Source organism: Agelaius phoeniceus, chromosome 4 (assembly GCF_051311805.1).
Source record: "Agelaius phoeniceus isolate bAgePho1 chromosome 4, bAgePho1.hap1, whole genome shotgun sequence".
In the NCBI taxonomy this organism is placed as follows: domain Eukaryota; kingdom Metazoa; phylum Chordata; class Aves; order Passeriformes; family Icteridae; genus Agelaius; species Agelaius phoeniceus.
The window spans coordinates 37,067,167-37,139,255 of record NC_135268.1 but is presented as its reverse complement, the minus strand read 5'-3'; the positions used below and the strand labels follow the sequence as shown (position 1 = coordinate 37,139,255).

The window sequence follows — 72,089 nt, the reverse complement described above, 5'->3', positions numbered from 1 at the left end:
TAAATTAAAAAGTTGCTGTGTTTTTCAGTAAGTGTGATGGCTTCAGTTGCATCAATTACTCTTGTAACAGCAACTATGTCATGATTCCTTTTAAAAACAACTCCAATTTTTTCCCCCTAGAGAAAGAAACTTATGATTTTCTACATATTTGTGTTTCATTACTGACTGATATTTTTAGCTGTATTCTAAAAAATCAAGGCAAGGTTTATACAGAATAGTAATACCTTATTACATTAACAGACACCCCTAAAAGGAAAGCACAGTTGTGAGCAAACAAACCTTTTTCAACGGTAAAGAATCCAACGAGAAGGGCATGCTTTACCGGGGATTACGTCCTCTAGGTTTTAACATAGCATGATCTAAAAATTGTAGGTAATTATTAATAATTTGTATTTATGAATTCTATAGTAAACAATAGGGTTGAGTTGACTGTGAACTTTCAGGCCTCTGTAACATTAAAAGGATGTTTTCATTGCTGAGCTACTTTATTTAATGAAATTTGAATGCTATCATTATCTTCTAGCTCCTCACCCTGCTAAACAAGTCACTCAAAGTTCTGGTTATTTAAGACTGCAGGTCAAAGAAAATCTCATGCAAACCTCAGAGAGGGAAAAGTATTAAAGACTAGATCTATTACCACAAACATAAGTCAAAAGTGTCACTGCTTGAAACATTTCCAAGTCAATTATATAATGAGAATCTGTACCTAAGCAAATACAATTTCACATCTCAAATCTCCGTTCAGATATTACAAGCATGTAAAAAACAATCTACAGTGTAGTGCAGCTCATTCTTAACATTGGCAGAAAATAACTAAAGTGACTGAAATCAGTGGTAAACTTCAGAAAACTCTAATTCTATAGACAGTCGAGTCTGATTCAATACTGTTAAATCAGCAAACATGATTTTTTCTCTTTTTTTCCCTTTTTTTTTTTTTTTGGCTGAGTAAGGACTACAGGACTCAGTTCTTTGCCACCTAAAGTGGCATTTTGAAAAATGATGTTAGTTTGGTTTGCAACCTCAACTGACACAGGAAAACACTAAGATGAATTACAAACATTTCTGCATGAGCTCTGGACAGGGTGATGCAATATGCTGAAACAACCCAAGCAACAAGAAGCAGCCCAGGAGCAAGGAAACAGCAAAAGCAGCCCCTGTAGCCCATGAGTGATTAACTGCCTGCACTGATAAAATGGGGAAACCCTTTCAGTGCCAGGTAGTTGTTTACTTTGGAAACAAAATCCAAAACTTAACACTCTCCAATGGAGTCTGCCTAATCTTCATTACTGCAAGTCCATGAGAATAGATTTGACTCTAAGGCACAAGGACAGATAAATGGGGATGCTGCAGCATGATCATTCAAAGAAAAAATATATTTGAAGTATTTCAACATGAATTTCAGTACAACTAAGCAATCAATTCACAGCAGCAAATACATAGGCTTCTCAAACTATCTTGCGTAGAAAAGTGATATGAAAAAGAAGTTTCCTTTTATTTTTTCATGTAGTAGATTTAGCTATCAGCCACAGAATTTGGGATAAATATAAAGAACCTCCTGCCAGATCAAACAGATAAGGAAAATGGCCTTGAAAGAACCAAAAGGTACCAATAGAGGATGAAAAAATGAATCAAGGCAAAAAATAGCAATGAACCTGAATTGGTACTTAGGGTTGAAAGAAAAACAGCAGCTGTGTATATCCAGAAAACACACAGCAACATAGAGAGAATTTTGGCAGGAAGCTAAAAAGCAATGTCATTGTTTAGCCAGTATCCACTCCCTAGTAATGCTAAGTGAACATTTTTTCTCCAAGTTTTTCAAACAGGACAGCAAATCTTAGAACTAAGCCACAGTACTAAAAATGTTCCAAAGATTTTATTTTGGTTTAGGTTCAGTGGAACTTATATAGTCTGTTTATGAGCATTTGAACTAACCTTCAGTTAACACAGGACTTCTTTGCCTTACTTGTTTCACACAAATTAAACAAATAATTTGGAGTTCAATTTCCTATTGAGTGTTAAAGCAGAATCCTAACAAATGAAGGAAAACAAAGTGAGGCATTATTAATTATGTAAAATGTGAGTGCATGAGTGCTTTTGGATTTTCACTTCAACTATAAAAACAAACTGCTATATTATTATTTAGCAACTATCCTTTTGCCAAATAGGAATTTATGCATCTCCTCATGTGTCAAAACAGGACTGCATTGGTCCTTCAGAGGTCTCACTAAATGGTATGACAATTCCAAATCATGGACAAGGATTCAGTTAGGCCATGAGATCTTAATTTTTCAGTATGTCAATTCTGGGTCTCACTTAACCTTCCTATAATTATTACACAAAACCAAAGAAAGACACTGTGAGAAAAATTGGGGCTTTTCCTGTCATCACAGGCAAGATGATAATCAAGAAAGCAAGCAAGCAGACTAAAAAGACTGCCTTCACATGTGTTTCAGGACTACAGACATTAAATGCAATTTTTTATTGACACATTTCAAGCTGTCAGTGGCAAGTAAAATTGGGCTTCCTCTCTGCATCAGATATCAGCTGGATTCAAGCAGATCAGTAGACAGGTACCTCATGCCATGCTAAGTTTCAATTGAATGAACTGATAAATGAGTGCAGACTGAAGCAGCTCCACTAATTGGCAAACTAAAAGCTCAGACTGAACCCTGGTAGGTTTTACACCAGTGTGAGTACCACACATCATAATTGCTACCACTAACTCCAAATCCATATGAATAGGGAGCTGTGCTCCAGAGCACACCAAAGATCCTGCTTCTTTCATCATTCAGATGATAGATCTTGCCAGAAAATCTCTGTGGTTTCCTTGCTCAGAAAGTATTCCCACATCCACATAGTTCAGACACATTCTCTAATAAGGTATTGATCCTTAAGCAACAAGCAAAAAAACTAACAGACCTGAGTTTGCATCCCTGCCATATTCCCTCCTATTTTCCTTTATTGCTAAGCCACCAGGCACAATTGCCACATCAATACTACTCTCCCTTATGAGATCCTTGTTTTCATTGCCTTCATACATCTGTATTAGTTGTTAATCATTAAAGATCATTCCTCCCCCGTCTCTTACTAAAACACTATCACATAAAGGGTTTCCCAAACCTACTAGTGCTGCTTCTTTCCTGCCCATTTCACTTTCCTAAAAGTGAACACTAAAAGTGAACAAAAGCACTGTAAAGCCACTTCATTAACTGAAAAAACAATCCTTTCACAATTGCTCATGAAGCTGCCTTGCCCCATCGTCTCTGAGGTACTTTCAGGATACAGCTTTACAAGGCAAGCGTGACTTGGATATTGTGTGTACCTTAGTTGGGAGAACTGGCTGCTGGAGAGGATCTGCTTGTTGCAACTGGAAAATTGCAATTGCAAAAGAGGGTCCTGCAGAGATGAGGCAGTGCTGTTCTGAGCCAACTTCCTTTTCTGCCTTCACATTCATGCTCAGTGCACCTATGTCTAGAAAAGGGTTGAGTCCTGGACAGCTCACTAAAGAGCTCTATAACCACCACAGATCCCCAAGTCCTGACCCCATCACTTCCTGAAGGGCTCCAAAGGGCTGAACACACCCATGAATTACATGGCACAGCTGGTGTGAAAAATTTGTACACCTCAGATCTGGACCATCCATAGCAGCAGGAAGGACATGAGATCTAAGGACTAGTGACCTTTTTCTTTCTCTCTTTTCCATCTTGATTTCTCTCCTTTCATTCTATCCTAGCAGGTACAGTGATTGTATTCTACCCCTCACTCAGTACCTGAAGTTTGTTGCAGAAGTTAGGAGATTGTTAAAGATAGTTATAATAGTTGAGAGCTTGTTAGCCAAAACTTTTACGACTAAGAAGCTGCTGTAATAAAGGCAACTACACAATAAAGCATAAGACTTCCCTGACACATGGAGTAGTGTCTCCATTCAGCTGAACAGGAATTTACAACAATCATGCTTACTTCCAGGCTGTGACAGCTGGTCAAGCTGTTTCAGATTTGCTGATCCAGGATTGTATCAGGAAACTTGGCAGCCTAGGGTTTTTTCCTCCTTTACTCAATCTACCTTGTCCTTGATTAACAACTTAGATGTGTCTGTCGTATCTGGCTAATGGTTTGCTGTGTTTCACTCCTCCTGAAAGCCCAAGGCAGAAGACAGGAACTACAGTGCTAAATGGAGGGAACTGAGGCTTAAAAACAGAAAAGGCATCAGTTGCCAGTGACACAGTACAGGCACATTATTTATCTTCATCTTCTATAAACTCTCGCAGCCCATCTCCTGAAAGCATAGCATGGGTCCAAGGCAGCAAACTGGATTCAGATCCAAGTTTCTCAGTATTATTTGTCTGTCCAGAAAACTTCAGTCTTTAGATAGTTCTTAAAGAAAGGAGCATTTCTGAAGTCCTCTCCTTCTACAAAGTGCACTCACATTGCTTTATTTTGATCAATCTGTCTCATAGTCTGAATGCAACTTGAAAGGTACAGCTCAGAACATCTATCACCAATACAGCTCCACAGCTCCAATTCTAAGAGTATCATCAAAAATGTTTTTTTCATTGGGTGTAGTTTTAAAAATCTAGCAAAATAAGTTTTAAAAATCTTGACTGGATTGCCTGCTCTCATTAACAAGTTTGTCCAGTGCATGATCTGGAAGCATACAAGCCATCCAAAAAAGGAGGATCCAGCACAGGATGAGTCCACTGTGGTTTCACACTCCAGAGATGCAAGGCTAGCTGAGGTCTGCCTCCTTGGGAGCACATCTCCAAAGCATCACTTTCATAATGGATTACAATGCAATTTCACCTGCCTGAAGAGAAATATTCAGAACAAGGTCAATGACCAGAACTGAAGAATGTCAGAAGCACATGGGTGAAATCCTCCCTGGTAAAGGAGATAAGGCAAATAGCTACATGAAGAACCTTCAATATAAATTTCAGGAAAACACACGTAAGGTTCAAGACTTCCCAGAAGATGTTTATCTCTGAAGAAACATGGGAGGCAACCTTGGAGCAGCTTCATTTAGCTGCCTGCTAGAAGAAACAAACAAAAGGAACACTTCAGGGTTAATCCCAACTCACAAATAGCTTCTACATGTAATATTTTTAGTGCTCTAAATCTATCCTAATGTATAGCTAATGAGAAGAGTTTTACAAAGCACTATAGAGTAGCATGCAGGACTCCAATACTCCAGTCCTGAGGAAGGATTGATTCTGAACAGGTCCTCATTTACAGGATCTGGCACCGCAGGAAAGGTCATCACCATTCTGTGGCAACCCTGCACTGGATAGCAGAATGGGAAAAGGTTTTAAAGAAGATGAATAAATTGCAACATCAATATTTAAAACAAAGTCCACCTTCACTTTCTCTGGACATTTTATCTCTTAATTATTAAGGTATGTCCAGCTGAATGTGAACTATTTACTGCATCAAAGATACAGAACTACAAATGCAAATTCACCAAAGTCCTGAAAATTAGGATAAATAATTTAAGAAGTCTCTGCTAGAGCTTCCTTTCTTGAAGGGACTGATGAGGTGAAAATCCATTCCTCAGAGGTATTAAGTACCTGTGGTATCAAACCATGCTTTCCATGAGGAAAGCATGGATTGTAATTACAGATATTACTGTCTGTAGAATCAGCTTCAATTTCCGCCACTATTGAAAACAGCTCAATTTTTCTGGTAAAGGACTACAGTTCTAAATCTTTTCAAGGTTGGTTGGTGGGGTTTTTTCTCCCTGTTAAAAAGAAAAGAAAAAAAAAAAACAAAAAAAAAAACACAAAAAACCAAAAAACTATCTCTGTAATGGAACTTTTGAGGACCAGAATGACTTTTGCCATTTCTCAAAGTTGCATGGTAACAAAAGGTCATAGGCTGGCACCACTTCCCTTGTATTTAACAAAATAATGTGGTTCAGAACAGAAAAGCTCAGCTTAAAGGTCACAACAAAATCTATTTTTCTTCACTGTATTATTCTACAGAATATTTCCTCAGAGTCATATTCCATGCTAAAGTAGAGTGAACAGGTTACAAAACGAATGCTAACACACTGTAGATGTTGTTTTCTAGACACTATGACACCACCACCTTTGTCTCTTCTCAATTGGAGGTAGGCAAGGACACTAAACTTCACTAGTCAAAAAAAAACTTTGATGGAAGAGTGCCAGAACACTTAAGGAAGCTAAATATCATGGCAAACCAAAACAACATCTGTCAAAATCATATATCATGACTTTAAAAGCTTTAGGGCACCAACTTATATATTCCCGGTTGGACTATTTCTTATAAAAAGCAATCAATAGTTATAAAAAGCATAATCTGTTTCCAGGCCTAAACAAAACTTCCAGATACAAGTCCAAATGCCACACCAAGCAAAACCAATTTTTCTTTTTTTTTGCTTTTTGCTTATTTCTCAACTGAAGGAGCATTGGAGTATTCCATTCAGTCTAGAAACAGGGTATTTTAAAGGCTTTCTACTGAGGATTAGCACAAACCTTTATTGTCTGAAGAAGCCTTAGTGAGCAATGATACTTGTTATGGATACCAAAGAGGGGGGCGTGGGATAAATTTTACTTACACCTTTTTCTCTCCTTTTGGAAAGGTTGCATTCCACAGAATTCTGTAACAACACAGCTTCATAAATAAAAGGTGTAGTACCCAGATTTTAATAAGGAAATGGATGGAAAACCTCTTTGAGTCCTTCCAGTTTACAGACAGCCTGTGAAATTCACCTTTCTGCTCTGTTTACTTCCTAGTTTCAGATATACTAAAAGACACTAAATAAAGCCAAAACCCCAACATATCATATGAAAGGTCTTCTATCCTCTTCATTTTTCTAATATCCTCCTCCTCCCCTCAACCTTTAAAATAAATCTTTGACATGGATTGTGATTATGACTTTCTTTGAAATGTGGGCATGGGAAATGTCAGACCACAACTGCCATTATACCACATACTCTATGAAAAAAGAGCACATATATAATATGCATAGAGGATATGTATCACCAGAAAGTGACAAAAAGAGCAAACAAAAGAGACACAATAAGAATATTCTGATGAAGCAGTGCAACTATGTGCGTGGGCCTTCCACATCTGATAAAAATGAAGCTCCTTTTGTTAAGACATAATGACCTATAAAAGCAGTGCTCTACCTACTAAATAAATATCTAAAATATTTCAGAGTAATATTAATCAGCACAATAACTGAAAGTTTATATAGCAAAAGTCCTGCTAGTCGACACTATAACTTTCCCAAAGAAGAATCAAAGGCATGGTCTGAACTTTCACCTTTCTTATTCAAATTAAAATAACAAACACAGATCTTGTTATGAGCATGTAACATTATAAATTCACACCAAATAATGAGAGCACTGATGCATAGCACTACTACATGCAGAAACATACAGAATAAAGAACTTAAGTTTGATCTTTATTTTTTATTCACATATAAAGGAACCAGAATCTAACCCAGAGTAATCTAGGAATAAATATAAATAGTATTAAATAAATCAAGCTCAGCTCCATACAAGACATTTTAGATTGCATGGGTTTTTGTATTGGAATTCCTTCTTTAAATATGAGAAATAAATATTATTAAGTCTTTACTTCCTTGAGTACTTTTTAGCCAAAAACAAATCATCTACTAGTAATCTAATTTAAATTATACATACCTACAAATGTGGATATATATGTCCCTTCTAGATAAATGAGTAGCCAGCTTACTCAAATGTAAAACAAATTTTTGCTCACTTGAAGATTTTAACAAATCAAGAACAATTCCCAATCTTCTTTTCCCATCTGCAGAGGGTTGGACCATGTTTAGTCATGAAATCAGGGTTCCATATAACAGTCAGTAATACAACATGATGGAGATGAGAATTATGAGAACTCAAACAGGACCTTCCTGCTAAACACAGTGAGTTTTCTTCATGTAGGCTTCTGCTCAGCTATAACATATACACAGTTTGGGTCTCTTTAAGGAAAATGAATTGAAAAGCAAATATTTTTCTTCCTCCTCACACTTACACAGGATCAGCAAAAACTGATTGGCCTCTTTCTACACGCACACTTCGTACTCAGCTCTATTTAGCATCATGCCATCTGGGCCTAATTTTGTTTTCCTTCTGACATCAGCAAGCTTCATAATGCAAAGCAAATTTCCTTTGATGCTAAGGCTAGATCAAGAAGAATGAGCAGGCCAGCATGTTTTTCCACATTTAGACAGCCAGATAAACTCCTACTCATCTTCATCACACACTGCTGAAAAGTCAAATTTCTCCTACAGAGGCTCAGTGTCTTAAAAGAAAAAAACAGATGCAATATTTAGGCATTGCTGTACAGTAAACAGTCAATAATTTTCAAATTCAGCAGCTGTCAGCTCCTTTGATATTTACACAGAGTAAGCTATTCCCCTTACAGGCAAAGACAAAGCTAGATACCATCCATACACCACTACATAAGACTTCTTCTATCCCCTCTCATCAGCATTTTTGTGAGCATCTCAGAAGAGAAAGGTACCAGCAACAAACATTCATGTTGTCAAGCTCTCAGCTCCTGGTAAAACTCTGCCAGTTTCCAATATCCCCTTGATTATTGCTTGAGGTTTGTGTTCACATACAGAGCAGACTTCTGAAGACAATACCTAAATCTTCCTTTACCTTCACTGTATCTTTTTTTTTTTTTTGAGTTGCTTATAACTTTGCACATATTTTAACTCCTTGGGTCAAAATCTGCAATCTTGTCTGAATGGATAAAAGTTGTTTTTTTTTTTCCATTCACTGCTGAAGCTCAGATGCTTTCCCATGTCAAAAATTAGATACATACATGATCTGCTGTCAAGACTCATAAAATACAGTAGCAGTCCACTAAGACAAACACACAGCTTTTGTCTCCATCATTTGTGCCCTTTGAAGATAAAGGTTTGCTAGAGATTTAGTGTCAGAACTTTGATAGATACCACTTGTACCAATCTATTTCGGCATACAGACGATCAGGAATTTCTTTATTATTGTATCTGTGAGCTGCATCGAAGCCAAGAACCAGAAGAGAGAACGTTAACAGTTCAAAGGAACTGACAGAAGCAGGACTCACAAAAGCACCTCGATGCACAGTTACTGCTGTGGAATAAATGCGTGAGTTAAGTCATGGCTATCTGAAAAACAAAGGAACACATTCCACCCTTTACCTGCATGTCTGAAAGGTCAGAGCTTCACACAAAGGGCAAACACAGAATCCTGTAACACTGAAAATCCCCTATCATCTCTTCCCTTTTGTTATTGAAAGGAATCTCTCTTCAACAATCCCACTCAACAGATGACAAGACAATTGTTCTCCAAGGTCAGCCCCAAGCCCTTCAGTTTAAACTACAGAAGACAGAGCAGAAAATTGCATCATGCAGAGTCACAAGTGTGGAGCTCTAAAAAAGCTCTAAAAAAGAAAGGAATTGAGTTCCCAAAGGCACCATGCCTATTTGATATGGTCTAGATACCAAAACTGGTATATTTCTGTACACCATTCTGTAGTTACAAAGTGGTTTACACTAGAAGGCAGTTTCTCATTAAATTTCTCACTACATGGTACGTGTAAGGCTTGAATATCAAAAACTTGATCTATTTCTTTCAAAGAGTTCTTTCCAACACTAAACAATTGTACTCCTGACAGTTCCAACAATTCCTAGGGCATTATTAATAAAGTAGCAGCACTCTGCATTCTGCATCACTATGGCTTTCTTTGAGTATTTTATCTCTCATTCGTGGCATGCTATGTTTGCTAATACACACCATTTATGACATTTCTGAAAAGAAATAACTTTCCTTCCTGAAAATAAGAGCTGCAGAAATACATGCATTTTATTACAACAGTCATTTATCTTATCCTCATTCATTCTCACTCATTCTTCTCTTAATTCTCACTTATTCTTACTTCACAAAATAACAATTCTGTGCACCCTTCTTTTCAGTAGAGACTTTTACCTGTTCAGGCCAGAAACAAGTTCTAAAACTCACTCTGCCCCTGACATTTTACTGCTTGCTCTTGTTAAAATCTGGGGATTAGTGACAAACATACCAGAACACATACAGAAAAGTAAAAATTACTACTAAGACAAGTTTTAGTGCACCCCAGAGTGTTAGAAAGAAAAACAGTAAATATTTAAATGATAGGAAATTATCTGATAAGATAGATTTTAAATGACAGGACTATTAACAATAAATATTTTAAACATTAAGCTTTCAAGTGAAAGGAAGAGGCAAAGAAGAAGATGCATCTTAACTGATTTATTTCATGACTGAGAGAGGAGCTGTGAATATGGCCTGGAGTTCCATTCACTGCAATGGCAAGGTTAAAAGCACAGAGAGCTGCAGGATACACAAGAAGCAAATTGGCAATGTACTAGAGTCATTCTTTACTAGTTCTGAAATGCTACTCAAGCAGGAATGACTGCTTTTAAGATTTATATCTGCAAATAGATTTGTATTTGTACAGTACTTGTACAAAACAAAACTGGGAATCATTCAAGGATGGTTGCAGCAGCACAATGTCATGTAAAATTATCAGAATCACAAAGCTTTGAACACCTGGAAGACATTAAAATTACTACTGAAATGGTTGTCATCTTTGGCATAAAGAAAAAAATATTAGAAAAAACCTCCAAAAACCTAGGTTGCTTATTTCTTTACATTTTTAGATATATATTCATAAAGACCAGGTCCACTATGGAAACCAAGATTAAAAATATTTTAATATTAAGCTTCAAAGGAGGAAAATTACCCATTTAAAATAAAGAGAAGAAACAGAGTTAAAGGCACCACACCAAAAGCCTGAGTTTGTTCTAACTATACATCACCCCAATTCATTACCGTAATAAAATCAACACATGGTAATCTAGTATTTTTCATTCATAAGCTTCAAAATCAACAGGAAAGTTCTCAGCTGATAGCAATAGCATTCTCTCATTAAACTAGATATGGAACACTTGGATTTTGAGGGTATTTAATGATTTTTTTACATTAGAAGTGCTAGTTCTTCCTTGCTATAAGGAACAATGTGCCACCTTGGAGCCATATGCCAGGGATCACTACTAGCAAAATCCCATATGCATCTTGCTGAGATGCAGGAGATTAAACTCAAGTGAAATAGAAACACCCACAAATAATCCAATCAAACAAAGAAATAATGTAAGAAGACCTGAGGATGTATTACTGGTGGTTTATAAAGCCTTCCTGGTGATCACAGAAGGTGAAACCACACTGCAGAAAAACAATAACCATTACTTCTATTAGCTGTGATTCTGCTTGAAAGGTTGTGCGCAGCTCTGATAATATTCCCCACCAGGCTGCAAAGAGTAGCATGAATCATAAGACTGAGAAGCTGATTTATGAGGAAAGATTAGGAGTTAAACACATGGAATTTTGCTATCTAATAGTGAAGAGTGAGCATAAGCATCCATGAATATTTGATAGATGGAACTTCTAAGGAGAAGGAAATCTATCTAGTGTGACACACAAGAAATAGAAGTGAAATGATGAAGACCAGAAGAGAAATTTTTGAAAGAACTTCCTTATGGGGATCTTCCCTCCATGAAATAATTATACTGTGAAATTGCTTCAAACTATCACAGATAAAAGTTTCAAAAGCGGGCTGCAATGAGCATTTTCACTTTGTCAGGGATACAGACTGGGTAATACAGCCATTTCTCCTAGACCCCTGGATAACTCTGCTTAAGTTTGAAGGGACAAGCAAAAACAGATGGGTCAAAGGCAACTGAGCCATGACCTATTCTACTGCCTTTTTACCTTTCCTTTCATACGCATTAACTACCCCAGCTGCTGTTCATGCCATCTCCTTTTACATCACATACACAGCTGCTGCTTCTCCCCCGACCTTTACACAATGGACACAGACTTTGCCACTGATATGTGGAACAACAGCACATGTACGCGTCCTTCTGCAGAGCAAATCAATGCATATGTGCCAAAGCACTTCATAGCAATGACAGAGGCTTGCAAATCAGGAATGAAGGAAAATAAAAAGAAATCTACACACAGTGAGTGTGAGCCATAAGCACTGACTGCAAGTGACTGCAAGCCCACCAACAGGACTAGCAATACCACATTAATGCACCTTTTCTAGGCTTTTGATGCCTCCATGTGCATTTCCACATGAGCTGGACTCCAAATGCAGTGCAGGACTTGCATCACTCTTGATGCTTGTATCCCTAATGATGGACATGGTTAGTAGCACTGGGTATGTCACAAGCCAAGCACAGGTAAGTAGCAGATTCTGCATGTGGTGTTCATAGATCCTTCTAACAACAGAGCCTTTTTAGCCCAATTGCAGCCATAGCAACCCCCATAATTCTTAGGCAAGTGCACATTGAAATGGTTCATGGGAAAAGGCAGCTCTTGAGGAAGGTACAAGTTCACTGTCAAAGATTATTTGTTCAAACAACATCCTGGCCTTGTCACTCCTGATACATTCAATGTCAGGGTAATTATATAGAGTAAAGCTTCCATCCTGGTTGTACAGAGACTCCTAAGAGAAACGTCTTTCAATTTGTTTCCTGCATCACTCAAAGTGACTGCTAATAATGAACAGAAAAATAAGGGATAACCTATAATCAATAGTGAAGTATGCCTACTTTTTCTAAAATAAAATACTCCAACTCCCTTATTAAAGAGGTAACACTTCTAAAATTACCTACACAAAGTGACCCCTTTAAAAGCCTGTCTTTCCTAATCTATGTAAAAAATATTTTGGTGGGGTTTTTCCCACCCAACAAACATTACTCAAAGTAAATGGTCAGACACCTAAATAAAAAAAGCCATTTAAAAGACAAAATAATTAGGGGTATGACACTGCTGTTCAACTCAACTCTGTATGGTGACTATTTCCTCAAAAACAACATTTTAAAGCCAATGTATGTTTTGGCAAGTAGCCAGCTTCATATATGCTGAGACATAGATATCCAATATATAAAGATATCAAATATACATATGTAGATATCCAATACAGAAGTATTGGAATTCACTCACATTTCAGGTATTGAGATGTAAGCCTCTGAAATCAAGACCATTGCCTGGTGTTTTCAGGGTTTTCTAGTTTAATCTAACCACTCCTCATGCACATACCAAGCAGATATTATGGTGTTTCCAGCTCTGCAAACTTAGAAAATAGACACCATAATCCCATTAGGATAGAATTTTTACTGTGTGATTACTGTCTGTTACCTTAGCATACATTTCAGTAATATGCACCATGAAGATTGAATATAGATATTTAGAAACAAATTGTAACGAAAAATTAAAACAAAAAAATAAAAAAATTTAAAAGAAAAAAATTTTAACAATCATAACAATTCAAAATCTTGGCTTACTAAAGGGAAAAGATACTTAAATCTGAAAAATGTGTCTACTTCAAAATTGCTACGTTCTGCTGTGACACCAGAAAGTGACTCTACAACAACAGACTGAAAATACTGGAAACCCTATTGCCTCTCACCCCTCACTGTCTAATGGGTGGCCAGCTAGGGTGTTGTACAAACTGAATTAGTGAAACTCTGTTGTCATCTTATTGCAAAGGCTCCCATACCTTCTGGGTGATTTCTCATGGGCATCCCCTCACAGCACTGACTCCTCCTTCACAGCACAGCCAACAAACTCCAGCTCTCTCCTCACCCAGCTAACCCACCCTTTCATGGCACTCTTCTTCTTATTGGACACAGCTGTGGCCTATTAAGGGCAGGCCTGTTCCTAATCTTTGGTGGTTGGTACAGCTGCAGCTCCTCAGGTGTGAGACTGCCTTCTGCACTATTTTCTTACATTCTATCCCTCCACAAAACTCAGTAAAGACACTCGTGATTAATATTAGACATATAAAAAATATTTTTACTTACTGCAAAATATATTTATGAGACTTATTGTCACAGCAGTTCAGTGAAGCAAATAATTCAGTAAAAATCAAGAAAAATTTATATGAATATGAGTCAATGTCTACAGAGACACTGTACATATCCTTTCCTAAGTTTTGTATATATTTGGCCCAAAAATGAGTCTCTACTCACAGCTGATAGACGTTACAAGAACTATTACATCAGATGCTTTAAGTCTCAGATCCAAAACTTCTTAGGAAATCCATGGGGTTTTTTTCCATATGAGCTGCATTATAAGAACAAGAATACTAAATGAATTATTATTGGTAAAGACACTTTCCTCAAAGTCTCCTAAACTAAACAATTGTGAAGCACAGTCCATCAGAAAAGGTGTGTTTCTTTGTCTCCTGATGGACCTACTCTTCATAGTTGTTTTACAAAGAACACAGAAAGCCAAAACAGAGGCACTGTCTTCCCAAATATTAACATCATACCGGAATGGGAAGAACAAAGCTCTTTCATCATTTCAGAAAGAAAAATGAGGAGAGGAAACAGATGGCACTGGAAGAGAATTGTTTGGTTTTCAGTGGTTTAACAGGCTTGAATTGTTCTCCTTCTAGCAGGATTTCTTCAAGCATTTCCCCCACAGGTATATAAAAATTATGATCAGGATCTCAGTATCTGATTTGCCCCAGGGAAGAAAGTGAAGAGCAAAGCAGGTCTCTGTCTTTTTTTCTGCTTGGCTGAGGTTATTCATACATTGTGCCAATCTGCTCATGCAGGAGAAACAGAAGAATAGCAGTAGCAAGCATGCCCTTGGGTAAACCTAATGGTTGGAGAGCAGCAGGTCAGGAGTTTTATTGAAACATAACAGACAAGTTTTATGATCTTCCTTGAATGTCAGGTATCTGAAAACTAAGTAATATTTGCATATAATTCTACATAAAGCATAAAGACTCATGCTGTTTCACAACAGCCTAAAAGCACTTTCTCAAGGTTGTATAGGGAAACTGATGACCTTTCCCACTCCTTTCTAAACAGATTTTCCTTCCAAGGCCAAAGTTCCCAATACATGGTAGACAAGCTATAAATCAATAATGGACACACACAGCTTCACCATATATGTTACAGTACTTTACACGTCATGGTCAAATGTTCAACATTTGTGTTAAGAACATTACTCAAAACTGCCTAGGGACTCACTAGTGTCACAGTGGCATCACCAAAATCACAGTCATAACAGGATTAGCATTTTTAATGTCATCTAATTAACTAATTTCTATTTTTAAAAGCGCAGCTCTTCTACCCAATTTCATTGCAAGAAAGATTCTTCAGCAGAGTGGGACCTACTTGCATGAATAAGTAATGACATTGAACATTAACAAAAGTACATTCCCCAAAAGTTTTCACTGATGACTTTTTTAGTTAAAATTTCTTCCCAACCAGATGAGTAAATTATAGACCAGTGCCATATAATAGAATTTTTCCCCCTCATTCACTTAATGTAAGGAAAATACTAAGCCCAAAGTGAAGAACCAAATACATCTCCCTGGTATGTCAGTCAAGAGCAATTCTTGTTTTAAGAACTTTGCTTAATTTGTTCAACTATTTCTTTCCACTGCAATCACAGCTCTCATTTCTTCCAACTGGAAGTAAACTTCAGTTTTCTCTAACAATTAACAACTGAAACTCCTTAATGTCAAGAAATGAAACAACAAGCCATTTTTGCTGCAAGACTTTGTCAACAGGTCACATGATGGATTTCTGGTTTAAAGCACACAACACTGCCTTTCCCTCAGAGTAGTCACTCTGAGGGATAACAAATGTCAGCTGCTTGGTAAACCTGATCTAAACCAAAAAACCTTCACATGGTCACCTAAATCAGGTACATCCTTCTTGGATTACCACCATTTCTAAGAACTGCAATACAAGCATACCTCTGAGTATAGGCTCAGGTCCCCTGTCCTCATACAATAATATAGATTTTGTCACAAATTTTACATCCATTTACATGATTTTGAACCATTACACCTTCAGGGGCAACTGCAAGTCAAAATCATCAACTCTGTCTGCTGGAAAAAAACAGGAAGAAAAAAGGCACAAGGCCTCTTAAGGCATTAAAAAAAAAAAAAGAATTGCATTTAAATGCAGCAAATTTCTTCCACTTCCCCACCTTCCCTCTTCCAAACTGTGATCACTTTGGAAAGCCTGACCTATATAAGCATCTATGTAGACAAATACCTAAGTAACAAGAAACAAGTCTGCAGCCATCTGCTCCTTGAATTCCAATGCAGGTTTAGGGCACTAGGTTACAAACACTGTGAAAGAGAGATTTTCTTCACAGCTCCTGCAAAGTAGACATTGTACAGATAAGCAGGCTTCAGAGAATGGCACAGAGGGTGCCTGAAGCTAGTGTCCTCATACTTGCCATTTAATGAAAAGTGCTTTAACAGTTTCTTCTTTAGTAGAATTTGTCTTTATTATAATGGTTTAAAAATTATAGACACTCCCTAGGGAATTTTACTGGCCAGAAATGCAAGACCTCTCTGCAATGCTATTATTATTCAGATATAAGATGACAGGGTAGGAGGATATCTTTAAACTGGAGGGACATGGATTTGACACATGGACCACTCAGTGGATAAGAAATTGACTGGATGGTTGCACAAAGAGATTTGCAGTCAATGACTTGATTTCCAAGTAGTGACCAGTGGCAGCTGATGTCCTCAAGGGTCAGTACTGAGACCAGTGCCATTTTAACATGGCTGTCACCAACATGCACAGGGGATTGAGCACACCCTCAGCAAGTTTGCCAACAACACCAGCAGCACACAGCTCGTTGACATGCCGGAGGGAAGTGATGGCATCTGGAGAGGCCTGGGCACACTCAGAGGTGAGCCCATCAAGTTTAACAAGTACAAGGTCCTGCACCTGGGTTGGGGCAATCCCAAGAACAAATACAGGCTGGGTGGAGAAAGGATTGACCCCTGGGAGAAGGACTTTGGGGTATTGGGTAACAAGAAGCTTGACATGAAACAGCAATATGTGTCTGCAGCCCAGAAAGCCAGCTGTGTCCTGAGCCACATCAAAAGCAGCACAGCCAGCAGCTCAACAGAGGTGATTCTCTCTGTCTCATGGGTCCCCACCTGGAGTGCTGCATCCAGCTCTGGAGCCCACAAAATAAGAGGGACATGGATTTAGAGCAAGTCCAGAGAGGGGCCACAAAAATTATTAGAGGGTGGGAGCATCTCTCCTATGAAGCCAGGCTAAGGGAGCTGGGGTTGTTTGGCCAGGAGAAGCCTCCAGGGAAATATTTTAGCAGCCCTCCTGTACCTCCAGAGAGCTGGAGGGAAGCTTTTTACAAAGTCATACAGTGATGGGACAAGGGGAAATGGCTTCAAACAGAGAGGGTAGGTTTAGATTAAATAACAGGAAGAAATTCTTTACTGTAAAGTTGATGAGGCACTGCAACAGGTTGCCCAGAGAAGCTGGGGAGGTCCTATTCCTGGACATATCAGACAGGACTTTAAACAGCCTGGTCTAGGCATCTAGAAAGTGTCCCTACCCATGGCACACCCCAAACTAGAAGGTGTTGAAGGTTCCTTCCAACCCAAACTATTCTATAATATTTATCTAGCAAAATGAAGGGGCACAAGTGTTCTACTCTAGCAGAGTGCAAGGTTTCTACTTATAGCCAATATGCTTCTATTTGAAATTATGATTTTGTTTAAAAGAGTATGGCTAAAAGTGTGTGCAGGATCAGGTGACTACTGATCCTGCAAGTCCTTGACTATAAACTACAAACGTCCAATTAATTTCAGGTGTAGTGCAAAGCACACTGTTTTTAATGATTTATTTCTCTTACAACCAAAACAAGGGATAACTTGTAGATCCCTGCATATCATCAAAAGTATTTAAGGGGAACCCATGCGTAAGATTATTATTTAGGTCACATCAAATACATTTTTTACATGAGATTCCTATTATTGGTGAATTAAAAAAAACATCAGATGAAACCTGTAGGATTTACAAAATCTATGCATGAAGTCCTTTCCTGTCCAAGTAGGTATGATCATAATATGAAGCATATAAACAGAACTGAATATATTACACAGGCAAATAAAATTATACCAGTGCAAAAGTTATTATACACTTTTTTCCCCATTCCAAAGACAAGGTTGCTCTGCTCTATATTTTGTAAACTATTTGCTCTGAGAAATGTCAGGATATGCCTTAGTTCTGATGCTAATTTTCAGGAGGTGCTGTCCCACAACTTAAAGCCACATTTTAAAATCCAAATACTTCCAAAGAGAAAGGACACATTCAAGAATCAAACACTTGTAATTCAAGTAGGAGAAAAGAGTTTAGAGTATGCTGACATTTTAATTCCAGGGACAGAAGAGATGGACTCAATGATTAGCTACAAAGTATGATCTCCATACAAGTGCTATTATGGTTAAGAAAATGGTACAGAACAGCCATATTTTCAAGAAGAGATTGAAACTACCTCGGGGTCAGACAGTCTGTGTTATTTTCCATCTTTGGCTAAAAAACTTCAGTTAAACAAATGATCAAACCAGCTGCCTGCTTGAAGAGAAGTGGAATTGTATTCAACACTTGAATTTTGAGTTCGCAGTTTGCTCCTATTGTGTTCTATTTAGGTATGCATTTTGTCACTTAATACTGAAAAAATTTTATTCCCTGATCATAAACACCAGGGTATTTTACTTCTATGTTGAATTAGCTACCTTGCTTTCATCCAAAGCACAGTCTCATCCACAATGATAGAGTTCCTACATACAGAATCAAAACATTTCAGACATACAAGGATCTTGCAACCCATTGCTCACTTCCTTTTGACTACAATCAACAATTAGCACCCTGGAGTGTTTCTCTGCACCCAGACTCTGCCTTACACACAGCTCCTGCCCCCAGGCTTTCACAGGAAGGAAATGTGAGCACACAGATGAGAGGCAAAGCACTAATCAGGCACCTCCCCAAAGTGAGAGAGTCAGGGAAACCAGGGCTGAACAGCACATTAGCCAACAAACCCGCCTCTCCAAGTTGGACTTTGCCTATGGTCTGTACAGAACCAGATTCTAAGCCTTGGAGGAAGCTCTGTCTTGCACAGCCCCAAGTTGAATTGATAACTCACTTTCTTTTGTGGGTTTTTATTTCAACACAAGTACACAAAAGAGGGGAACGCAACAAAACTCTCAGCTTCAAACCATCTGTCCAAGACAGACTGCATTTGGGCTTCTCTGGACCATACAAAATATACCCTAGATCCCAGGCCCTCTGCTTCAGCCCATCCCCACAGCTTCCTTTGAGATGAGAAACTACTCATGAGAGCAAACACAAATAGCACACCATAATCCTTCCCAAGCAGAAATAATACCTGCAACAGAGGGGTTCAGGCCTTTCCTTCACAGTACAAAAATTTATCTGTGTTCTCTTAGCTCTATACATGCACTACAGACTAGGACCTTACATTAGACAAGGGCAATAAAAGGTCCCTATGGCTTTAGAAAAATGTGTATGGGAATATAAAATGCTTTGCAGATCTGTCAGATACACTGATTTTTTTCATATAAAAACCTTTATAAGAACACGCTAGCATTTAGAAAGTGGCATGCTTCCTTAACCTTTAAACTCTATATACATATATATGTGTGTGTGTGTAAAAGATGTTAATATATATAATATACACATTGACAAGGATCTGGCATCAAAACAAAACCCTTCAACTTGATGTTCATGAAACACTTAGGTCAATTTCACACAATGATTTGTTTCCATTCTGACTTACTCAAGCTGTGGAGAAAAATTTCCGACCTTATCAGAACCTTAAAACCCAATTATTCACCAGTTATACTATGTTAGTGTTAGTCCCCCGGTAGTATAGATATTCTTTGTGTCAAAGTCAGGAATTTTAGAACAAGCTACATGAGCCTGTGACATTTAAGGTTTCAAAACACTCTTGTGGAAAATTTACAAATCCTCACATGCTTCTGCATACAGAGTGCCCTTCCATGGGAGTCAATTCAAAACAAAATTTGCATTTAAACATATACTCATTATCAGAAGGAACTAGCAATTTAGAATTAACCAAGTCTAGATTTAGACTTCAGACTCAATTTGACCAAAGTGAACCTCTTTTGAAGGACTTAAAAAGCAACTAGAAATGTTACAATATTGTCCTCTGAAACCACAAATGGGATAAGTGTTATCATTACTCTCCTCTCAAAAAAACAACGCACCTGAGTCCTGGTTCTAAGCAGGCCAGATATCATTTTTGTGAAACTATTATGTTTGTGATTCTCATAATGGTTTATTGACTTGTCCCTGACTTCTCTTTCATTCCATTACCTGTGGAAAAATATTTTCTTATAATGGGTACATCGAATTTTTGAATAATAAGACTTGTGAAGACACAAGGGAAGAAGTCATATGGAGCTACTGGAGTAATTGAAGAGTCTCTTAGTAGAGGCAGGTTTTTCCCCTGATCTACTACTTGCTGAATTTACTACCTTCTGTGCTGATAAAAATGAACAAAGCCCCTCTGCATAGTGTTGAAATATTGAGACTCCTGTAAGTAGCTGAGCAGCTGCTACCCTCATTAAATTAAAGACAGTAGCAAAATGCAATCGATCTTAATTTGTACAGTGATGAGCTCTGAATAGATTGCTAATTGTCCTAGTAGACATTGATTTTATGTTTCTTCTGTGATTCTTCATTTCTTCCCTCATCTTGTGACAGACATGAAGCACAGCAAACCACCACCCTAGAATATGGTGCCACATAGAATATAAATTCAGACTGGTTTATTTTATATGCTATAGAAAGCACTCATGAAGAAGGAGAAACATTTCCACTGTTTTCAGGACAATTCTACACTTATAATTCAAAAGTGCCAATTCCTTTTGACTGCAGCCACCTGTACTATGCCCCATGCATGAACAGAGATGTATTTTTTGGTATTGCACATTACAAATTAGTGTACTTCTCACAGACAAGTGACCAATTCAGATATCTAACACAATGAGACTATGAGCATCTTAGCTTCAAATAAGGTGATAAAATAGCTGCTCCAACATAAGATGCATATGTATCCAAGGATATAACAGATATTATTCAGAACATTTTCTGAGTTAAATGTGTCATCTTAAGCCAGTTCCTATCAATTTTATTTGCATAGGGATTTTACAACTATGATGCTTGCCTCAAAAAATGGTCAATATGTACATCAATGAGCAGAAAACTGAAAAGGAAAGGGGAAAGAAATAGTGTCCATTTAGTGGTGTTTTTAGCAATAAACTTCCATCCATGTGCAACGTGAAAATGGTAGAGTCACTGGGATTCAAAGAGCAGCAAGAGCACTCAACTGTTCAAAGTCCTTATGTAAAACTTACATCAATGCCATAAACCCTTTGCCACAGTGACTTGCAGCCATCCCCAAGGAACACTACAACAATCACACTGAGCACATCTGTGCACAGAACAGATAATGGGAGAGGGATGAATGCTTTTGCCCTTAGAAGCAGAAAAAAGTCTTCAGGCTTTAGAGGCACAGGTGCACCAGATCAAATATTAATTGAATTTAGGTACTTTGGTCTTTTCAAGGGCCTACACATAGAAATGCTTTCAACTGTGGTGCTCAATTTTTAAGCATCTTGAAACTACAATAAATTACATGAGCCCTGAGAGGGTTTTCTGTTTGTCTCTTAATAACACAGGTGGCAATTACAAATATATTGAGAGGATTAGCAAATCTCCTCACACAGACCAGACCTTTGAAAAAGCAAAATAGATGCCTTTACCCTAAACCCACTTGGGAGTGCAATTCAGACATCTTGCTTTCACATTGTTAAAAAAAAGGGGACCTCCCCCATTTCAGATACACAATCTTTAATTGTGAATAATGCTTTGAAACAAATCCATGGAATTCTCTTCATGTGTAGTACAGATGGCAGGTGGTCTAGCTACTCAACTGCTACAAAAGTACAGCTTAGGGGATCTTTCTTACCCACCACTTGCTACAAAATGCAAAATTCTTCTGTTGAAGCAGTTTCAGTTTAGAAGGAAATAATAGCTTTTACAAGACTAAACCTAGAAATACATACCCCAGACCTACTGATAAAGGCAAAAAGCAGGATTCCAGTTCCTGCTTCAGTGCATGCTTGTGTTTCACTTGGAAGGATCTGTATAACCCTCCATTCACAAACAGTAACAGACACCCAGTCTGTGTACAACAAATTAGACTATTTAGAGAGGAGCAGATTCAAATTGAAAAAAAACTCCAAGGCACCCCAAATCCCAAACCATCTGTAACTTCAGAATTAGGAACTTTCACTGACAGAGGGAATGAGATTCTGTCCCCCCCATATTCCAGAAAGTAGCCTAACCACTGCTTGCCAGGCAGCTTGACCGAGAGAAGCATGTGTTCTGAACTACAGCAAAAACACCCTGCCACAGCCTGGAGCTAAGCAACCCCACAAGGCAAGCATCCTAATGAGTACCAAGGACAGAACTACAGCTGCTAGTCATTTAGTCAGAATTTGTACACCAGCACCCCATACTCATAAGCAGAACCCTCCCCACACATTATACAGGATACCTGCGTGTCCAGTTTGAGATAGTGAATTCCAGAAGGAAGCAAGAAGTTTAAAATTATGTTACTAAAACTTTACTATGATAAGGGTTGTGACAAATCAATCTTCTCATCGGGTTGAACGAAGTTTGGTGGTTTTTTTTCAATATTTTAGAAATGCCCAAATATTACCAAGTAGCCAAGAACAAGCTTTATGGTATTTTTTTCCTCAAAGGACTCAGTAAAAGCAGAAAACATACCACTTTCTTTAGCAATAATCAAATGTCTGAAGCTTGGAATGTTTGGACTACATATCCTACAGTACCTATAACAAGTGAAGTTATGCATGTGGTGGGGGGGAAAAAAAAGTCAGCATTGATAGAAATGGCAATGTTGAATAGGATCAGTATGGATGTACTTGTAAATAAGTTCTATCACCCAAGAATCACAAATAAGGTGCACCTTACCATCTCTGGCTGCAAATCAGGAAGATCTGGTTTTAAACTAACCATCAAGATACAAGAAAATATATGACTTCATCTGATAACAGCTAAAACCAGATTTTTCTAGTCAAGTCATTGCATTAATCTTCTGTAAAACATGAAGAGCTTTTCTCTCACTGTGAACAAGCCATTGTTTTGACAACCTTTTTTAGACATGCTGAGAAGCATTTTTTTAAATAGCAAGGACATTTTAATTGTGGATGACATGAATCAACTGTGTGAAAGAACAGCTGCATCTTCAGATGACACAAAGAAAAGCGTGATCTGGATGCAAAGGAGGGTAAAACGGTCTTTTATTATACACTTACTGTTTTTCTGCAAGTTCTACTTCAGAAATTTTACAAAAAGTTTTACCAAAAGAAAATAAGGTGCTAGGGACAAAGCTATTTTATGTGCATCTATAGCCTCTGTTAACCTGGTTCAAAGACTAAATTAAAAAATTTCAAAAATTAGTTGTTTTCTGTTCACCAAAGCACACTGCTTCCCTGAAGCTGGGGATGAGAGCTCAGTGTTAAATTATTCTGATCTCATGAGTCTAAAAACTGAACCTTCTCATTTTATGTTTTATAATTGGAAAAAAAACACTGAAGTACAAACAACTATGAAACTCAGCCTTTGCAGCTTTGGCATATTTTAATTATTTTTATATGATTATTAGTTGTCTTACACAAAAGCTCTCACATGCAGGTGGAGGCCTCAAGAACTTAAACAGAAATTGGCAAAGCATACCTTGAACACAAGGACTGACATCCAGCCTCTGGCATGCTGCCATCAACAGTAATTACTGTTTGGTACTTCAGGTACCACAACAAATGTAAAACAAGAATGCACTGTATTGCACTCCAACCAATATTTGGTGCTGTGTATGCTGTTGTTCTAGCCACTGCAGACACCATTCCCTCCTAGACAAAGTGACATAAGGCCACCATTTCCCATCTTTCACAAGTTATAAGACACAGGAAAGGATTAAAATATCTTTAAAAGTTATTCTTTAATGTACTACAGTTTATCAAAGAGTGAGAGCACTTCATACTGAAAACTCAGCATTTCCAGTTCAATCTAGGCTGGGAGTTGACCACAGTAAAGCCAACAGTGGTCTGGTGAAAGAAAGCAATATAAACCAATTCAGAGGTATGAAAAAAAAGTTACTGTAAGCATTTTTAAATTTAAACTACCAAATAAATTTCACAGAAGCTTCAACAGAAGGAAAACCCTACAGAAAATTGCAAGACTTCACCAGAGCAGAAGTGGTTTTTGGTGACTTTTCCCAGGCAAAGACATTGTTACCAAGTTAGCATATAAGGTAGATAAATGGCAAAATAGGCCAATGGCATATTTTTGAGGAGAAAAGTATAAAACATCTCCAGAGTGAAAGGAGAAGAATTTGCAAAATCATTTATGAAGATGATGGCATTTATCCTCTTATTTTGGAAATTTTCAAAATACTCTTATACCTCACTCAAATATCAAACTCTTTCATGTAATACTGGATTCTCCACACAGGAACAGACATTAAGTAAGCCAGTATTTTAACAGTTTTATTTATCATAACCTTACTACCAGTTCTGCAGGCACTCATAAAACCATGATTATAACCTAAACAGAGAAATCAATTGACAATCAGGCATAGGAGACCTTCTCTATGGAAAGCAGAGACTAACATGGCTCATAGAATATGTACAACCATAGCCGGCTCATCTTCTAGGGATACTGAAAATTAGAGAAATAAAATAAGCAATTGACAGAGCAATAGCAGAAAATCACTTTCTGTACTGTTGTGAAAGTCTTGTTTAAAATGTTCAAATCAGTTTCTAAATTAATTCTGCCTGGCAAAAGTAATCCAGAATCAGTCTACAAGTAATTCTCAAACTGAGAAAAAAATACTATTCCCACAATCTGTAGGCATACTATTTAACAACCAAAAACCCTCATGAGCTATCAAGATCAAAATTTTAAAGCAGCTTCTTCCACTAACAACTGATATTTTTACTTGGAATTTAGTTCCCAGTGCAAATATCAGCACCCTTTTCCTGCTATGCACTCATATTGAAAATAGAGATAGGCAAGAGACTTGAATTTACACTTTCTGCAATTTCTTTTCATGGGATGAAATACTGTGGATACAAATTACAGGGAGAAAATTACTAGATTAGACCTCAGATCTCTGAATATTTAGCACCATAACATTCTCTGCTTTGAAACTATTATTTGTAGGCTGGGGAAAGAAGCTTCTGCCTTAAACTGTGAGAAAATTCCCCTAAGGAAGGGCAATTGTGTCTAAAAACTGCTTCCACCAAGGCTAGTCCTATCAGTTCCTTAAAGCAGGGGTGAAAATCCTATTAGTTGGCTTATGCTTTTCAGAGCTTCAAAAAGTATCCTTTGAAGCTGAAAAAAACTTCTGAAGTGACCAGTTATGCAAAAAACTCTTTAAATGACAGGTTATTATGGAATGCTGCATTCTTCCAGATATTCTGTAAATAGGGAAATCATCAAAGACACACAGGGATCTGAAAAACATGCCAGTGAAATTAAGGCTTTTCCCACTTCTGCTTCAATACGACAGCTTTTGCTAAGTAAGCAGGAGCATTCAGCTGGACAGCTTCCCTCTGAACCATCCTGCACTTCACAGCACATTTTCAGGTTTTAAAATCTCTCATTAAGCCCCCACCAACTTTAATACTCCATGGATTTCAAGACCTTTCTTCAAGATTCACTTAATTTCCAGTCCTAGAATTATAATGTATGCTCACTGCTCCTGCTAGAGACAAAGAATAATTAGGACAACTGGTCAGGCTTTCAGTTTGTCACAGTGATATTCAGCCATATCTGTAAATTTCATGGTGAAGCATACTGAAATACTATGTAACCAAGTCTCTCCCTTTATCTACTAAGAGGAAACCCAAAATATACCAAAATCTGTAGCCATCTAATACTAAATGAAATAAACAGCCACCAAAACAAGACAGGGGATTTGGGAGGGTAGAATGGGGGATGTTGTAATTATAAGTTTCACATGAATCTAAGCTCATAATTTTGATGCACCTTTACCCAAATCAAAGACTCCATTTGACACAATACCAATAGATTAAGAGGAAGATTACCAAAATTATGTCTCAATTAGGTGATTCACAAAACTCTCAGAAAATTCCAGCAACACCTAAAAAAGTAGGAAGTCAGGGTTTAGGAGGTATTATTGCAAACAGATCGATGTATGCTAACATTTATATTTTGAAGCTGCTATTAATTTTCATTTCGAGTGAGAAAAATATTGGAAGTCATTTGACAATGGAACTCCTTTAATAAACAAATGTAGAAGTATCTCACACATTATATTCTTCACACCTCCAGCACTCCCATTTTTTCTCCACAATCCAGATGTCTAAATGAAAATGTTTACAGTTCCTCACCTATAATTCTGCTTCCACCCTTACAGGCTCGCAGCCTGGTATATGCAGTATTCATCATACCTGTCCACCCCCAACAAAGTAAAGCTCAGCTACCAAACTCTCTCAAGAGCATTTCACCACCTCTAGATGCTGCAGGGCCATAACATTCACATCACAGAAGTCAGAACTGCCAAGGGGATGAACAACTGGGGAAGGCTTGATCCATGCTGTAGGAAATCCTCGAAGCATACGAAACACACCACAGCTCTGGAAGCCTCAGGAGCTGCATCACTGTCCATCAAAATAACTGAGATTAAAAATCCTGATATTTTACCAAGCTTGGCAAGTCTAAGGTCCAACAGCAGATATCCAACACAGCACCTCAACAGTCTTCCAAAAAAAGGCAGAAATGAGACACATGCTTTGTGCTTGGAATCATTGGGGGTTTGCAGCATGAAGCAGAGAAAACTTCAAAGCTCCTTCAGTCTGGCAGTTTAGTTTTCTAGTAACTTGAAAAACAATCATAAATTCCTGAGACCTGTGGATAATACACTATACCATGGAACACAATAGATGGCAAGAACAGATGGGCTAAATGTCAAGAAGACTCAGTAAGGTGATTAGTTTTCTAGATAATACCTTTATATATGTGTATCATCCCTAGCTCTCTGTCTGTGGTAGGTGCAGAGCAGTTGACTATCTGTTGAAGTTAACATGCTTGTCTTATGCCTAACACAAATCCAGTTTTTTAAAATATTACTACCAGTTTCAGCCTAGAGTACCTCCATAGGAACTGTCTGGCTTTCCTGAAAGCAAAGTTACTTTCATTTAGATCCTAATTCCAGCTACTTCAGGGAAGCATAGAACATGCATCAATCTTTCCAAACACCTACTTGTCTCACCTGTGTTATAATCACACCCAAGAATTCCCAGGCACTAGAGCAACAAAGAATTGGCCTAAATGACACAGCATATGCCACAGTATATGTCACAGTTGAGATGGCCATGATATCCAGAGTATCATCAGACAATTTCAGAAAGCTTCAACCCATACAGAGTAACACCATACCTCATCAGAAGGCTTCTGGCGCATGCCCAGACAGAGTAGCACCGTTTCACTCCAGAAGGCTGCAAGTGTCTGCCCTTCTTGTTCTTCAGCCCAACCTTTTATACCCTCATGTTCATGCACTGCACCTGTGTGCCCTCTGCTCCCTTTGGTGGTTGGTCAGTGCCCCTGGGCACTCCATGGCTCATTGCTGTCAATGCTGCTCACCTGCTGCTCACAGCTGCAGCCCATTGGGGATGAGGCTCGGCCACAGCCCCACTCCCAATGACCACAAACTGTGTGACTACACCTAAATTCGTATGAAAAATTAGAATTTTGATTCCAAATTTGTAGAATCCCAAGGACACTTGCACAAACAGCTCCTCATTCACAGGCAACATTGGCCTACAAGATCTATCTATAAGCATTGGCAACAGACTATCCCCTCTGTCTTTCTCCCCAGGTCCACGATAAAGACATAGCATTAGCCAGAATTACTCTAAAATATGGCCTGGTTGTATAAACAGTTACCTCAATGCCTCAGTGGAATTACGGAAATTCAGGCATTTTCTATAGATGAAGATTACCTGTTTTATTATGTCATCTATTGAATTTGCTTTATAAATGTTCTTGTTTTCTAGATTTAATTCCATCATTCCACAGTTCATCTTACTTGTACCAATTTCTGCCTCAGTTTTAGTAATTAATCGGACTAATTTATATAACTTAATTCCTGAGAAGTTAACTTCTGCAATTTAATTGCTGACAGCTTTAGAAAAAAGCACTTTCTAAACCCACTTTAAAAACAGTGATTTATAGCACGAATGCAATATAAACAAAAGACAAAATAAAAGCAACTGCAGAGCTAAGAGCTTTTGGTGAATGCTAAAAGGCCTTTAAAATGCTGTTCATAATCTATATGATACAGTCAATTTTATCATTCTTTCTGTGAATGCAACTGCCTCCACTGAATGTGCTGACAGAGAGGTACAAGTCTGCAGATTGTTGGTGCTTGCAGAACTGTTTATCATTTTTATAGTTAGTAGTGTATGAAAAAATGCAGAAAACAAGTGTGATTTACAAACTGAGATCATAAGAATGAACTTGGCTGAGTCTCTGAGGATTTTGAATTATGGCCCAGATAAACCACAAGGAAAAGGGATGAGGAACTTGTCTGGGACACAAACACTGAAGTACAAAATACATTAAACAGTGATAGCACAATCAAGACTCACATGACACAGGAATAAAGCTATTTTACAAAGTGAAAGTGAGGAGTTCAACATCAGAAGAAACTGGATGTACTATTTAAAAACAATATAAAAATATCTCTCCTAGAACTTTTATTATTTGATGATAAATTAATATAACCTTATTCAATCATAATCTGTCATCTTTAAAGGATGACTTTCCAAGATTACCAGGTCTGTAGAACTGTAGATTTTGATTTCATCTGTCTTGTTATTCCAACGATAGTACATCATTCTGATTGTCCTATGAAAGTTACACAGCATTAGACACAGCAGCAGCAAAACACTTTGTCACTGCCTAAGGAAGAGTTTAGTTAAAAAAAATAAAAACAAAAAACCCATGACATTTTGCACAAAGCCTCATGTAGACAATAAAATATACCCTGGTTATGACCCAAATATCTTGGTTAAGCATCTTGTCTGAAAAGAGAGGGGAAATCTAGTTTGCTTTAACTAAGAAGCTGTTCCATGTAATATGAAAGAAGATTACACAAAAGAAACAAAAATGAGACAATTTCGCGGAGTCAATGGCAGAGCTGTAGGTACAAGCACAACAGAGAAACAAGGGTCTGATGTATAAAGAGGAAAAAGAAGTAAAAAATTGAGATGATGCCCAAAGATCCTGCAGCTCTTCAGCATTCAGGCAGATATGAATATACTTCATGAAGAAGGATCACCTTGACCACCTGCATGGAAAGAAGCCCAAGAATCTGCACAACAATGCATATTTTTCACTCTTGGAATTGCAGGGCTCAGCATTTGTTTAAATAAGGATTACAGAGTAGAAAAGGGTGCCATAATTAAAACAGACTTTACTTCAACCTGAATTAACAAATGAGCATTATCAGAACAAGACCACATTTAGAAATTTAATTAGGAAAGAGGAGCCATATTTAGAAATTGTCAAGAAGAGAAACTCAGGTTTTAAACATGTTCTGAGAATATTCTCACTTGAGAGAAAAGGAAGGAAAAAAAAAAAGAGTGATGATGTGGAAAAAGTTTCCCTGGAGTACCCCATTAATGAACAGCACTCACCCTCTCAGTTCTCCCCATTCTTGCCTAGTCAGGGATTTTTCTTTCAAGTACACCGAAGAACATTTAACATTTTCTAGAGATTAACTTCTTGTCAATATTACAGGGACTCTTTACATTAAAGGACAGACTGCAGTTTCTGGAGCTTCTGATCTATCTAAGGTTTGAATTTCAAAAGCATTGGCCCACAATGAGGGAAGTATGATATCCCCAACACAGTAACACAGCATGTCAAAACAAACATACCAGAACTATGGAAAAGCCTCTAAGGAAGTTAGGCAGGAGATGGATTTGGCCCATTTAATAAGTCTCTACAAATAAAAAATATGCTTTTTCAGCAAGTTTTCCAAAATTTTTAAAGAGTTCTCGTTACATGCAAAAATTATGAAGCATACCAAGCTAAATCTGCATATAATGAGACACATAACACAGGAGAAGATTTTCATTCTTCAAAGCCTAAGGCTACATCAGGCAATCTCCCCAGACTCCCTGTCAATTCAGAGTGACAGAAGCACCCTCAGGCTGCTTTAGGAATTCTGTATCATCTCTGGAGCCACGTAATGACTGAAGGCAAATAAGTACTGTAAGACTGATTGATATGAGGGTCTTGCTTATCCACACCTCCTCTGTTAACACATGTAGACATCTGTTCTCAGAAGTGATAATTTTCCTTTTACTACAGATTTGATTTGAACATGAAGAAACATAGCTCTTAAGTACAAAACTTAATGGAACAGAAGCATAATTCTATTGCCCCTGCGGAATGTAAAATTTGGCTAGCGGTAGGATACAGCAAAATAGTCTGAATTATGTTTTATGTTTATAAAGCAAGGCTCAGAAATTAAAATTCAATAGATAAATTCCCAACTTACTGTCATGACAAAAGGCCAAATTTTAATCAAGATTTGACAACAAAAATGTATCTTCATCAGTTTGAAGGCAACTAGATACAAACCTAGCAAAATATTTCATGTTGAATAGACAAACTTCAAAATACAGAAAGAAGCAGCACATCTCTAGTACCAGTTGTCACCACACCTGAGAAGCATATTTTTTCCAGGCAATGAAAAGAATGAAGCACAAACTCCACTTTTTCATTATCTCATTTTGCCTTTAGGATCATTCCTTTTTCCATGCCACACTTGCACCAGATTCACATGTGACCTTGCTAGGAACAGAGGAACATGCAAGGCCAGGGGAGAAAAACACTTTTTGCCTTCACTAAATGAAAATGGATAACAAAGGTTGAGCCCCAGGGATAACATATGTCACAAATAATAGTGAGTACCTGCTTCCTGGGAGATTTACACAATAGGGTCCACACATCTGCAACTGTTTGCCAGTAATATAAATTCAAATTGACAAGACTGAGGTATTATGGAACAGCATTTATCTCAAGATTGTCAGGAGAAGTCATTTCATTTCTTATGATTCATTTCATTTAGTTAGTGTATTAACTGGATACATTATTGATCTTTGCTCCATCCAATTTCAGCTTCTATACCATGGACAAAGTGATCCAAAAAATATCAGTCCTCTTTTTTTTTCTTTTTTTTTTCTTTTTTTTGAAGCACAGGAATGTCTAAGGCAAACATCTCACTGTATTAGACATCTTATCAAAGGAACACATTCTGGAACAAGCAACTGCTTTTGAGGAATACATTAGTGTGAAAGTCAATTTTTCTATAGTTCTTCTTAGAACATCTAGAAAACTGTTGTTCTAGATACTGTGCTGTCCCCTTTGCTTGATTGGATAAAAAGGCAATGATGACAGTGTTTGTACAATCAAAAAAAAACCAAGAAAGGAGAATAAAAAAGGCTGTCAATCGGAGTAAGACTGCTACATGTCTGGGTGCCACCACCCTTCAGACAGAGAGGGCTGCTTCAAACATATACAAGCCACAGCTGTCACTCTGCAGAACTGCACATCTTCCACTCTAAGACAGTATCATTTGACAGCTGCTACAAATATTATGAATATCATGGATGTCCTGTTATTCTCATCTGACACTCTCTGAAGCATAAGGAGCTAGCTATTATGAAAAAAAAGAGAAAAGGGTATGTGTGTGTGTAATAACAAAACAGCAGCAGAAAGCACATTAGGATGTCTTCCTAATGCTGAGATGGTCAGCAAGCATACAGGTGAGACTAGGATGCTGTTTAATTTCATTTGGAAAGGCAGCAGGATTTGTAACTTTGAGAATCAATCTTTACTCTTCCCTAAGCCCTCTCGCATTTTAGGAATGCATTGAGTTTTAAAACCCTGGAAAAAGATAGTATAAACATGTTTTACTATGCAGTTGCCTTAGAGTGGGAGAGGAACAAATGGCAGTATTCTAATTTTGCAGCAGCTCTGACTAGGTCCAGCAACATCAGGGTCCCACTGAAAAAGGCTCAACATAAAGGAAGAATAGAAATGTTACTTTCCCAAAAGCTTACAGTAAAGACAGACAGAAGCCAGGGAATCACTCAAGTAATCTGCAAATGAAATACTAACTTCACATCTCTTCCACTAAAAGTCTGCAGAGCCAGAGCCAACACACTCCTTGCAGTTTTAGCTTCCCACAGGTAAACCAGATACTTCTGATCTCTGCAATAATTGTGTCAGTGGATGTTCACATCCTAGAATCAAACTGTTCTGTACTGCTGAGATCGTCCTGATCTCATTGACCACTGCACACCAGCAATGACTTGCTGCACACAGGGTGTTCTGCGAACTTAAAGGTGCTGCCAAAGTCAGCATTTTTCCTGAGGAAGGCAGCCCCCGGAAGAAACAATTTGCTTCTAATGTTTAAAATGGCTGATCTCACACTTCTCCATTTTCCGGTCTTATGCGATTTTCTCATGGGCAGCCATTCCAACTCGTCAGGATAAAATTCCCACCGTCACATCGTAAGGCTATTTTGACAGCGCCGCTCACCAGTTCTGTCGCCCCCAACCCGCAAGAAGCATTGCCGGCAGAAATTTAACCCGTTCAATGAAACGCGGGCAGCCAAGCTGCTCAGGCAGGACTCTCAAGCACAGGTACAAATCACAGCCAAATGAAAGATGCCGATAGGGTTTGAGCTGGAATTCCCGCTCCGCGCCGGGCGCGCTGCCCGCACTCGCGGTGCGCAGGCGCCCCCGTGCGGCCGCCCAGCGCCGGTGCGGGCCCGGCCCCGCCACGGATCCGCCGGGATCGCCGGCTTGGAACACCTCGGGAGCGGCACTGCAGACAGCACCGGCTCTGGCACACGCTCACATGTAACCGTGTGAAACGATCGCTTCAAACAGGGCACTCGAGCATTACAGAACACATGCAATGAAACTAACAAATGTATAGTATCCCAGGCTAGAGTCAGCGCCTTGGAGAGATTTACACTTGGTCAATACAGTTGCAAAAACAGCAACTCAGATTTTGTTTGCTGTCTCAATCCTTCGTCCTCCTCTTAACAGAAATACTCCGAAGTCCTTAGGGGAGAAGAAAACAGCAAAGTAACAATTTTTACCGAACTCCCTGCTCTTCTTAAATCAAGTTGCTTTCGGCTTTTTTGTTCTGCTTGTTATTTGGGCTTTTTAACACCTAAGTGGACATAGCACATCGCACAAGTTTAGAAAGAGGTAGTACAGATTCAGATGACATTAACAACAACCATATGTAGACCTTGCCGATGCTTTGTGAATTATGCAAGACTTGCATCAATCATTATTGTTCCAAATGAGCATGTAATAAAGACAGCAAAGACAGGACTTCTTACACAGTAATGAAACAGAGCACTCAACTTGTGGTTGCTAAGGAATATAAACAGTGATGCAGAAAACTGTCAGATTAATCCAGCTGGGATAGGAATCCAAACAATTGTATACTAATTTATTTTTTTAATTTGTTTCAATAGGATGACACCATAATTGGCTAAGAGACCAGACAAAGCCCACAAAAATCCATAGAAAATGGAAAAACTTCCCTTGACTTCTCTGGGTTTTCGTATGTGTCACAAACTGCAACACTGACAGCTAGGAAATGAAAAAACAGAACTACACAGAAAGCAGTTCAAATTCAATCAGTCTTTCACAGCCAGAACCCCACAGAAATTCAATATCTCTCCATTTGCTATTTCACATTTATATATCTATCTTTTACTTTTTGTCTGTACATGACACAATTAGAAGGCAATTACCTAAATTATAAATTCTTCAGATCATTAAAGCTGTTAATAAAATTTGTTTTTCAGTGTAAGAGCATTCACACACCAACCAAGAAAACAGTTCTTCCTGACTGCATCCCAAACTTGACAGGAACTCCATTTCTATTTCAACCTACTCCATCTAATTATGAAGACTTTCAGCAGATCCAAATCTGCTGCATAACGTCCAGATCCAAATATGCTGCATATCCAAATACTGCATAAAGTCACTCAAATTAAAGAAGTGGGGAAAAGAAAAGGGTAACTTGTTAAGGCACCTCATCTTTTTTGTAGAGACATTTTGCTCTCATACCTCAGCTTTGCCTTCAGCAAGTTTTGGAAGGCTCCAATTAAAACATGCTTTGAGCATTGGGCACCATAAGGCCTGGTGATTTCCTAAATTAAAGCCTAGAAATGCATTGGAGCCTAGAAACGCTCCAATGCTCATCCCATCCTGTTGCCTTGATTTTTTAAGGTTTTCTGAACTTTTTGATGTTTACATTCTTGTAACGAACTTTCTTACACACTTTATGTAAATAACTTATTATTTTGTATTCTTTTATGGAGGAGAAGAAATTTGATGGACTGTTAGTTTATTCAGTGTTATTGGAGAGGTGGCACTTTCACCCTCCAATGCACTGTCACTTTTAGAAATCTATAAATGTTGGAGTCAGAAAAATAAAGGTCCCTTTTCTACCTTGGAAAGAATAACATGTCCATGTCATGTTGTTTCATGTCCTATAGTGACACCATCCAGTATTTTTACTCTCCTGCCTCCAAGCTAACTACAGAGACCTATATGTTGCAAAGCACATTGATTTTGCATGTTCTTGCATGGGTTTCTTTCAGACTACTTTACACCTAGACCCCTTTCTAGCATTGTGCCCTCAGGAGCAAGGGCCACGGCAAGCCCAGAGTGCTGGAGTCCAAAGCCATGACTAGAAAATGACACTGTGTTTCTGCACCTTTCTAAGCAGCAGCAGCAGCTATACCACCAGTTACATGTGTTACACAAGCAACAGCATGTGACACCCAGCAAGGAGAGACATGTCACACCACCCTCCTGCTTTTTCTTCCACTGATCCTACTCATCTGTGGGGAAAAAAATTACATACAAATGTCACACTTCAAACTTTTCTTCCTTTTATGAGCAAAACCTTTAGTGGAAACAACATAAAGTTGATTAAAGTGTGACCATTACCATTATGAGGGAGGTGCTTCTGCCCCTCTACTCCACTGTTATGAGATCTCCCATCCAGAGTGCTCCCAGCACAGGAAAGATATTGGAGCAAGGGCACAGGAGGGTCATGAAGGCTGGAGGACCTCTTCCATGAACACAGTCTGAAAGAATTGGGATTGTTCAACTGAAGACTCCAGGGACGCCTTTGAGCACCTTCCAGTACCCAAAGGGGGTTACAAGAATGCTGGAGAGGGACTTTTTACACCTGCCAATGGATGGGTGAGGTGCCCCTTGGTGGGAATGGCTTCAAATTGAGAAAGAGTAGGTTTAGACTGGATAATAGGGAGAAATTCTTAACTGCGAGGGTAATGAAACACTACCACAGGTTTCTCAGAGAAGTTGTGAATGCTCCACCTGGAAAGTGTTCAATGCCAAGTTGGATGGAACTCTGAGCAATTTAGGGGAAAGTGTCTATGCCCGTGGCAGAGGTGTTAAAAACAGGTTAGAAACTGTTGTAAAATAGTTGATAATTGTTAAGCATGTACTGTTAGTTTGGTTGTTATATTGTAAAAGGGGTTAAAAGGGTAGTTATAAGAAGTACGGTATGCAACGTACCATAATACACCTAAGTAAAGTGCAGCATTCCCCAAGCGAAACGAGCAACCGAGCAACCTGGCCAATCAAGCGCCTAAAACCTTCATGCAAAGGAAGGATCCAAAAAGAAACCAATCCAAAGGGACAAAAAACAGGATAAAAAGGGGCATCCGACCCAGGGAAGCCGTGCCGCTCCACCTGGAACACCGGGGACCTCGCTGCTGAAGACCTAGCGCCGGAGCTGCAGCATCCTGGACGGGACCGCCCCTGCTCGGCCCGCAAGCCCCCTTGCTTTAGGCCTTTCTATTTCTTATAATAAATGCTGAAATCACTTTTACTGCCGGGAGTCTGGTCCCGTTTTTAACAGGAGGGGGTGGAACTAGATCATCTTGAAGTACCCTTCCAAGCCAAACCCTTCTGGGATTCTCTTCTGTCCACCGCCAGCCCCTGCTTCGCCCCGCCGCTGCCGGCCCGGTCCTGGCCGCACCCGGGGCTGCCCAGCCCCCGGCAGTGCCCCCTGCCCGGCTGCCCCCCCTCTCCCCGCATATTGGGCTCCCGCCCTCGCTTCGCTGGCACTACACAGACAGAGCCGCTGAGGAAGCCGCTGGTTTTAGGGCTTTCGCCCGGACCCGCACAGGACCGACCGCTTTCGGGCCCGCGCCGCCAAACGCTGCAGCGCCGGCCAGGGCCCCGTGTCCGCCCAGCGCCCCGCAGCGGGGCCGGCCCGGCACACGGCCCATGCCCACAGTGGGGCCAACCCAGCACACGCCCACAGCGGGGCCGGCCCGGCACACGCCCACAGGGGGACTAACCCGGCCCATGCCCAGAGCGGGGCCGCCGCTGCCCCGTGCCTTCTGCCGGTAGGTGCCTGCGGCCGCCGCCGAACCCTCCGCACAGCGGGACGGCGCTGGCCGTGAGCTCGGGATGGCCCCGGGGGCTCGGTGGCCCCTCCGGCGGAGCGGGGGGTGGGTGGGCAGCAGGGGGTGTCTCGGGATGGCCTCTGGAGGGCGGCGAAGCGGCGCTCAGCTGTCCCTTAAAGCACGGCCCCAGCCCGCCCTTGTGCGCGGGCAGCACCGCGCCTGTGCCGGGCTGCGGGGGGAGCGGAGTTAGGGAGGTGTTTTTGGGAAACACGAGACGTGTTTGTCCAAAGCGGCCTTGCTCGGTAGGTCGTTTCTGGTAACTGGCAGCACATGCGTGTTGCTGTGGCTGCTCTTTGCCCTTCCATTTCATTTCTCTGCCTGCTGTCCCTTCAAAGGAGATGCCTTCTTGTGGCCTTTCCAGGCCTTCGGGCTTCCTGCCGGACAGTAGCTCACTAGATAGTGAACTCCGTGGGCGCCAGGGAAAAGGAGGAAAACACTCATCAGATGCATTTGAAAGACGTTCTTAATTATCCTTTCCAAAAAAATACCCCACCTCTAACTTGACGAGTGTTGTGACTTATAATGATGGCTTGCAATCCTAAAAGCACTTCAAATGCAGTGCTTAATAGAGCTAAATAAAGCCGGGTTCTCATTAACTAAAAAAGAGCTGGTGGTTGTTTAAGATCCATCAAATCTTCAGATTTGTAATTTGCCATTAAAACTCCAGAGCTGACAGTAAAGGGAGGGGAAAGGGGATTTTTCCTGCTCACTGCCATACCACCAATTACCCAGATCAAAAGCATTATTCGTGGGAGATGCACATACTAAAACCACACTGCAGTTCTTATTCCCTTTTCTAGCTTCATGTCCAACTAATTATTCTTTCTCCATAGATATGAATTACTCTAGGTTCATCACCACTGTGAGTGCAGCAAGAAAAGCATCTCCAATAAGACTGCTGAGTGAGTACCTGTACCTTCTTCCCAGTTTCTCTGACAGTACCATTCTATGTTCTGGTCCGTGCTGGGGTATCATGGCTTAAGACTTTAAAAGGTTTGAAAGAAAACCATGCTGTAAGCTTACCAAGCAGCTTTTGTCAAGCAGAGATGCCAAGCAGGTATAAAGAAAAAGGAGGTGAATAGCCTTGAACTATTTCAGAAACCCATCCAGACAGATGAATTAGAATTATCACTTTTACAAGTGTCTGAAAAGTCTCTGCTACTGTTTCTGAACACAGGCTTTTGGCACAGTTTGCAACTGAGTTTATGTTGTGTGTCCAGGAACAAGCAACTGCTAGTGACTTGAAATTCAGTCCCTCCAGGTTTCTTTCCACTTCATTTTCCTGTATCCTGTTCATGTCCGTAAATGCCTCAGCACCCCCACCCACTCAGTATTACTACACTTCCCTTTTCCATATTAATCTATCTTTAGGCTACAACATTACATTGTCTTCCATGTGACAGATGGAAGAGCTTAACTGCCTGCTTGTTTACTCAGCTGAAACCCACAGAGACCTGACAGAATCCAAGCATGAGACATACATCACTAGTTAAGCCTTCAGGGGTCAATTTCCCCTCTTGGTAAGGGGCTGGCATTTGCTGTTCTGCTTAAAATGCTTCACACAGGTACAGAAGAGTCATGTAATTCACTCTAGGCAGCCTCTTTCTCAAGTGATCTGTTAATATGCATCCAAACAGAAGTATTAAGCAGCGCAGTTCCTGTAGATAGACATATTGAGCCTTCAGTTTTGATGACAAAGTAAATCTCTCTTTACCAGGCCAAAAGTCACAGGCATAACACAAATTGGTGAAATAACTGATAAGAATTAACTCCCCATGTTCAAGTCTGCTAATAAGTTCTGGGAAATAAACTCTGTAACAGGCCACTTTTAAGCCAGATCTGGTGTCATCTGTCCTCTCATATCTGATGTAAAACTGTCAAGCCAGCATGAATGCCATATTGGGAGTTCTTAGATTTAATGCAATCAAGTGCCCATGCTGGATTAAGGTCTGGTCTGCACTGCATAGATTGGATCTGAATGATTGTGAAACTGTGACTTAAAAGCAGGAATTAAGATTTTCTTCATAGCAAATTACTTACGCAGTGCCTCTGCCACTAAAACTGGGCTGCTAGAAACATTTCCATTCCCTTATAGAAAAGCTAAAATCATCTGTCAGTATAGCTGCCAGATCAGCTGAAGTGAGACTGAATGAAAAACAGAACAAAAAACAAAACCATTCAATTCAAGTCAGTCTAAACAGAAGATCATTTAGATTTTAAATTCTTGAAGCTCAGAAGACATCAGTCATGACAGTTTTTGTAACAGAGCTGTCCAGATTGCTTCAAAATAAATTACAAATAGCTTTTTTAACTTAAAATGATTTTTTGTTTTAGTCTATCCTAGCAGTATCTCCCTCCTGGGGCCCCCAAACACCTATTTAATCCAAGCAGAAAGCTGACTTTAAGAAGAGTTATCCTTTTGAATTCATGATAGCTAAACAAGTAAACTGAAAAATAGAAGTAGTTTTCTGAGCCATTATTAAATATTGGCCCAGAAAATAGATTAAAGGATATGCTCACCATTGTAATAATCAAATTGTAACCAAGGTGTTTTCCTTTTACTCTAGCTGAATTGATGCAGAAGTCTCCTCCATCTCTTATCTCTCTGGCTGGAGGGGCACCAAATCCTAATGTCTTTCCATTTAAGAGGGCAACAGTTGACATTGGACATGGAACACCTATTGAGATTGGGGAAGATCTGATGAAGAGAGCTCTCCAGTACTCAGCCTCAGCAGGGTATCTGTCACAGCTGCTTGCACTTCAAGATACCAGAAGCTAAGGATCATAATATCCTTTATTATTGCATTAAGTCACCTATGTTTTTAAAACCTGTTCATAAAGCCCTTTGTGTCAAAAAATAGGTTGTTCCCAAAACTCAAGGTTGTTTTTTTTTTTTAATTTGCCTCAATATTTACATTTGAGTTCCAGTGGAAAAATTTGCAATGAGTTATGTAAAAAGGAAAAAAAAAATCACTTCAATCACTTAAAACCCTAATCCTAGTATTTCTCAATCCAGAGCATTTCCTAGCTATTAGTATTTAAGAATCCAGACACCCCAAATCAGATTTTATTTAAAAGATACTGCATTACAATACACAGTTTCTATATTTTGGAGTATTTATTTTCATTTGGCACCATATACTAAAGTCAGTGTGTAGAACTTGTGGTAGTTGAGTGGAGGTATTTATAGAATTGTCATTTTTGGTACAAAAATTGCATATCATTATATTGTATATCATTATATTGCTTTAGTGCTTATGTAAACTTCTCAGCAGACAGCACTGAGTCAGGTGAGGACAGGTTTGCAAAAAGACTGGGGTACCTACTGAGATACATGGGGCATCAGTTAAAACTTTCCTTAATATTTAAATGAACCCACCATTTGTGAATATCCTACAAGATCTTATGGCCTTTTCTGGAAAACGTGTTTTAGAAATGCTTGTAATCTGCAGCAGGTTACAAGCAGCATTAAGAACTTTGTCACACTGCCAGATTTGAGTACAGAATGGTCATTTCTAGGAGGGGATATTGTTCAACCTCCACCCTGTTTCATCCTTGGCAATAATTTCTGCCCAGATTTTACTATGATAATTTGGTGTATGGACCACAGGTGCCCCTCTCATTTTCTTAATTTGATAAAACAGTCATAGCAATTGCATTTAAGTGTATCTGTGTGACAGTTGAAATCAAACTCAGGACTGCATGCTAGATTTGGCAGGGATTTAGAGGAACAGGCTAGCTTTGGCCTATATAAAGTCTGACATATGCCTTCTTATTCACATTTCAGGATTCCAGAGCTGTTGTCTTGGCTAAAAGATTTCCAGCGGAACTTACATGATCCCCCCACAGCCAATTACAGTCCTGAGCAAGGACAGATGGAAGTGTGTGTCACAACTGGCAGCCAGGAAGGCTTGTGTAAAGTAAGACCAAAAGATTCATATGTTAGAAGCATTTCATTCAGAGAGAGGTTTATTCTTCCATCACTTCAGCTATATTCAGCATTAAGTGCTCTCTGTAACTATATGCAGGGTACTGTTTCATGTACTCTTTCTCCATAGATATGAATTACTCTAGGTTTATGTACAAGATGAGGGAAATGCAATAAAATTGGAGTGGCATTCTAGAATGTCAGGACTGCATGAAAGTTCAGGTGACCAAAGAGCCTGTGTAGAAAACATGCAATAAGGTAACATATCATGTTACTCAAGTAGTGCAATAATAAGTGCATAGAGGCTTTACCATAATTCTATTTTAAATATGCTTCTTCTCATTTTTACTTCCTGATTTTTTGGGGTTTTTACTTCCTGAAATAATTATCCTTTCCAGTCTACTCTCACTGCTGTTTAGTTGTTTCTTTCTATAACTTATACACTCTGAAAGCATGCTTCAGAGCACTATCTTTCCATGTCAAGTTGGTAACCTATCTTAATTTGGCTCTAAAGCAGATTTTTCATCCATTCATTGTCTTTCTCACAGACAAGATATTGATATGGTTAGGGAATTACTAGTATCTAATCAAGGTTTTTAGTCCCACTAAGAAGTCAAAAGTACAAAGCACATGTATAAAAACTGAACAATCTTTAAAACAGAATATTTTCTTTTGCAGGTGTTTGAAATGCTCATTAATCCTGGAGACAACATCCTTTTGGATGCACCCACATACTCGGGGACACTAGCAGCTGTAAGTATTCCTTAGCTACAAAACATTGTCAATGTTATATTTGAACTAAACAGCAGTTTAATGCCTGATCTGCAGTCTTATAAGCACTGTCTGTATTTGCCATAAAAACATATCTAAGACTCGAGATTTTAGTGTCCGACCAGTTAAGTTCATAAATATTAATTCATAGAAGGTTTCCTACTAAAAGTTCTGTGAAAGCTATTTGAAATTCCTCTTCCAAACACTAGTTCATTCCAGGGCTAAGATCACATATGGGACTGGAAAGAAAGCCATCAGGACCTAGTTTGGTTGAATTAAATTTATAACAAGCGGGTGTGTTAGAATGTTTATCTGAAGTATTTAATGATCAGAGTATACAATTTAAAAAAAGTGTAATATAAAAAAAGTGTAATATTGGAATAGGCCTGAAGCAACCATATATGAGTACAAAGATATGAATTAGTGAGAACTGTAGAAAAGCAGCAAAGTTTACTTCTGAAAAGTAGTTTAATCAGTATAAAATTAAATGCCTCAAAACACCTAAGAGTTGCAAGAAGGGTTAGAATATTCACTTGTCCCCCCTTGCATCAAAATAAATTGTTATTGCTCACTGTCCTATATTTGAATATATAGGCTAATCAGTTGTACTCTTTTAGGAATGTATTTTGACAATGCAGCAGTTCCCAGTTTTACTTAAAAATGCAGAGCACTACATGGTACAAATTGAAATTCCACAGAGAAGGGACAGCAAGCTTTATCATTGGTATTTTACCTATATTTTTTCATGCTGCTGTCAACGTGTCACTGCAGTAGCATCATTTCATTCTCCTTTTTATTGCTGAATTTATCTATTGAGAGAACAGATTCCTTGCCCTTTGTCAGGGAAGAGTAGCTTAAAACTCTGACATTTCCACCTAAGTAGAGTGTATATTGTCAGTAGGAAACAAAGGTGCTGTGACCTTAACCGTCTGTGGCGAGAGCATGAGAAGTCATGAGAGAACAGTTCAGATTCACAAACTCCCTTTCCACTTCAAAAACCAAATCTGATTTCCTAGAAAAGAGCAGCAATTGAACATAGGAGTTACTCATTTCCTCTGAGTTAGCTTAGTAGAACAAATAAAGAGTAATGTGGTAAGTTTGACAAGCCTTACAGCAAATTCAGACAAACTTTTATTTGACTCATGAGCAAATGGAGCTTGAGATATCTATAAAATCAAAAAGAAAGACTTTGTATTTATGAAATGCTATGGTGACAATGACAAAAGGAAGGCCTTTGAATTACACAATTATGACAGTTTTGTTCTTTCTATCAACAGCTGAGACCCTTGGGTTGTAATATAATTAATATTCCTAGTGACCAACATGGCATTATTCCAAAAGCTTTAAAAGAAATTCTGTCTGCTTGGAGCCCAGAGGATGTAAAAAATTGTAGCAATCACCTCCCCAAATTCCTGTACACTATTCCAAATGGATGCAACCCAACTGGCAACTCACTGACCACAGAGCGCAAAAAGGAGATTTATCAGGTATGGAGCTGTGGTCTTGTGAGCCTTGTAGGTGGAAATAGATAAATATCTGCCTTCTTTCAGTTGAAGATATCCTATGTTTGCTATTTAGGCCCTTTATTGGTCCAGTAAACATTCCTCCTAGAACTTGCTTGTAGCAGAATCTCTTCCACAGCAGCTCTTCTAGGTAAATTGGTTTTCAGTGGTAGCCCACTGGCAGCTGGTACCTTGGCCATGGGCTTCCAACGGGACTTACTGCATGCTGCCTGCACGGTTTGAATGCCACAAGGAACAGAGCTTCAGTTGCATACTAGGGTCTGTGTACTATAGGTACCATGATTACTCTTAAAATTTTTTGATATCTAAATTGGGCACTTGAAGGCTTCTTATCATGGGGGCTTCTAGATAATGAATGGCCAATCAATAGAATCATAATATGATGCTGGTTAAAAAAAAATCCACCTGACTGAATTTGCAGCATCTTTAACTCTTATTTCTTTTGTTACTTTTTATCAACTTATTTAGCTTGCAAGAAAATATGATTTTCTCATAATAGAAGATGATCCTTACTACTTTCTTCAGTTTGAAAAGGTAATTTTTCTTTCATAATCCTTATAACACCTTATTTTCTGGGGAGAAACTAAGGTTTCACAAGAGAACTAAGGTTTGAGCCCTGAACCTTCCTGCATGCCTCTTCTTCATGTCCTACCAAGGAAGTTGTAGGCCTGACAGTCTGTGCTCCTTTCAGTAATTTTCCCCTTTGTGGTATTTTATATCCTGGGAATTAGTGGTTCAAATTTCTCAAGCCTCATACAGGATAGAATTTTTCAGTCATCAGAAAATTACAAAGACTTTGCGTTCAGAGCAAAGCAAGTACGTCACTGAAGCAGCACTTTGAAAATTTCAGCCTCTTAATGTTCCTTTCTCCCTGTCTCTTCTTTCATTCAGCAGAAGACTGCATACTCTGCTTCTACTATATCCCTTTGCCTTTTGGAGAGTCTGGGAGTTCTCCCAGGTACCACATGTAATGGTACTGGATAGGCAGCTTCCCTTCATGTAAATTTTCTGTAGATTTTCTGTAAATTTCATATGTGAATTTACAGTTACTCAGTCTTTAAAAGCACCTAACTTCAGAAATCAAAATGGGTCTTACAAAGCACCAAAACGTTGGTAGAAGATAAAGGTCAGCATTTTCTCTTTTGAAATATGTTTTTATGGAAGGAGGCAATAAACCTGCCACACTTATTGAATGGTATTGTAAAGCTTTGTAAGAAAATGTAGGGGAGAAGGTGTAAAAACAGAATTCATGATAAGGAAAAGGTATGCTGGACTCAGATCTTCAGAATTTGGTCCTATCTTCTGATTTCACTTTTTAATATAGCAAAGCAAAATGTTACAAGGCTCCATTTTAGAAATCGCAATACCTCTTTACTCCACAAGAAATCTTGGCAGAAAAATCATTATTTCTCTCTCCTTCTTATGGCATCATACCAATTCTTAAACTCAACACTTGTGTGCATAACAGTGGGCTAAGCAATCATCAAAAAATAACAAAGCTGATTTCTTCAAGATGTTCACAGAATACTGTAATCACATCTCAGAAAGCTAGGCTAAGCAATCACTTGTCAGGAAGTTACTGAAATGTTTTCCTTGGAACACACATTTGAGAAATTGTGTCTTCCTAGTAAAGAAAATAATTCCATTATAATCCTTACTAGGAAAAATCCTTGAATTTTGTTTTTTATTCTTTATTCCAAGCCATGGGCTCCAACTTTCCTCTCAATGGATGTGGATGGCCGGGTTATCAGGACCGACTCTTTCTCTAAAATTCTCTCATCTGGGTAAGGCCAGCTGCAGACCACTTAGCATTGCCTATTCACTTAAGCTGCAAGACTTCATCTGAAGTGATGAGACATGCCATAGTGTTTTCTCATTTACTAACTAGCCACTTCTGAAATGAACCTCAGAATCAATGGCTTTTCGCACTCTTCTCACTTTTCATGTCATCTCTTGGCAGTCATTTTACTCCAGGTTCTGTTTCTCTTCTGAAGCAGATAGCTAAGCCTCTCCCCCCAGGCAGCCCATTCTTGTAGGCACAATCTAGGCAGAAAGACAGATGCTGGATTCCAGCTCTGTTCCTGGAACTCTTAGGAGCTTTTCTCCTTTTTTCCATTTCCCTTTTTATCTATAGCTTAGCATTCCTGCAAGCTCCCTGAACTTGTAACACAGAAAAGAAACTATAATTCTTCACAAACTGTTCACAGGCTTGTACTCATATCTAGCCTTCCAGTTCTTTCAGGTTGTTTCCACCTGCCAGAAAAAGAACCAACTTGGCTGTTTTCCATTTCACACGAGTCAATGTATTTGATTTTTAGCTTGCTTTTGTCTGTTAACCTAATAGATATAAAAAAATTAATGTCAAGTCTGCATTGGCAGATAGTGGATTATAACCCATCCTAGAGAAAGTGAGGAGACAACATAACACTAAGTGTAATTGCATTTTCAGAATTCACACCACAAAATGGCATGACACAGTATTATCTTTTCCAAAGACATATATGAGTTTATGGGTTCCATTTTTCTTCAAATAAAAACTTCACCAATCTGTAAAGATAAGTAATAAGAATTGAAGCATAAAGAACCATCCAGTTTATCAATCTATATTCCATTCCTTCTGCAGTACCGAAAGGGAGTGAAAGAGTAAAGCCATTTGCCACTTACCTGTTTTTCATAAAGCCTGAGCATTCAGGATCTTTTATTATGGGAAAACTTGTCTTTCCTTCCCTTTGATTCATGTTATCTTTATGGTTGCAGAAGATAGCTTCTAAACATAGATTTTGTCCTGAAGCTTCATAACTAAGAAGCTACTATAAGCATTAAAACCTCTTAAATGTTTTTATTTCATTACTTTGATACTCAGCTTCTAAATTGTATAACCTGAGGCCAGTATTAAGATATAGATCAATTTGAATGCATAAGAGATCCTTACACCATCAATGAAATTGTTGCATGTTTTCCCACATATAACCCAGAATAAGTATTAGCACATTGCATTTCTGTGGTAACTTTTTGTTTGGTTGGTTTCCAGTTTAAGAATTGGTTTTCTGACGGGTCCCAAGCCTCTCATTGACAGAGTTGTTCTTCACATTCAGGTGTCAACAATGCACACCAGCACTTTCACACAGGCAAGTACCAAGCCACCAAATGAATTGTATTTAGAGAAGGCAACATATCCCAAGTTATAAGAAACTGCAAGCAAACAGCTTTGTACTTTCATACAGTTTTGTTTATGCACATGCATTGTCAATTCTGCCAAAGGAAGAGAGACCATCAAAGAACCAGAGCTAGAGGGTGGTCTCAGTGCATGAATAGTTCAGCTGATATCCCTTAACCCTCAGATTTCAAAAATCAAATTTTGAAATACTTTATCTCTTCCTGGTAGGTTCTTTTGAAAAACCTTAATGTAAAGCGCAGTATGGGAGAAACACTAATTTATTTTTTATTCTACTTTTCAATTAAAACAATACTGGCAGCCCACAAAGACACTTCAAAGCAAGCTGACAAGTACAGCCCCTTTATGGTTAGTAATAAGGAAAGGAGACAGTGAACACATCTAAATACGGCTTCCATCTTCCAGTTCCATTAGTTCATCACTGCTAAAGCAGAGAGGCCAATGTGGATAGGAAGGTAAAGTAATATACATTGCCTTCCTCTTTCTCCCCATGTACCATATTTAGCTCTTCATCCATTTTTCCCTCCCCCACCCCAGCTTCCAGATACCAATGCCATGATCCTTGGAGACACCAGTAACATGGACAATAATAACCGTGGCACATCTGTTTATAAGGGCTCCCAGAGACACCGCATGCAATTTCATGTCTGGGGAATGTTAAATAGTGCATCTGGCCATGGATCTTTTGATGATTGTGGAACAGTCCTGTTTAAAACATGGTATTGATTATGTGTTTTATTTCTTTAGATTATGATATCACAGCTCCTTCAGCAATGGGGACAAAAGGGTTTCTTGGAGCATATAGACAGGTAGGGTTATCTCCTATGCTGACTCTCATCATCTGTCATTCTGCTACTTGTTGCCTACAACAAACATTCTTTGTAGCAAACAAGTCAGAGGAGATGCTCCAGTATTAGGCCAAGTAGGCAAGACAGATGACCAAGACTGCTGGGTTCACAGAAGAGCCCTGAAGAGACACAGTGCGAGGTTGCAGACAGGCAGGTCAGGGCATGTCACCTCCTACTCCAGGCAGACAATCCACCAGTCCATTGGCACAAACATCATGCAGCTCCTACCTGAAGGGAACTTGAGAGGATCCTGGAAGCATCAAGCCAGTGAAACAAGTTTTGATCCCTGCTAAGTGTTAGGGTCTATAGCAAAAGCTGAGATCTCTGAGCACAGGATCTATTGTGCAAGAGTCAGTATAGCCTTTATAAAGGGAGCTCACTATGTTAGCAGGAATTTACACTCTTGCCATCCTTGATCTCCTGATTGGGGATACTGATGGAAAAACAGTGAAGTTCATCTACACACACTAAACATTGCCTCTCACTGTTAGAGAGCACTGGGCTACCATCTAACTCACAAGACATTTCTTGCATACTAGCTGACACACATTTAGTTTTCATTTATTATGCAGGAGGAGCATAGTTTCTCTTGACAGTCAGTGCCTCATTTTATATGCTCTACTTGGATATCATTAGAGCCACAAGTTTCTCACTTCAGTAGGAGTGTACTACACTCTGCAAAGGCCTGTAACAGCAACATGAGAAAAACATGCAAGTTCTTATATCTCACTGTAACAGGCACCTGTGTCCCCTTGATGTTCATACTGTTAACAGCAATATTTGGAAAAAAAACCCCAAACTAGACACATCAGCCTTAGCATTGCTTTGTTTTAAGACTTAGGAACATAAAGAGAAATCTCACAGAAGAACTTGGACCACACTTTAGCTCAACTTTCAGTAGTTCCCAAAAAAAAAAAAAATCCCAAATGCATCTCTTCACTTACCTCTTTCTTGTAGGTCAAAAGGCAGCCTTGATCAAGCTTGAAGGCTATTCTTGCACTTAAACAAATGAAAACAGGGCTGCAGTGGGGCAGCTGCAGTGCTTTATAACCTTACTGATGAAGCCTTACAGCTGACTGCAATCTCTTCCAGCTGATTTCACTTGTGCAAGGGTGAGGTGTTAGATCAGGCTTTGGAGTAGAAGATTGGTTTTTTTTAGAGCAGCTACATTTTTAGGGAAGTTTCATCTTAGTAATTGTTATGCTTTCAACATGTAATTAAAATGGTAACTGGATTTGCAATTTTGTTAAAAGCTGCACAAAGGAGATTTACTGTCTAATATAGAATGTAGCAATAGATACACTGAGCCCCAAAACTGTTTAAGTCTCTGGAGGTATTGGTGTTTGTGTATCAGATATAATAAAATACATCCATAAATCAAAACTATTGGTTCAGAAAATATTTTTAAAAATACAAATGTAAAATTATGTAAATTATGCAAATTACTAAGGATGTTTTCTCAAGACATGGGAACACATTTGCATTTGAATTATGAACTCAGTATCAGGCATTTCTCTTGTATCTTCTGTTGCACAGCTGTGTCATTTTATGTCAACAAAAGCTACTGCTTGTGACTTGTCCATGGTAAAACTTGGGTTAGGGTCATTTTTTCCTAATAAGAGATTACATTATTTGAAATTTTTACTTAAAGTATGAAGGAGATATGTCCAAAAGCTTAGAAAGGGGAAGCTGTCAAATAGCTGTGATAGGTTTATCATATGATTTGCTTTTTATCTTGTTAAATGTCATTTCCGTGAGTACCCGTTACACAAATTCAACCCAAATGCACAAATGTTAAGTCTGTGCTTTTGCATATGTTGAAGTCCCTAATTTTCTTCAGTGTGTGTGCTTTGTGCAGTAAATACTGTTAACAGGACTTATATCCACTGCTATAATAGACAGATTAGATGTAACATATAAAAGGTTTCTGTGGTATGTGTAAAGCTGAGGAAACAGCCACACAGGGACTTCCTCTGTCTGGTTGTTCAGTGCTCTTTGGAGGTGCAGTGAAGCAGTAAAGACTTCTCGGATACGTATCCTAAGTTTTATACGCACAGTATAATGTGTTGTGCCCACCTAGGATATGCTTACATTTCTATTAAATGTGCACTTGAGTTCTTCAAGTAGGAAAGCTTTGTTTCTGCCTCCAGAAACAGACTCTGAAAGGATATGAGTTCATGACTTTGAATTGATAATTTGCTTTCAGAGTGGTGGACTTCTACAGGATCCAGCGGGATGCAATGCTCACTGCTGCTGACAAGTGGTTAAAAGGTCAGAGTGCGACACAGATAATCACTTAAATTTTTTTGCTAGCTATTTATCATCTTTGTGCTCAAGATAAATCACTTAAGTTCATCTCTTGACTGAAGTGACAGATAAGCACTATAAGCAAATCAATTGCATTAAATATTAAGCTTAGGACAAATACTCTATTGCTGCATTTTTGTGCTTTCTGGTAGGATGGGAAGATAGATGGTGATGAAAAAAATCTCACCACATTACTATTTAAAGCAATTTTACAAAGAGCCTGTATTTCATTTCATTATGTTCTTATACTTTCGATGTTTAAAATATCTGTCTTTAAAAAAATCTCTGAAATAGAGACCTTAATTTAAAAGAAGATACAAAAAATCACTATAGCAATAGTGATAATAATGTTTGTATCAGCAAATCTAAAACATCACTGAATCTATGATGTATCCATTAGAAGTGGGGCATAAGTTTCTTCCTTGATTCCATTTTCTCTCTCTCTCTTTCTCCAGACTTGGCAGAATGGTACCCTCCTGCTGCTGGCATGTTCTTATGGATCAAAATTAAGGGTATTTCTGATACACAGCAGCTGATAATGGAAAAAGCTTTGAAGAAAGAAGTATGACGTGATTTAATGACTTGTGATCTTAAAACAAAAAAGGGAGGGATAAAATATCTGTATCTATCCATATGTGCACACATAAAAAAGCAGGGGGACTTGTGCACCATCATTAAGTCTGCAAGTCAGGCACTGTGGCATAGTTATTGACTAACAAAATATTTTCATGACTCCATTCAGATATTGATATTTTATCAGTTTACTTAAATTGAAACCAATATAACATATGGTACAATGTCATTATATATGACATATATATAATATTAATATATATACCTAAATGTATGATGGCTGTTGACTAAATTTTTTTAATGAGAGAAATTAAGTTTGGGTTTATTTCTCCAATTTATAAGATCCAGCACTGAGTAAGCTACACCCCAGGTGCCTCTAAGCATTGTGATAATATGAACAAGACCTGGTAACCAAAACCAAAGACTCCTTGGTTTTATTATGAAAAGTCTGGTTACAGGTTGCATATTTTTGTCTCCTCATTTTGAAAAAAGGAAAATGTTACACCATGCTCACACTTACAAGTGTGTAAGCACTGAGCTTTCTAAAATTTAATTTAACATAGTGTTTTAAAAATGTAGAAGTGGTAATAACTGTGTGGTTAATCACTTTTTCATAGGTATTACTGGTTCCTGGAGGAGCATTCAATATTGATAGTTCAGAGCCTAGTTCTTATGTCAGAGCCTCCTTCTCTCTGCCTTCTCCTGCCCAGATGGATCTGGTGAGATTTTTTTTTACATTCTTATCAAGACAATTTCTCACACAGTAATGCTCCTTTATTTTTTACATCCTTCTCCTTATATTTTTTCTTGAATGTTAGAGGTTTTAGTCTGTAGGTGATTAAGCAGTACTTTCACAGCAGTATTAACTGTTCCTTAAGCAAGATACTCATCCAAATGATCTGCAAGATACCAAATTCTGAGGACCATTAAGAATTTCTCTGTGTATCTTATACATACAGTGCTCACACTTAAACCTCCCAGACATTATTTAGAAATGCTTTACTGAAGCCAGAGTATTTGCTTATGCATTAGCAGGCATCATGTATCTTTGAGACTTCGGATTCCTGAGATTCTGAAATTGAATTACCTGTGTTCTTTTTTTTGTGTGTGTTGGCAATTCTTTGTAAGAAAGACTATTGTTTTCCTTTCATACAATTTACATACAAGCATAAATTTATTATTTATTATTTTATGTTGTTAATCTTTTATGTGTGTTAGGAGCATTTTTGATATTATTTGGCTCTATCTATAAAATCAGTGGGAGAAAAGATAGGAGACATTTATTTGTGCAGATTTAATACTGATTTGATTGGGGTGCTTGAAACAGTTCAGTATTTGTAGTTGTACTTTCATGCAGTTGCAAAGGCTTGTAACAAATAACTACTTATATTGCCAATTTAGTTCTTCTGTATTTCTTCTCTTTTTTCCTTTTTCTTTGTTAAAGTAATTCATAACCATACTATTGACAGTCAAGCTGTATTTTTATATGCTTCCCCACTCAACTGTTCTTCCTTTTTTTCCACTTTTGGAGTCCCTGGGCTAAGGGACTCCAAAAGTCTAACTAATACTAAGTTAAAAGAGATACTCCTTCAGGGATCACTAGTTTGTTAGAAGTTATATCTGAGCTCCAAATAACCTTTGAACATCAATATATGCATATTTCTGTTTCAGAAATCTCTGCCTTTTATTTTCTATCAGAGAATCGGAAGCTTTTTGCAGTCAAACGCCATACATGATTTTATAAAAGGAAAAGAAAGAATATCAGCAGAACTTTGCATTATAAAATATTGATTCTATACAGTTTGGGCAATTTTAGTAGCTTTACAGGTTTGACGTGTTCCCTGTTCATGTAATGCTGAAATATAAATGTGAACCATATTTTTCATTGCAGGCCTTCAAGAGACTGGCTGACCTTATAAAAGAATCTTTGTGAAAAAGCTAAATAGAGCTCTTGCAGTAATAAAAATCATCTCCAGAAAATAGTTATTAACATTTGGATTTCATCAGAACACTTTATAAGCAAGCACAATGCAGTGGATGTTTCCTTACATCTTTTCAGCTAAAAAAAAGACTGAAAATGAAAGTGAAAAACAATTTGCCTAATTTTTTTTTGACAGGACATTACATTACAAAATATATCTAATTCAGAAACATTTAAAATACTCAAAACAAAAATGTTCTATTTCCTGTACAATCCATGGTTTTGTTAGATTTAAATTGATTTTTGCTCTGACTTTTGTTTTCCATTTGAGTTGGGAAACAGAAATCATTTACTTAGAAAGTTGCACTTGAGGTGGTCTTAGCCACTATTACTTCTCACTATTAATATCAACTGATACATTCCTCCAAAAATCTTATGTTGGGATTGTCTCATGGGTGACTTCCATTCTTGTCCTTCTGTATGGCATCTGGTTTTAATGATCTGAGGATTAGTATTTAATTCTACTGAAGTTTTGTCAGGTACAGCTGATGTAACTATGTTAACAAATTAAAGCTGATCCAATAAAATGAGGCTATGATTACAAATAAACTGAGGTCCATTGCAATTTGCAAGGGTATTCTCTAATTTGTAAAAGGTATTCTGATTGCTGGTTTTTTTCTTCAGTTTGTGAATAATTACTCTGTACCTGTTGTAGAAAATCTCTGGTTTGCCAAGGCATGTGGATGTACTAAAGGAACTACTCCTCGTTATTCAGTCAGATGTGGTTGTGAATGGAGAGTGTAAGTAACTGAAGAGGGGACACAGGGGAATGGACACTACCCTAACACTGCCAGATGCAAACAAAATGAAAAAATAAAGAGATGTTTCAGTCTCTTGTTCCTTGGTTATTGCCATCCCAAACATTTGATACTCAGCAACTGGTACAAAACCTTCAGAAAGTTTCAACTGAACTGATTCTCCAAGGCTTCCTGTTTGGGTTAGTGACTTCAGTTTTACTCACTGTTTGGATGAAAGCACTGTGATTTTTCACCAATATCAGATGGCTGTTTCTTTATGTGCAACTGTTCAGAATTTCAAAGTAAAACATTGTTCAAGGATCTAGTTAGCAATTTAGCAGACCAGGCAACCCAAGCAAATAAGGACCAGGCACAACCTGGAAGTTTCACAACAGAAATTATTATTATTACAAATTATTGTAATACTTACAATAATTTTCATTCCCTCTTTTCCCCCTAGTTATAAATAGCATGTGTCACAACAAACTAGCACAGATATATGCCTTTCCCAGCATCCCTCCCATTGGCAGGATCATTCCAGTGCCTCCAGCCCAGCATCACTTTTCATGTCAGTCTCAAGCCATTTAATTTAGTCACACATCCACACCATCTTGAGCAGCACATCTAAGATCAATCCTTTGCTCAATTCCCAGATTACTGCAGCTTTTAGGTAAATCCACTGGAGAGGAACTGACATAGGTAGGCAAGGTGGTGCAGTGGATGGGGCTGGCCCCTCCACAGAGTCAGGCTGGGCTGGGGCAGCCCAGACCCAGGGAGTGACAAAGTGTAGGGAGAGCCTGCAGTCCCAAATCTGCTCTGAGAGTGCCAACACTGTCTTTGAAGACAAACTTGTCTCATTTTACATGGTTTGATGGTGCTAATGGGGGATCCAAACTAGCAGTGCCTCCTGTGCAGTGCTGCTCAACAGGAAGTATTCACATCTCAACTCACTTTGATAAGTATGTGTAGAAATGATGAAAACTCTAATGTTGCCGTCAGGCAATTTTTATCTTGGTCTCAATTGCAAAAATTATTTTATACAACAACAAACTGACATGTCTGTTTAATTAAAATAATATTTTTATAGAGGAATAAATGTAAACCAAAATTAAGACTGATTTTAGTTCTCAGGTAACTGTGATTGTCTAATGTTTTGGTCATATTGTCATTCATCCAAACCTGAATTCAATAAACAAAATCAAAATACCATTATTAAGTAAGCCTTAAATTGGTGATGTGTTGAATGAAACACCTCTTAATTTTCTGAGAGCTAAACGTTAATTCGGTTGAATGTAAGCAAAATGCAATTCCATTTGTGCCACATTACCTGGTTTTGCTATCAGCTAATTTAATTTAGAGAGAGGGCTTTTTTCTTCCCAACTGTGGTGATGCATCTGTAATGAAATTAATACCCTGAACAATGCAAATTGAACAATGGCAGTGAAATCCTATATGCACATGCTGTTTCCATGAACCTCTTAATGCACATTTTCTGGTCTCTTGGGAGAGAGCTTTCACTGTTACTAAAATGTTCATGGAGGAAGCCACTTGGGACAAAGGGAAAAGGGTGGGTAACATGTTTGCATAGGAAGAAATGACAAGGCAAATTAAAGTTTTGGGGTTCCCTTTTCATTTCATCCATCCATGAGCAAATAACCTCTCTCATTCATAGCTGGGTTTAAGCCATCTGCTGCAAGTGACACAATCTGCCACTGGGGAAGAGAGGACACAGAGGAAGGGAAGGGCAGGGCTCGGTGTGGGGAGCGCAGCCCCCAGTGCTGCCCTGGTGGGGCGCTTGAGGAGGAGATAGCTGCAGTGCTGGAGAGAGCTGCCTGGCACGGCAGCCCCCCAGAGCCTGGCCCTTGCTTCTGAGTGGGCATTTAGCTGCCCATTCTCTTGTACCTGCACTCTGGTTCCACTGCATTTTCACACTTTTGGCAGATGAAAACCACCTAGAAATTCTGGGCAAAGTCTGGACACTTGCAAATTCTATTTGCATTTTAAAAAACGTATTTCAGTTCTACTTGTATTTTTAAATCTTGTGACCTACAGATCTGCAGTTCTTTTGGTCCTGCCTTTGCAATCTGGACTGTGACCCACTGAGGCAAATATGTAAAAGAACTCCACTTGAGGCCTCAGGTTTAAGCATTTATATTTTTCAGATTCTGTACTGCTTTAGTGTGTACTTCTGAGTTTCATATTAGGAGACGGTAAGCTCTCTTCACAGAGTAGGTAGACAAAATAATTCCTTCTTTAGCTGGGGACCAAGGACAAAAGATCCAAATTTCAGGCCCAAGAGCATAAACAACATGGACTGAAGAGAGAAAACAAGAAGGATGGGACTTCATGGCCTAAAGCTGTAGTTGGACAATTGATTCCAATATGTAAATTGACCAGAATTTATAAAAGTGTGAGACCCAGTGACCGGTTGTTCATTTTGTGACCATTTTGGGTTCACCTTGGGTGTGGCCCTGGCTGGGCTCTTGTAGTGCCCAAGGTGTATCCATTGAGGCTTTTAATAAATACCTACTCTATTCTTTAACTCCATCTAGCTCTGTTCTAGGTCAGCCTTCACAAGGCATCACATTGAGCTGAGCTGTGCATGTCCTAATGTGTCTTGTTTTCTTTATTGTTCAATAACAGGTTTTGAGCAGCCCACTCTAGACAGTCTTATATTGGTAATAGAACAGTTGCAGTGTTTGAACTTTAATTATTCTGAATAAAAATGCAAAGAAACATGCATTTTCATTCTTCTAATACTGTTCCCAGGAATACCGTGCTGTACCTCACTTTTCTCCTAACGAATATGGAAACCATTGCACAACCCTGCAAAGCACAGAATTCACAAGGAGAGAAGAATAAGGTCTTGCTGATTCTTTTCAAGAATTAATGTCCCAGAAACATGTTAACAAATCTGGCTACAGCTAGAAAATTACCTATAGATGTATAGAATGTGGAGAATACCTTCAGAACTGTATTTTCTTTTTACTTTCAAATTATAATATATCAGATCTGGATTGTCATAACAAGTGGATATGCTGTTGATATGGTCTGGGAAAAATTAACATCAAAGTTTCTGTTCCTTGATGTACACAGAACTTTGACCTTTTTCTACATTTGGCTAATAATAAACTTAAGGTACTTTCTTGCAGTTTCATCCAATAAATCAAGCATTAACAGAGGTAGATAAAGTTCTTCTAACAATATCAAATTATTTTATTGCCTTATATGGGATGTATAATTTAATAAACTCTCTGAGTATCTGTATCTCCACAAAAACTACCAATAAAGTAGAGGAATGGAAAGACCACTTCCGTTTTCTTGGTGGATTATATGAAATCTTATTTTCAACACAGTTCCAAGAACTTGTAAGATGTTACTTAATAAGAACATAAGCTAGTTTCTGCATCCATGAGGAAGACTGGCAAGAGTTACTGTCTTTGTACAAGCCTAGCCAGGTATATTGTAAACATTTTAGGCAACCCACTAACATGAAAACAAACAGCTAAAAGCTTTTTAGTAATGCCTAAGAAAAAAGATACTTTATCACCCAAGCAAATAGAAAACAGCCTTGATTTTTACAGAATTAACCAACACTTTTGCATCTCTGCTTTTTTTCTTTCCTGGATTTCTTTGTTTGGCTCTTTTTAAGGATGTTTCTAACGCATAGGGGCCCCAGGTGACATAATTTTCCAGTAATTAAAACCAATTATTTTCTTACGATTGCCACCATATCTTTTTTTTTATCCTTTACAGATATGCTATTACCTTATTCTCTGCATTTGTTGTTGGTCACATCATACACAATCCCATCAATAACTAATCTCTGGCTAATGGTAAGTCTGACCCTAACTCTTTTTCATTTAAAGCTGCCAGCATCACTTTAGGAGAACAGCACTATCTTTAGAGAGATGTAACTCAGAAGGGTAACTATCTGGAATATAATATTGGCTTTATCTTCAAGTAACAGCCGTTGTGCCAAATGAATAAATGTGTTATTTCTTTCTGCCTCCTAATTGGCATAATCTTTCCCATTTGTATCTTTTTATTTCTTTTTATTTAGCTATTCTTGCTTATTACCCTAGCAAGTCCGTGATAAGCCATAGATGTTAGATTAGTTCCCACATAATAGATGTGAAGAGAGGGCTTTTAGAAAGCAACATGCACAGATGGTTCAAACTCTGTGGATATCAGTCATGCTTGCAAGGGCTGTTTATTGTGAACAAGAATCCCAGGGACTCACAAGTTTCAAAGCCAAAGGAAATCATCATCAGCTTTATAAGAAAGGCCATGCATTTTCATTACCTCTGAGAAGGATATCCTAGCTTGGTTTTAAGACTTGAAACGATGGAAGACACACCAGCCTAATCTGTTGAATTAAAGAGCCCTTCATTTACATGGCATTGTCTCCAGTCATGTCACTCGTATTAATTCAGCTATTTCCCTAAAGCCAAAAGTAAGGGATAAAAAGGATATATTTCAAAAGTTTGGAGCTACACTCCTAATCAATGAATTTTCAAAAGATTTTCTCTAAATCTCCTCAAAATCTACCCTAATCAGGGTAAATATATTTCCCTTTAAGACAGGAAGGTTTTGTAAAGTAGATAAAACAGTGAATAGGAAAGACATCAGTGGAAATAGTTTCTGTATTGGCAAATCATTCTTTGCTGCCTGGTGTCAAAAATAAGGAAATCCAATTTCTGCCTTTTATGATTACCATAATATCATAAGCAACATATGATGTAAGGAGCTTTTTTTTTAAGGCCATTGGATCTGCCTTGTTTTGAATCCTGGCAATTCAGGTCTTGGTCTACTTTGTAAAAGTGGCATCCAGGAAGCTAATTTGGAGTTGCTTATCTGTAGTACCAAAGCCATGAAGGTGGGATGGGTGAAAAGTTCATGCAATCCCCTCACTGTTTCTAAAAGTAAAACTTCTTTTCAGAGTGAATAAAGTATTTAGGGACGTGAAGTCCTACTGATTTTTTTTTTTATATTAGACTCTTGAATGACAAAGTTAGTTTTTAAAACAGAACTAAAATTCCTAAGACCATTACATTGTTTTGATAAATCCCATATAAAAAGTTTCATGATTCAAAACTGTAAGGGAAAGAGGAAATCTTTTCCACATTCTTGAAAGTCTCCTGAATGAAATGATGAAATGTTGCAATGCTGTGACAATGCTGTGACACATACACACACACATTGCATCTGAGGTCTACTAAGAGTGGAAAATATATTTACAAACTGATTAATAGTGTGCACTGACCTTTCTTTCACTGTTTAAAATAAAATATTGGTGATGTTCAGGACAACTGAAGTAAGAAGGATGACACTGGAGCTAAGTTCAATAGCAGAGGAGGAAGGAGAGTAGGACAAAGCATGTAAAAAAAGCCTAGTGACAATAGACAAGTAGAAATCTTCCCAGGAGCCAGATACAGATTGTTGAGACTTGCTCTGTTAGAAATTATTCTAATACTCATTCATGGTTCTAACCACACTTTCTGATTGTCAAATGGCCTTCTTAGTCAAGGGACAAAAATATTTTACTTCTCTAAAATTTGTATCAAATTGTATATTAAGGATGATAAACGCCAGGCTAAAACAGCCATATGTCACTATGTAACTACTGGCACTTTGAAGAACCTAATAGAAAATTTGGCTTGCTCTGTTCCCCAGGCTGTAACAGAATTCTAATAGCTTTGCTAACATCTTTGCCTCCAAACTAGGCATTCAATAGCTGTCACAGCTTGCTTCCAGTAGCAGCTTCACAGACCACAGAAAATATAATATGCTGTGATAAATGAGCTACACAAATGTTTTGCTCCTGCCAAAAACTGAAACTCACAACAAAGCCTTGCTCTTGCACCTTAACCTTACACAGGATTTTGTGCAGGCCAAATAAATAAATGGATCTGAAAAAGGGATTAAACACAATGATTTGGAACAGGACCATAAAAGACTTTTGAACACAAAGGTCTGTGGATCTGTGAGGTCCATATCAGGATTTTCTAGACCAATGATTGCCTGAATGGGAAAGGATATCAAGGGATCACTAAATAGTTCCCCATTTTTTATGCTCTTGCTTTGGCCATTGACAGAAACATTACACCGGACAAAAGAAAATTGGTCTTAACTAATACAACAATACAGATGTTTAAGTTAGCTTGTCTCTGATTTAGCAAGGACTGCTCAGCTAAGACATATTACTGTGTAGGAAGTGAGTGACAGTGAGAATTAAAATCTAGGGCCAAGCTATAGAGCAATCTGCAATTCATGCAGAGGCACTGAGTCAGTTTGCTGCTAAGTTCAAGCTTTTCTTAAGGTCCCATCTTTTTTCCAGTCTTGTGCTCAGCTCAAGGCAGTGGCCACATTATCCTGCAGAGTCTGTGTACAACATCTCATTTCCCCTTGTAACTGCAATTGAATACAGATGTACTGATCAGCTGCATTGGAACAACATGTTGGTTATGTACCAAAGAGAAAAAAAATCCTGATGGTGTCACCACATGGGCAGAGAATTGTAAAAGGGTTTTACTTGAATTTCCTCCTCCTTTCTGAGTAACTCCAAATGAGTCCCTTTAGTCTCTGCGTCCCCATGGTAATAATGATAGCTACCTTTGTAAAGGACTTTGATATACAATGATGCTATTGACATTTCCAGGTACTTACATCATCAAATTACATAGCAGAACATGACAAAGAATGCAAATTCATATGCCATTATCTTTTTCATGGCTGCAAAGAGGAATATTATCCATTTAATCTTTTGTGATTCAAAGAGGTAAAAATTCTTTTCTGAATTTCCTAGTATTTGGTGGGGGAAGAGAGTGAAGATAAGAGTATACATCCTGTCTTTAGGAATCTAAACTAGGAGCCCCTGTATCACTTCCATGCTTGAAGGGTTATCTCTCCAGTCACTCTGAGGGCAGTGGAGAAGGGAGGTGCATCTGGATCAGGAGGCTTCATTGCTCTGGGTCCCCTAGCTGCACTCAAGGCTCCATCTCTCCCCAGCAAGGAGACAGAGGCCTGGGAGGAGAACCTGCTGAGCCAGGCTCTCAGGGTGCCCCAGCCTCCTGTGCTGCACGGGTCTGAGCACAGGAACTGTGACAGGCATTCAGGTGATCCTGTGCTAAATAAAGCAGCTGCATACTACAGGATCTCTAACCTGCCACAGTGCCTCTCACATGCTTAAGCAGACCGACTTTGAAGTGGCATCTGCCTTAAAAGTCTTACTGTGGCATCTGCCTTAAAAGTCTTACTGTGGCAGAGCATCAGAGTTGTCACTGAACCACAATGCCTGTCATTTGTACACCCCTTCATAAGCACTTCCTAAAAACGTCTCCCACACTGGAGCTACTGCAAGAACTGGTCATATGTTTTCATTTTAATTCTATTTGAAGCATAGGGCAGGAAATGGGGAAAACCCATCAATATAGTACCCCTCATAACAGTAATTATGAGAGGTTATTAATATTTATAAAGCTTTTTAAACAGGCTTATTTACTAGATGTGGCTCTGGGAATTCATCTACAAAAATGTCAATTTATGAAGGCCACAATGTACATATCTTCATCTGAATTATTCACATTGGTTGATACAATTAATCTTTTCTCTAGCTGAGGTTTAAAATTGGATCAGATTAATTGTATTACTAAGGTTCTTTTTTCCTTCTGTTGCCAGTGACTCACTTCAGTAAAGAGGACTTTTTTTCAGTTATCAAAAGCTTGGTGAGAAGAAGCTCATCTTTTAAAGTTCTTTTTGTGACCTTACATTCTTGTTGTTTCATGCCAGGCTGGATCTCCTTCTAGAGATGTGTGTTAGTGGCAGCCTAGTGGAAGTTCTTAGAAATTCATGCTTTTTTTTTTTTTTCTTCATTAATGACAGCAGATAATAGTAGGTTTGGTGTTACTACAACTCACTCATTTATAACTTTATTTTCCCCTTCATGCCTTAAACACCAATATTTCTGTTAGTGGAAGCTGAGGGCCTGATACATCTGCTATTTTTCCTCCTGGATAAGCACTGCTTCAGAATAGTGATGAGGAAATAACTCCACAGTTGCAGACAGCTGTGGTTCCCAGCTGAAATATCCTTCTCATGGTGCAACTGTATTCTAGTCACATTGTTAAGCTCATACACTCAACCTATCATCTTTGCTACTAAGGGTACCTTTCTACAGCAGGCCTAAAGAGTTCACTTTTCTACTTAGCTGAGATTTATTAAAAATAAAATTGGGCCTTTTAGCTTATCCAAACATTCTGATTATCAGCACAGTTCTATGAATGCAGGTCTCAGAGAATATCTTGGCCCTTTCATACAGAAGAGTACCAATGTGCTCTCCCTTTCTACATATGCCAGCTTCACTTTCTTGAATAAGATTAAACAGCAGCAGGGTTACAGTGCTGTCAAAAGCAGAAAATGTGGAAACAATATTTTGCTAGCAAAGGAAAATTTTAAAGGAGAAAAGCTTTTTATGTTAAGTCTTATCAACACTAAGAATATGGTCCACATAGCTGTGTTAGAAGAGCATGAATATGTAGAATCTTGGTGTGTTCAGATGAAAAGAAAAAATGGTCTAGAAAGCAATGAGTGGTCTCAAACTAAAGTGTCATTCACCACTCTGTTGAAGAAGTGGAAAATGAAATATTTTAGCAAGTCTCGAGGTGATAATATTTAGGTAGAGCTCAGCCTGTAGAACTGCTGGCCTGCTTCTCAAACTGTGGACAAGATTACTGACTGAGAAAGCAAGATTCAAATTATTCAGCAGTTATACTGATGTTTCTTGCTTAGGTACCATTATTCCAACCTTTTCATACATTAAGAGTCTTCCTGAAGCATGTAGGTAGATGATGCATTTGTATTATACATAAAATTTTAATTTTCCATTGCCAAAACCAACATAGGTACATAAAAGTCAAAGTAACAATAAACATGGCATAGTGCTACTGAATATGAACTGCCCTGGGTGAACAGATGCATCTGATCATGTTTTTCAGGAGAAGGTGTTTGGATTTATATTGTATTCTAGGGCCTTATTTCTCCTCTCAGTCTTATCAGCAAAATAAAAATAAGATTTTATTTTCTCCACCAGATAGTATCAAACCAGGTCTGGATTTCTTTGGTTTGAGGTGGTAATAATTCAATTACTGAAACAGCTATGACTTCAGGAAGGTGGTTTTACAGATGTGTATTTATTGCCTTTATCATTCACTGAAGTTATGCCCTGACCTACCTTATCCCAGGGGCTTTTCAAGTGAATTTACAAGCAGCTGCCACCTTTTTTTAATTCTTGTCTTTGTGTGCTTTCTGATGCTGAGCTCTGGTAAGTATCATCTGTTAATATCTAACAGTATGGGTTTATAACCAGCATGCATTTCAGGACCAGGTTCAATATTTACAAAATCAGTGGTCCTTTATCAGCACATATCTCTGTTTCCAGCCCAAGGATTACACCACTTTGCTATCTAGTTTATACAGACAGGTGAAGCAGCTAGGAAAAATGATTGAGATAAGAGTGAAGGTAATGGAAAGAGAAAACATAATTAAATGCTTTATGGGAAAGGTTCCAAAACATGGAGTAGAACACCAGCATCCACTGCAGTATACCTAAAGCAGAAACAGATAGGATGTTTTTTTTGCCAATTGATTTGTAAGTGATGTATCAGATTTATTGAAAACAAAGGAGCAGTCATTCTGTTAACAAGAGAGGATTTATTGCAGTTCTTGATAAAGGAAGATGGAGAGACCAGTTCAGCACATGGTGGGTCTATAAGGCATTATCTAGTTTAAATGGTACCACATCATAAGACTAGAATTTAAAATGTCATGAAAATTCATCTTTTTCCTCCTGTAGAAAATTCTAGACACAAACTACAGTGAAGACAACCTCTGAACACTGAGAGACAGTAGCTGACACTGCTGAATGCACAAATTTCTCCTGCAAGGTCATGGACACGCTGGAAAATTTTGCTTCTATAAATTTTATTGACTTTCAGTTTCTGATAACACTAAGTGAAAGCACACTGAACTCTGGCATTGTGCCACAAGAGACTATTTAATTCTGACAGCCAAACCCCACAGTTTGCTGAGTCACAGAAAACTCACAGTAATAAGTCTGTGTAAATGAAAGGCACCTTTTGTCAAAGACAACTTTGTAATGTAACTTTGACCAGACTTGAGTTTATTTTCTGTCCTTCCTACAGGGGATTATAATCAGAATATAACTTTGAAAGAAAAATGCAGGTTCTGTATGTGAAATTGTTTGAAAATCCTCTGGTTCCCCTGGCTCATAACCATTCCTTAGTTTCCCTAGTGTCTGTATGGGGAAAGGAATAAAACAGCTCCAGGAGTAATACAATTTAATTCCACTTGTTCTTGTTGCATGGTCACAGGTCACACACTGTCAGTATGCTTTGGTGGTATGAAGAAAATGTAGAATATAGTGACTTTATAAATACATTTTCCTTTTTGCTTGCACGACTTTGATTTCCTTATGACAGAGGGTGACCCAAATTGTATTCCTCACTAGGAATAGGTAAGCACTTGCTTCTGGTTTTTAGTATTCCTGTCACATGCAATTTTTCTTTCAAAATGAGAAATGTATTTTCACCTGCCCCAGTTAAAACATGCAAACAGTAAAACATATTGAAAGAATCCTTTGCTTCAAATACATTTTGGTAGTTAGAGGTGAATGACCCAGGCTGTCATTCACCACTGGTCAAATCTGAGCTTAAAAAACCCACTTATACTAAATCAAGAATGAACTGTATTCAATTATATATATCATAGAACCATTTAAGGTTTTGGGTTGGAAAGAACCTTCAAAATCATCTAGTTCCAACCCCCACTGCCTTGGCACATACACCTTCCACTAGACCAAGTTGTTCAGAGCCCCATCCAACCTGGCTAATTTTATTTCTAAATCTACTTTCTTTCAGTTTGAAGCCTTTCCCCTATGTCCTGTCACTCTATACCCTTGTAAAATGTCCCTCTCCAGCTCTCTTGCAGGCCCCCTTCAGGTACTGGAAGGCTGCTTAAAGGTCCTCTTGGTGGCTTCTCTTCTCCAGGCTGAACAACATCAACACTGAGCCTTTATTCACAGGAGAGGTGCTCCAACCCTCTGACCAGCTCCTCCCCTTAAAACTCAGTTTCTCTGGAGCTCTGTTCCCATAAAAATTAGCTCAGCATAGTGAAGTTCTTCAATGCTTCAACTGACCATCCACAAAGATACAAAGTCAAACATGCTGTCTCCTAACACTATCCCAGAAAAGCTATCCAGGTTATTTTTGTGCCATCTGGGCAATTTTTAAGACTATTAAAAGCCTAAGATGCTCTCTTTTCTCTCCATGAACACTAATGGTAAAGAAGTTGTGCTTAATTTTTTTTTCCAAAATCATCTCTGCTGGACAAGCACAACTTTTTAAAATGTTTTCTCGTGTGATCAACTTTCAGAATATGCTCAAGATTTCTGTGCTACTCAAATGAGCAAAGAGCCTCAAGTCTTCAATAGTCTTGTTGAAAAATTATATAAAAGCTGGAATCTCATGTGCTGTATAAAGCAAGCCTCTAATTACACAGTTGAGATCAGTGGAGAAGCAGTACTCCATGGCACAGGTCTGAAAACATCTGCCTTCTGTCCCTGGCACGGTGCTCCTGAGCAGTGTGCTCTTTGTGGGGCTTCAGAGTACAGTGGCTGATTTCCACAATGCTTCTCCTTTTCAAATCCTTGGGGAACTAAGCATGGCTCTTTCTCAATTTGCCTATGAGTGATCACAGAATGGCCTCTTTCTGGTTGTACTATTAAAAAGCAAATCTTAGATTTGTGATTTCTTTGGGGCTTGTCTTTGCCAAGCTGGCTTTATAATATTTAGCAAAGGCAAACATTAAACTGACATCCCCTCTCAGTCTTACGCTCCATGTGCATGAAAACTCCTTCTTAACTTCTTCCTTAGCTTTTACTTGTAATGATTAATGATAAAGCAAATTAAGGCAGAGCTACTTCACATTATGTGCAGAGTGCACATGATGAAACAGGAGACAATAATTTAACCCACAAAGATCCACACATCCCAAGTGCAGTGACTTAGCAACTTCCCCAAACCGTGACGAAATCTAGCTAACAGATCCTAACAAAGCAAAATCACAGCCTAATATAAACTGCTGCAGATTATTCATATTGGTTTTGATGCTTTTGCTTTATGTCTAAGCACACCATCAGAGCAAAAGTAGGGAAAAATATCTGTTTTCAGGTAAGAAAGTGAACAATCCCATGCCACAGCCCACAAGCCCAGATGGATGCAACATGACCCAGTGACCCAGAAAAAACATTTAATTCTAAGATCCTCTTCAAAAAATTGCATATTTATGTGAAAGTGTAAATATTTTTATTCTGTAGTTTGGAACAATGAGACACAAACATAATGAGTTGTCCAAAGCTCCTGCAGAAGCCTTCAACAAAGATGAAAACCTAGACCTTCTGACTTCCCGTTCACTGATTCAGCCATGACACCCAAGTCTACCATTACTTACACTTATACAACACATTATGTACAACAGAATTTTACATTGCCCTTTATTTAACTTATTTTATTAGATAACACTACGAGAAACAGCTATTGCCCAGAGGTGTGCAGCTCCATCACCAGATGCAATCAGGTTGGAAAGTTTCTCCAGTGACCAGGTAATAGTTAGCTACACTTTTTTTACTTCCCCTTAAAGCCAGGCATTCAATTAGCTCATCAGCTACCACTACTCAGCCACCAACTTTGTTCTTTTTTTAAAGCTTTCATGAAAAAAAAATCAAAGGACTTGTGAAAAACGTAGTCAGAAGAAGCCCCATCTAGGATAGCACTTAAAATTGATTTCCAATGAAATCATGGCTGGACATGACAAGGAGGGTAGTAAGGGATTATGTCTCTGTGACTGACTCATGTGTTTTGCTGTTCTTTGAAATCAAGAGCATTGATTTTTTTTTTTATAGTTTTACTTAGGTTTGCTTCCAGCATCCTGCGATTCCCCAGGGCCCAGAAAGATACAATGATTGACACACAGGGAAGTTGCTGAAAGGTCAGTGTGCTCAGTACACACTGGAGCATCTGTGCTGCTGCTATATTTGCCAAGATCCAAGCAAATTCATGGAAGAAAATTATATTTGAAAAGCATTTTACCTGAAGTTTTTCATCCTCCCAAAAAATACCCATAATTTCTAACTTTAATTTATATATTTGTGTACAGACAGTCCACACAAGTTAAAACAGGCTGGCATCTGAGTTTTTCCACACTTAGTTTAGCAAATTCACTCTCAAGTACAAGCCTAGCTTTTCCCTCTAAATTAGTGAGACCATCCAGATTCACATGTACAAGCATCACAGGAACACAAACTGGCACTGGCACCCAGCACAGTCTGGCCAGCTCTGTGCCAGCTTGTTGGCAGCATTTACTGGCACTGGCCATGGCAAAGCTTGTACCCCAGCACTGACTGATCTTTTCCCCAGCCTTGCAGTGAAGCCCCAAAGCAAAAGGTGGCTCAGAAACAAAATGTGGAATAATTTCTAAAGTCAATCTGAAACAAGTCATGGCCTTAGCATTGACTAAACATATATCCCAATCTAACCTTCCCCCTCTCACAGTGAGATACTCTTGTCTGCCACTGACCTGACAGAAGAGCATCTCTGTCTCCCTTGCAGACACTCTCCTTTGCCCTGGAGCTTTGTGAATTCAAGCCCCAATTAGAGCTCCAGCCTTTGCACCCCACTTCTTTTCCCCAGAAAGGGTTTTGCCCCATTTTTCTTCCAGGCCAGATAGAAATTAGAAATAGGTTTGTGGTGGAGTTTGGATGACTTTGAAAGTTTGCATAAATCATGGTTTTACTCAGTGTAAAAGCTTCTCACCTTCATCCCAGCCAAAGCTGCTCATAACCTAAAAACTGCTTTAGGATCAGCTTTTAGCCTGAACTCTGAAAAGCTTCCCCAGTAACCTGCAATAAACTCAAGCTTTGCCTTTTTTCTTTTATGTTCAGAGGTCAAACCCTACTTGATCCACCATGTTACCCAGTGATGCAATGTCCCATTTCAGAGCCTATTTCCCAATGACACTGGCTCACACCAACTCTCAGCTTAGTTTAACAGACCCTGGTAATTGTTATATGACTTTATAAATTTACAAAATTTATGCATGGAACCTCTAATTCCATGCCATAACTATTTACTTCCAGAAGGCTGCATAGCCTTAATTTGGAAGCAAACATATAGCCATGAGCACCAGCCTTTCATATCTGCCTACCTTGCTGAAAACTGAGCCTTTAATTAAGGCAGTAGTGCCAAGAGAACTTCAAACACGTTAAGATGCTCAGAGCTTGACAAGAATCAGAGATTTTATTATAATTTCTATGAAAATTAACTTATTTTTCTTGCAGTAGGGATACAGTGATGTTTTAGACATGAGACAATGTCTGCTGTGCATATGAACTGTCTTGTATTACTCTGGATGCCACATTTCCACTTACATTAGAGCCTCAGAAGACATTATTGACTAACTTAAAAGTAATGATCAGAGAGGTTTTATGTGGCAAGACTATTATGATCTGATGACAAATTGACCTATTTTGTTTTATTTTCTTCCTACATTTAACAAGACTAAATTACATCTAAGAGCAATTGGTAATAGCTAAAAATGTAATCTGTTAGCTGCAGCAGTGAGCCACATAATCAAATGAGGGAATGAGGTGAGGCAGCCTTTGCCTGTCTTTGGAAATGAGAATTTGCATATGAACACTTAGACACACATGGAGCCAAACTGAAAAGGTTTCAATTAGCATGATCATCTCTGGATTTAAACTTATAGGTCATGCTCGCAGTAACAGCTCACCAGATACCAGAAATCAGCCTGACAGAGAAGCCCCTCTTCACCTGGACCACAAGGTCACTCCAGAAGAAGGACACTACTGAAGGACTACACACTGATTAACTCCAGGACAATTTTCGAACCTTTCTGAACATGACAGTTAGGGAGATTTCAGCTGGGAGCCCATCCTGAAAGGGACACTCTGCTATGCATCTTCAGTAAACTCCTCACATGAAAATGTGGGCTGGTCAAAGGCAAAGAGCAGAGAGCCTCAGTCACCCAGGTGGTCACAGATTGTAAGTGATACCTTCAGTTTTACCAGAAGCTCTCGGAGAAGTCTGCAGTCAGGAGCCAGGCATGTAAAGCCAGGCATGTAAAATCGGTCTGCAGTGCTCACAAGGCTGGCGACTCATCTGCAGCAGGAACGTCACAGGGACCTGAAGGCAAATCACTCTCAGCTCTGCCAAGGGCTGTCCTGCTGTCTCTTAGCTTAGTGAGGAAGTAAAACACTGCAAACTTCAGGAGCCTCACAGAGAGAGCAGCAACTAAAGGGACCAAACTTCGGGGTCACACAGGTGAAGGGAAGTGACTGTGCTCTGCTACCTTCACCTCTCTGCAGGTAAGTCCTTGCTTTCAGAAAAAGCATAAAGCATGAGCTAATTAGACCTTTATTTTCTTTCCAAATCCAGATTATGGCTTTTGGCAGAGAAAATCATCAGTAACTCAGAACCCTAGCAGCTCATGCAGTGAAGAAGTTTTGTCCTGTCCTGCTGCCTCCGGGCCAACATCTGCTTCACTCAGAATTGTTCTGTGTGATAAGCAGTATCTCAAGTGTACAGCTAGGGCAATAGCCTGCTGGCTTGCAGACTATGAGCTTGCATATAAGTAGTAAAGACTAAACTGTGTTTATTTTCTTTAGGGAAATATTTTTTCACCTGATAAACTGTAGAGGTGGTCACTAACTGTGGAGTAAAAAAGTTATGCAAGGTATTTGTTGCTAAAAATGCTGTAGTTTTCTTTTTAAGAACTGCAATAAATATTAAAGCAATTTAGAAAGATTTCTAACTGCATCAAACAACTCTGCAGTTCAGAATCATGTTCACAGCATAATTTTATTCAGAGGTGATTATACAAGACATGTATGTTCCCAGGAAGTTTTTTTTGCCATGCTGTCTGTTTTATTTAAACAATAATTACCAGTCAAAATTGACTTGGGAAGCTGGGCTTTCCACTAAACACTTTAGCTTCTTCGACAATAAGCAGAAAATGGACAAGAATGAGGGAATAGTAAGTATTCAAACAGCTGCATATGCTGATAATGAAAAAATTGATCTGTCAATGAGCCTACAGTCCACCATTTCTGTAAAAGCAGACAATAGCAAATGAAGTTAGCAGGCCCCTGCTGAAAAGTGCCAGCTGCAAATAGGCTGTCTGGATGTCTGGAAGGTTGGGGGATTCAAGAGGGTTACAGCTTCCACAGTGAAATACAAAGCAAAGTGGTACCATGGTTTGCTGCAAAGATAATGACTTAGCAGCAGGCACAGATCATGTCATGCAATGATGGAAAGAGCCAAGGTACCAAGCTGCTGGACTGAGTATTTGTCCAGAGGGTCTACACACACTCCCCTGCACACACACACACACACACACACACACACACACACACACACACACACACACACATACTGCAGAGAAAAGGGTCCAATCAGCATGACTAATACCACTTCAAATGAAATAGCATTGCTGCATTTCTCTGCATGTTCTGCCAATATACATCTGGTAGTAGTAGAGGACAAATATGCTTTTTCAATTATTTTTAAACATTTACTTTAAAACAAACATTGATTAAGTTATGCTGAACTGTGTACATCACTGATTTGTAATATCATGGACTGACAAAAGGAAACCTAGCCCAGAGTCCAGAAAAAGATAATTGCTTGGTCATCTCATAAAACATTAGGGTAAAAAAATTGTGTACTACTATACCCATGGTATTGCAGATGAGATCTTGCCCATTCTGAAGCTACTTTCAGTATGACAGGGTTGGAGACCTGCAGGATCAATAAAATATTGATTTTATATCTTTTCTTTTGCCAGGCTTGGCAGAGAAAAACTGTCCTTCCATTGGAATGGTTTCAAGGATTACAAATAAGGAAACATTCAAAACACCCCAGCTGAAAGAAGCCATGAAAGAAGCCACAGAGACAGGGGTGAGTAAAAACTGTCCACTCAGGGAAAAAAATATATTTTTCATGTAGTTTTACCTATATTGTGAATTTCTGATGTTCTCAATATGCTATGAGTCAAGGGATGTTTTCTTTCAGAAGACAATAAAATTTCAAGGGCTGTGAAGGGGAAATCACATGGTTACTATGATGATTTGGATCTGATCCATTATTTTCATGTCATTTCCCTTGGGAATATAATATAATACAATTCCAATAAATGTGATAGACATGGAAGATATCCACAAAGAGAAATGCTTGTCTCCCCAGAATGTATAAAATGCCAGGATGGATGAATCTTTGTATCAATCTCTTTCACCTTCAAGATTAGCAAGACTAGGGTTTGAACTTTTAGCAGTTTTAGAGTTTCTACACTAAAATATGTGAAACTCTAGAAGAAGCATGAATATATATTAACAGGACATCATGAACCAGCAAAATCTGAGTAACAACACTCATATCCAAAAATGCTGTCTCCAGCACAGTATTTCCACCAGTTTCTTTCAGCCCCAGTGAAACCTGGCCTGTACCTAAGTATGAGAATTGTATTTACCCAAACCACAGAGAATTTTAAGTAGTGTAATCGTGTTGGGTTTTGTAATCCCCAAAATTGATTTGCTCATTACCTTTTCTTTATGAATAAATGTGCACATTATGCAATTTACAACCATTATGGCAAAAAAAAAACAACCAAAGGAAACTAAGAAAATAGAGTGGAGGAAAAGTGCAGATGTTCTAAAGGCTAGGAAGTATTCTGATGATAGTCTTATTTTTCTTTCCATCTTTAATTTTTGTTATAACAGCAACTTACTTATTTTTCCAGAACAAAACACATTTCCATTCCTACAGTCATTGTCGACCACTTTTCAATTAACGGAAAGGACTTTAAAGAAGTTTTCTAGGTCTGCAGTATATCCTCCTTCACTAGAGTATTGGCAAGAGACAGCCATGCAATAACCAAAGCTACTCCTACTTTTTTCCCATTACTGACCAGGAATGGTTTTCAAGACTGTTCAGGCAGCTGTTACAGAACACATGAACACATAGCCTCCTTTCCACTGTCAAAGTGGTCAGTAGTAACCAAGTCAAGGCACTGGAGATGTCAGCAGTTCCAGCAGTGGTAGCCATGGACCATGGACATTCCCACAGTCAGTCAGCTCAGGCAGACAAGGGATTTGTCAGCACTGACCAACACCAGCTTGAGTACCAAAAACCAAGATAACAGCACATGGGTAGATTTCTCTCTACTTTAATGGGCCTGTACAAAAAGCCACACATCTTTAACCTAACATACCATTATTTTCATTATCTGTAAGCAGTCAAATTCATTTTTATCATACTGGTAAATTCATAATTGTTAATGCCTGGAGACTTTGACCTATACAGATTATAATTATAAAGTCCTCTGAGCTGTTTTAGTGCAAAGAATACAGTGCAGGTGAAAAGAGTGGGACAGAATGAGCACTGGGTGTCTGAAGTGCCAAGCTCCGTTGCTCAGAACACACAGAGCAAAATCATGCATCTGTCCAAGAGAAGGGGGCAAATGCAGCACGACTAGTCAGTGAAGTTTTCTTGATATACTTCAGCATTTCCATACACTTTTCTCTAGATCTAAACAATCTATCTCTCACTCAAATATGATTTGTATATCTCACCAGACATCTTTCAGAGACACTGTTGTTGTGTTTCCTGATTACAGATATGGGAGACTGTCCCAAGCAAGAAGATGTGCTGCCCATTTCTCCCCAATTTCCATTTGGTTCATTCCAGAGCAGATTTATTTCTGACACTGACAAGTTGCTGCATTAAAGTAATAATTCTGAACTTAAGACATCAGTCTATGTGCCATCCTAAACCAGTGAGTCAAGTCAATTGTGACTTGAGAGAATGAAGGCTCAAAGTCAAGGAACAGCATGGAGGGGAGCAAGATGGAATGTTTGCCTGGGGCTTTTAAAAGGCATAATGAATCTTCTGCATGAAGTTCCTTACCAGCACAGTATTCCAGCTTGAATTCCTTATCAGCGCAGTATTCCAGTAGTCAGTCCAGTAGTGTATTAGCTGCTGGTATTCAGATTAACTCCAGCTACTCTTTTAGGACACTTGTTTTATCTGTTTTTTTCCTTTATTTTTGACAGCAGGATTTTAGGGCACTATGAGAAACTGTGAGAGAAATTGTATGAAGTGATCAAAATAAAATTCTCTTGCCAACACTTTTTGAAACCTGCATTTATTGATGCATAGAAGTTACGTGTCTAATTTTACACAGAAAAAAAAAGTAACAATCTTACCTTCAGTAACTATCAAGAATTGTACAATAACTCTTAATAATAATACTTTGCACAGTACATACAAACAACAGAACAACCAGCAAAGGTCTCCTGAAATATCCCTGTAAGGTGTATGAATATACAAACCCCCCTGTTGCAGGTGTGTAAGCTGTATCTCAGAGTAAAGACTCCAAGCAATTTGGTGAGGGATACACCATACCCTCCTGAGAAGCCATGAGCTGAGAGCATCCAGCCCCTTGGACATTGAACTTAAGACTATTATTGGTTCTTTGTCTGACCAAACTGTACAATGATTTTTTTTCCCTTTTCAATAAGTTTGTTTATGCTCATCAACAAAAGGCCCAAGAAGATACATTGGCTGCTCAGCA

The 72,089-nt window shown here is 38.6% G+C and overlaps 1 protein-coding gene across 3 annotated transcripts; it reads left to right on the top strand.

The window, feature by feature from the left end:
- The first annotated feature begins 36,082 nt into the window (after positions 1-36,082).
- Positions 36,083-55,677, top strand: AADAT (aminoadipate aminotransferase). 3 transcript variants are annotated; one of them, XM_054633153.2, is made up of 14 exons: positions 36,084-36,464; positions 37,358-37,426; positions 39,092-39,260; positions 40,312-40,444; positions 41,131-41,205; positions 42,501-42,710; positions 43,215-43,280; positions 44,448-44,530; positions 45,778-45,874; positions 46,669-46,730; positions 48,976-49,040; positions 49,532-49,638; positions 50,267-50,368; positions 51,541-55,677. In XM_054633153.2, the coding sequence occupies exons 2-14, from the start codon at positions 37,360-37,362 to the stop codon at positions 51,580-51,582; spliced, it is 1,278 nt and encodes a 425-aa protein (XP_054489128.2). In that variant the 5' UTR covers positions 36,084-36,464; positions 37,358-37,359; the 3' UTR covers positions 51,583-55,677. The 3 variants fall into 3 exon arrangements, with proteins under 3 accessions (XP_077033435.1, XP_054489128.2, XP_077033433.1); XM_077177318.1 differs by lacking the exon at positions 36,084-36,464 and adding an exon at positions 36,719-36,766; XM_077177320.1 differs by lacking the exon at positions 44,448-44,530 and having other exon boundaries at positions 36,083-36,464; positions 45,842-45,874.
- Positions 55,678-72,089: the final 16,412 nt, after the last annotated feature.

Bases quoted from the DNA above. Each gene is read 5' to 3' on its own strand.
- AADAT (XM_054633153.2), top strand. From the start codon at position 37,360: ATGAATTACTCTAGGTTCATCACCACTGTGAGTGCAGCAAGAAAAGCA. The intron at 37,427-39,091 runs GTGAGTACCTGT...CTTTTACTCTAG, and splicing joins ATCTCCAATAAGACTGCTGA to CTGAATTGATGCAGAAGTCT. The intron at 41,206-42,500 runs GTAAGTATTCCT...TTCTATCAACAG, and splicing joins ACTCGGGGACACTAGCAGCT to CTGAGACCCTTGGGTTGTAA.